The sequence below is a fragment of the Lytechinus variegatus genome, chromosome 1 (assembly GCF_018143015.1).
Source record: "Lytechinus variegatus isolate NC3 chromosome 1, Lvar_3.0, whole genome shotgun sequence".
Taxonomy (NCBI): Eukaryota; Metazoa; Echinodermata; class Echinoidea; order Temnopleuroida; family Toxopneustidae; genus Lytechinus; species Lytechinus variegatus.
In genome coordinates, this window is record NC_054740.1 from 14,047,305 (window position 1) to 14,119,393 (window position 72,089).

Consider the following 72,089-nt stretch of genomic DNA (forward strand, 5'->3'; position numbering starts at 1 on the left):
TGTGAATGCACAAAAGAGGTATACAATGGAGGAAATTAAAATGATAATAACTCCGCGCGAAGCGCGGAGGCTAAAGCGTTTTATCAATTTTTCTTGCCATAAAAAGGGTCCCGAGAAAAGGGTTTTCTCAAAGATATATTGAATACTTTCTTTGGAAAGATCAGATTTGATTACAAACAATATAGCAACAGTGCATATTTTTAACTCCCAAAACAGAGGAGAAGATTGGTAGAGGAAGATATTCCTCCCCGCGCAGAGCAATGAAACTCTGAAATTTCAAAGGGCTGACGTTTCATCAAATGTAGATATCTCTTATACCCAATCGGCTCTAATTCAATTGATTTTCTAAGATTATTGAACTTCATTACAAGGAAAATAGTGCGCAAAAAGTTGAAACTTCTGCGATGCATTGAAACTATCTATCTATATAAAAAAAGGATGTCTATTTTTTCTGACTTATCCTGAAGCGCTTCATTTTGAATATAAAGAAACTTAAGTGTCATTCAAAATTTCAAACTGAGGGCGCAAAACAGGACAGGAGATGAATGTATACAGGGAAATGACATGAAGTTTAATACAATTTGATAAAAAAAATATTGTACTTTTTTATTTAATACGACACGAATTTCATACCTTCCTCTTTTTAAATTAGGAACCTGTTTGCCCCAAAATTATGGTTGTTTAGTAATGAGCTGAAAAGCGGGAGAAGTTGACTTTATGGAGGTGACGGCAGAAACTGATATAAAGATTTTACCCGCCCGGAGCCGACCAGACCAGAAGTTGCGCGATCAATTGAAAAAAAAGATAACTTCATATATTTACTTCGGCCTAACCTTACTCAAATTCATGCCCTAATATTTTAACTTTAACTGGCAAGAAGCACATAGCTGAGGTGGAAAAACAGGGTTAGAGAAAGGTGGGGGAAACAATGGAGAACTTCAATATTGTCATTTAACCGCGCGCAGCGCGGAAGCAAAATTCATATATAAATTTAGAGCAAGAAGAGTGAAAGAGTTTCTCTTTTGAGAAAAAAATAAAGAATAAAAAAACACAAAGTTACCTTCCTTTCTTCCCTTTCCTCCCTTCCCTTTTCCTTTTCTCCTCTCTTTTTTCCCTTCTTTTTTTTCTTCTTGGGGACGTTTTTTTGGGGGCGACCGCCCCCACCGCCCCCCTGGCTACGCGCCTGCATGGAAGTCTGGAACTTTATTCCCGACATGGCCCTTATACAAGGCATTTTATATACAATGCTCTTCTACCTTGCATCAAATAAGGAAACCAAAACCCAAGACAAGAAGCAATCTTATTGGAAAGAGTAAAATGAGAGGAACAATTTTACAGTTTCATCAAAATCGGTTATGAAATAAGCAAGTTATGGGAGTTTGAAAACTCTTGTACTTTCTTTGGGGATGCTCAAATTGGTAAATGTGCTTCAAAATGGCTGATTTTGTGGACAACTCTCCGGTTGTTTTGTACACAAATTTTTAGATTTTCCTTATTAGTTGTCTTTCAAATTGCATCTTGCCTCCTTCTGAGCACAACATAATGTCATGGGGACATATAAAATTCACACCACATATGTCAAGGTCAGGAGGAGATAATGTGAAATATGTAAAATAATTGGGAAAATCTCAAAAACTCAAAAACAAATGGAGAGTTGTCCACAAAATCAGCCATTTTGAAGCACGTTTGCCAATTTGCGGATCCCCATAGAAAGTACAACAAGACTTTTTAAACGTCCATAACTTGCTTTTTTCATAACCGATTTTGATGAAACTTTTTTAAATTGTTCCTCTCATTTTACTCTTTCCAATAAGATTGCTTCTCTTCTTGGGTTTTGGTTTCCTTTAATACCAACTTGTACTCGTATAGCCATGCATATCATCATAAGACCTGTGTGTGTCACATCAATGCGCTGCGTGCCACAGAAGGGCCGATCGCTCGACACATGTGAGTCAGTAAACTTAAGTTGTTATCACGTAAGCAAGTTTTACCAACATGAGCTAGCTATAATTATTCAAGAACAAGCTGTATAAAAAGGTTCTTTTTAATAAGTTGACTAAGGGGGTGTTGCAAGAAGTATTTGCAATGAATCGCAAATATTCTGTTGCAATTTTAAAATTGATTAATCGCTTTAACTTTCAAATCAGATTAAACTTTTTGTTTCATGCAGCAGATTAGCAATCAATCGCAAATTTGCAATTAATTGTATGACATAACTATGCTTGATTTCGGGAACGAAAATAGACTTGCAATTGATCGCAAGTTTCTTGCAACACCCCATAAATGTGTGGATCACAAGGGCACAGACATAGTCAAAATGACTTCTGGTCTACAGGTAGGGCTTTGAGGCTGAAAAAAATGTCACATTTGGTGGACACCGAGTAGCATGATGACATTTTTTTTAGATAAAAAATAAAACTTTGAATGGACTTTACAAGCAAATGTGCATGATTGTATCAAGTTTATGCAACCTAATTTCCATAATTTGACTTTTAGGACCAAATGGAAGTAATGCTACTTGGACACCGTGCCCATATACAGGACAGGAATACACCATTTTGCGCAATAAATTCATAAAATATTAGTCTTCATGGCACAGAATTTCTCATAAAATGTAAGGTCTTACTCCAAATCTAAAGCCTATTGATAGTTTCACTGGTATTGAATTTATGCTGAAATGTCTCAATTTGTGCCCCAACGTCATGGGAAAATTGAAGACCAACTTTCAAAACGAGGCGGTCAACCCTTCTCTTTTAGTGGTCAGATATGAAATCTTCAATGTATTTCCTGTATACTTGTAGTAAACATTAGTCTCCAAGATTCAATTCTTGTATTATTATCATCTCAACATGCGTGTGTATAAGGGGAAGCATTTTACAGATGTGACGCCGGCCTGCCGCCTTACTGGATTGGCCGGAATGTATCAATGAGTCAGCGCAAAGAAAGTATATAGCGCCCTCTCAGATTGAACGTAATTATCGTTCAGAACAACAAGGCAATAACCGTCAAAATTGACATATTTAAAAAAAAAGAAAATAGAAAACAGAAATCACTACCATTCAACCAACGTTAGTGTTATCCGGCTCGCATCAGTTTTTTAGTCTTATAACTAGACCGTTTATTTCAAAAAGTGCTTAAAATGTCAAATTTTTTTAGGTCGAATTGTCAAAAACGTTATTAACTGGGAGACAGAGGGAATTTCAATTTAAGCTTCTGCATGGGGCAATTTACACTAAAGTTAATTTGTTTAGATTTGGATTTGTTGAAGATAATCTCCGTTCGTACTGTAAACGGGAAACGGAAACATATTCACATATATTTTGTCTTGCTTAAAGGTCAAACTGAATGGGAAACTTTGATACAGCAATTTGAATTACTATAGATGAAATAAAGGACTTGAATTGGCTGGATATATTTGTTGGTTTGTCAGGCAATACAAATAGAATAAAAAGTTTTAATACTATTATCTTTAGGGTAAAATATATATTATTTATATTTAGAAAGGAGGCGGTATTACCAACCATTGACGATATACATAAACTTATTTTAGAACATAAGGATCAAGAAAAGAAAATAGCTATCAAAATGGGGAAATTAGGGCGGCACTTGCAAAAATGGGAAACAGTAAAATTATGACAAGGTTAAGTTGTAAGTCTTTATTTACTTTCAATATATGTAATGCTTCTCCCGTGAGCTTGTTATATTCAAAATTGTACATCGAATTGTTTTGTACTTATAAACATGATTTTATTTATGATGAGTGCAGATCTTCTGGACAGTGGTGTGTTTGTGTGTGTGTTGGGCGGGGGGGGGGGGGGGAGGGGAGGGAGGAAGTTTGGTCTTTAAGCATTTTTATAATAACTGATTTCATTGATTTCTTTAAGATATATATGATTCATGATTATATTAAGTTAGTAAAAAAAATGAAATGTGAAGTATTGTTTGTGATTTGAAATGTGATTTTTTTTTTCATGAAATCAGAATAAAAACATTATTAAAAAAGTATACTGTGTGAAATGAACAAATGTGGGGTTTGCAAACAAAATAACTACATTACAAATCTAGACTAGATCGACAGTGGGGCGATGACTCTTTGAATGTTGGATTTTTAATTTGTATTTCTTTCGTAGCTGGAATGCAACTGGGTACATAATTTCACTATTAATTACAGTTATTTCCTTGTATTTATTTTCTTATTTCCTCGTTGATTTGTGACGTTTCTACTTAATTCGAATTTTTTTGGGGGGTTGTTCTACTTCAGAATATCACTGAAGCATGCTTCTTCCTTCCTTCTTTGAGTTCCTTCCTCCCCCTTCTTTCTTTCTTTCTTTCTTTCTTTTTTCTTTCTTTCTTTCTTTCTTTCTTTCCTTCCTTCCTTCTTTCTTTCCTTCTTTCTTTCTTTCTTTCTTTCTTTCTCTCTCTTTCCTTCTTTCTTTCTTTCTCTCTCTCTTTCCTTCTTTCTTTCTTTCTTCCTTCCTTCCTTTCTTTCTTTCTTTCTTTCTTTCTTTCTTTCCTTCCTTCCTTCCTTCCTTCTTTCTTTTTTTCTTTCCTTCCTTCCTTCCTTCCTTCCTTCCTTCCTTCTTTCTTTCTTTCTTTCTTTCTTCCTACCTACCTTCCTTCCTTCCTTCCTTCCTTTCTTTCTTTCTCTTCCTAGACGGAGAACGCTTTCAAGAACATAGAAAATGTATTGTCAACTGCCCTACATGCATGACAAAGAGCAATCAAGAAGTCTTTGTCGAAACTCGGTTAATCAAAACAGCAGTTTTGTTTTCGACTCAACATACTCGCACTTTTTTGTCAACTCCGAAACTAAGGACGACAATGCTGTTCCCGTTCACCAATTTTTCGACAAAGGCATCCAAGCTGTTCACTGTCGTTTGACGGGTATTTTCAATACATGTATACCCTTTTTACACAGGATTTTCTTAGCCCCGGACTATCGCTTACCCCGTACTATCCTTAACACCGTACTATTTTTTTCCCTTTTCACACATGCCAAATTGTTATTGCTAACCCCGGATAAGGAATGCTTGCTTTTCACACACGAAACTCGCTAACCCCGGACTAGTGCATTGCAGAGCGAAAAAAATCCCTCGTAATTTTAAATGAAACATGCGAAATAAAATGAGAACCATGCAGACAAAACCGAAATGCTAGTTTCTACAATGTCTTATTTCAAATATGAAATGAACTGTTTCGAATAAGATAATAATTTCAATGAAGCAAGGTCAAAATTAAAGGTATTGTTGCAAAAAATGATAATGAAGTATCATGAGAGACAATGACAATTAAATTTCTTTGTATATCAATATTAAGGGCCCGCATATTGAGCCAATTGCCAAAAACGGAGCCTGGAAATCGTCCGAAGGTACTGCCAAATCGCAACATTAAGTTATTTTGATAAAACCTTATATTAAGTAAACTTAAAGGACAAGTACAACCCAACAAAGAGTTGATTTGAATAAGAAGAGAAAAATCCAATAGGCATGACACTGAAAATTTCATCGAAATCAGATGTACAATAAGAAAGTTATGACATTTTAAACTTTCGCTTAATTTCACAAAACAGTTATATTCATATCCTGGTTGATTTGCAAATGAGAAGACTGACGACGTCATCCAATATAGTTTCGGGACAAGCCTGTTTTACACCCTAGGGGTGTAAAATTGAATCAGAATTTCTTAGTGTGTGTGGTTCATTCAAGTTGGTCCTTATTGTCAAATCTGTAAAAAATTAAATATTTTATAATTCAAACAATAAAAAAAATGAAATAGTGAGTGGGGGACATCATCGTCTGTCTCATTTGCATGTCAGTGCGTTATGCATATCCCTGTTTTTTGAAAAATAAGCGAAACTTTAAAATGTCATAACTGTCTCATTTTACATCAAATTTTGATGGAATTTTCAGCAGTATGCTAGTTTGATTTTTCTCTATTTATTCAAATCAACATTTCTCTGGGGTGGACTTGACCTTTAAACACATGAATGGGGCTTGAAGGATCGTTCATCATAGGCCTGGAATTTGATTTCCAACTACCGTTAAGTGTGTTCTTTAAATGATTTCCCGAATATCACGCCTTACAAATAAAATCAAATGTGACATAAAAATAGCTCGAGGTCGATATTAGCCATGTTCGCCAAAGAGCTTTTAAATAGGTCCATAAGATTATGCCAAGTTAAGAAATTTCCTGCAACACTTCAGAAAAATTGCAACCACCCCCCCCCCCCACGGATGAAAATTATACTCTATTCCGACATCGATCATTTAATTGCAATCATTGATGTTGAATACTCATGGGAGTGGCATGCGGCAGAAAAAGGCCCGGATGTGTTGGCACTGCATGTCATTCCACCTCATTCGCTCGGCATCATTGCCACCGTCGTTACGGACTTCAACGCAGTCCTCACCGCCGGCGTTGTCGGGCTGACCAGGCCCCCAATTGAAATAAGTGTAAGGGGTATTGTCTGTCCATTGAAAGTCGGATTCCTGATGGGTATCACGCAGACCAATCCAGTATGCCTGTAAGAAGAATAGGTAACTAGTAAAAAAATGTATTACTAAGATCAACCTGTTCAAAAATGCCCCCCCCCCCACGCCTTACCAGTACACTCTTGACATCCCATGGTTCAAGAAGGGGCGGAGATCAGACCTCATTTCCTGGTAAAAATTCCCGTTTCCCGCTTGTCAGATTGTCATTTTTTTTTTTGGGGGGGGGGTTGCCTTGATGGTATAAACATTTATGTAGCGATAAACTTTAGGGGCAGCGCCAATTGTGGACTTTTATTTTACGTACGGACTCCTTTTCAGTAGGGTGTTTTACGAGTCCTTTCCAAAGGTGGTAGATGAGTTCGTTTTCCTCCTGGTCTCGAATGCTCACTAGGTGAGCCCCTGTTCTCTGGCAGATGGTGTTCGCATCGTCGAACGTCTGTCTACCGCCGAAGTACTGGTAGCAGTATCCTTCCATTTCCGTCCAATATTCTGGGCATTTCCTGCAGTCTTCGCCTTCAGAAACCCACATGAAGAAGGTCGTCAGGGTTAGGATAAGAAATACCTTCTTTAAAAAATCCATTTTAGGGTAGCTTTTGCAGACAGGTTAACTTGTCTTCTCAACTTTATCTGTTGGTTATAATAGATACGCGAATCTGGTGAAACAGGCTCACAACAATACATAACTTATCTTCGCATGGGGTATCTTTCAAATACCTTACGAAAGTACAGTCTCTTCATTTTTTTTTAGTTCGAAAAGATTTTTTTAAACAAATTAATTTGTTTAACTTTTAATCAAGGATTAAAAAAATCGATTGATAATGATTTGATATTGACGGATTGTCGACGGGAGAAGGAAATTATTTGCAATATATACAGTCTTAAAATATTTGGGCAACTGAAAAAAATGCCCAACTTTTAACCAACCCTGGGCAACATACTGTCCACAAAACTATTGGTTAAAATCTGCCCAATATTTGGGAATACAAACAAATGATAATCAGGTAATCAATTTTCTCAATTAGATGATAATTGCCAAGGTTATATATATATACTTTTTAAAAATATACATTACCCCAAAACAGTGGACAGTATAATATGTTGCCCAACATTTTAAAAGTGTAGCATATATTGTTAGATCTCACTTTTCGCTTTGCAACTTTACGACGGTAGATTGATTTTGGAAGAGACTTTTGGGCCCGTCGCAAAACACTGTCCTGCAATGCAAGTTGTGTGACATAAGAATTTGTTTACGTTTCGCATCCGCGACGGAAACATTCAATCTGCGTTTCGTGCGCAAAATTCTGGTTGCTACTATATGGTAACAGCGATAATTATATCCGATTTAGGACGAGCTTCCACAGCCACATTTTGTTCCTACCATAGCTCGAGGGGCCACCCGCTGCATGGCAGAACAGTTTTCAGAACTGAAGTGGCTTCCGTTGGTAAATAATACCAATATTATTATTATTGTTATCATTATTATTTTATCATGTTTTATTAGACCTACGTGAAATTTCCAAAAGCTGGAGCTCGTGATTCGTTCACATCTCACAAGGATGGCCTTTTATAGTAATTAGGTCCATAATTGATCAAAAAGTGAGTTTTACAATTTCAGATTTGATTTTTTCCAAACCGCTTGCTCGCTACACTTGCTATCGAAAAATAAAACCTAAATATATATCTTATCAATTAGAAATCAATTAAAAACAAAATTTGCTCAGCTTAATTGCTACAAAACACACAACTTCTTTACACAGATTATAATCCCATTGTGAATATATCCGTTTGCACCAAAATGCCCGTTTTGGCATATAAGTGCACCCTCTTTTGGCATTATTTATTGGCTTGCTCGCAGTTGCTATCCTGTTACATAGGCTTCTTGTTTTCAAGATTACAAACATATTGCCCATCATATTAAACAAATTATAGCTAGCGCTTCCCGCTTGCATCATTAAAAAAAGGCTTATGATATTATTAAATAATACTTACTTTATTTTATAAGAATAAAACTCATTATTGACTGTTAGGACTACCCTTTCAAAGAAAAAAACAACTTTCAGCCGAACGGGGAAATCATTGGTGAATAAAATTCGCCCCTCCCCCTTATTGGCGAAAGTAGGATGCGCTGGGGGGGGGGGGGGCGGCAGGGGAAACTTGCACCCCGCAAAAAAAGAAAAGAAATAACAGGGAAATGCTATTTTTTCCAACATGAGAAATTCCATTAAAAAATATTTACTCTTTTTCTAGTAGGCCTTATACATTTTATATTAATTTCTAGGCTGGAATATTACAATTTTAAGCTCGCGCTCCGCACTCGCATTATTTGATTGGTGAAATATGTGTCCTAAAGATGTCACTAAATGAAGTACTTTTCTGGTCAGTATATTAATGCTCACGCTTTGCTCTCGTGTAAATTCTTTAGTTAAATCATGGACCCTAGGGTCCATGGTGAGATCCACATCTTTTTAATGATAACAGAAACCTGCTCGTAATTTTTGTTTTTTTCATTTCTTATTGAAATGCCCTAAAGTTTGAGCTTGTAATTCACACTCTCAACACCTCGCAATAATGCCATTTTAAGAGTAATTGACCCCCAAAACGAGTTTTGCTTCAGCTTTGATTTTTTTTCCGAATCGCTCGCTCATTATACTCTCTCGCGAAAAATAAAGCCTAAATGTACATCTTTTCATAATCAGAAGTCACCTCTAAAAGGCCTTTCTCTACTTAATTACTATAAAACACGTAATGACTTCATGCAGATGATAGTCTCATGGTAAAAATATCACCAAAGTGCCCATTTTAACGTACGAGTGTCATTTTTTACTTTGCCCCATAAACGAAACTTCGTTCGGCCGCCCTAGCCTTCCCATCCTCAAAACAATTGAACAGTAACGGTGCCCCCACTGGCGTAAATCCAGGGGGGATGGGGGGATATATCCCCCCACTTTTCGAGGAGGGGGGGGGGGGGGGTGGCCTGTACAAACATCCCCCCACTTTTGACGGAAGAAATGAAAAAAAAATCACAAGAGATAATTGTTTTGTTGGTGAAAATTCTTCCTAAAATACCGCTCAACAAATATAACAATATCTTTGGATCATAAAATGCAAATAAAGAGCCAGTTCACCATTTGCAAACAAAATACTTTTGTCCTTATTACAACATTGAAGAGAAACCCCGTTTCTTCCAATTCATCAATGTTGGGGTTTTAGGGGAGGGATTAAGATGGAATGTCAAAACATTTTGAATGTAATCTCTAATAAAACCATTAAACCATCATGGGGTAAAAAAGATAACAATATCGGAGGGGTATTTGCCATATGGACATACAGTGGCGTAACTACCGGGGGGGGGGCATGGGGGGCACATGCCCCCCCCAAAAAAAAAAAACGGGGAAAAGGAGAAATGAGGGAGAAAGGAAGAGAAACATAGTGGGAAAGAAGAATATATAATTCATTATAATGTTATATTAAAATTATTTATGTTACATTACATAAGAAACATTTTTATCATAACTTTATGAAACATAATTTGACCAGGGCCTACGTCTTCATTGTTCCTGGTGCTCGCATTGCCTGTTTAACAAGATATATAATCCTGTTGTACTAAAACATCACGTTTTCAAGTCAGTATAAACCAAATATATTTTCTAGCACTTGAGTTATCATATATTGACATATGCTTCTTTTACATGACTCAAAAAGTGATTGCCCCATGTTAAGGTCTCCGTATATAAACATTTCCTGTCCGTGATTACGTTCGCATTCGTGGATTGGTGAGATATGTCTGCTCTTCGTGAATTCCTAAAATCAGTCCTTAAAATGTCCCTTCTTCTGATCTGAATATGAAAAATTTTCAGCTCGCACTTCGCGCTCGCATCATTTGGTTAATGAAATACCTATATGGTCCTAGTTAATTCCTACAAAGAAACCTTAGAATGCCCCACTTCAGGTCTGAATTATCTAAATTTTCATCTCGCTTCGCGCTCGCAATATTTGATTGGTGAGATGCGTATGATAATCATGATTGCAATGACTACAAAGAGTGTTTCATGTGTTCAGATGTAATTCTAATAAAATCAGCAAGCGCTTGGCACTCGCATTAGATGACTATGGTGAGATATGCATACTCTTAATGGATTCCTAAAATATATTCCTTAAAATCTCGCTGTTTGTGGTCAAAATATACGAAATTTTCGCATTGTTTAGCAAGACAGGTACCTATCATGATTACATAAATTTGATTATAATGTCCCTTTTTAGGTGTGAATATAAAAAGAAATCAGGTCGCGCTTCGCGTGCCCACTCAGTGATTAAAAAAAAATTACTGGTGCCCCCACAATGCCGTGACACACGGAACGCCAGTGTGGACAAATCAATGACAATTCCTTGCATCTAAAAACATGATTGCAATAAAAGCCAAAATATTTCAGTCACCCCCCCACCCGTCAACACGGATTTACGCCAGTGGTGCCCCCCCCCAACCACCACACTTGCCTTCCCTCTGTTTTCTCGGTTTTTATTTTTCGGATTAACGAACCTTATTTTGTTTTCGGATTAACGAACCTTCGGAACAACGAACCTTATTTTTTTCTGATAAACGAACCTTCGGAACAACGAACCTTATTTCGTTTACAGATTAACGAACCTTCGGAACAACGAACCTTATTTCGTTTTCGGATTATCGAACCTTCAGGACAACGAACCTTATTTTGCTTTCGGATTAACGAATCTTCGGAATATTCGAACTTTCGGAATAACGAAGCTTCGGAATTACGAATGTATACAGGCGGATATCACAGGGAAAATAAAAAAAAGAGAAAAGGGGGGAGAAAGAAAGGGAAAGGGGAAGGAAAGGGGAAAAGGAAAGGAGAAAAGTAAAGGGAAAAGAGAAAAGAAAAAAAAAAGAAAAAAATAATGAGAAAGGAATGTTTAATACGCCAGTTTTAATACGCCAGTGGCGGAATGTACCAGACTGGAAGAACAAAAAAATCATTCCGAAACAGGCCTATGTAATGCAATAGCATGATCATGATGATGTGAAATAAATCAAAAGATGACAAAATGGCAAACAATAGCGGGAAACGAATGTTGAATGGAATTAGTCAAAAGCAAAATTAGAAAACAAAGATAACTTAATAACACGACCGGGCTGCCGAGAATTGAAAGTAAAGATCGGGAAGAAAGATTGACAGTATATAACATTGTGCTATAAGCTTTGCTAAATTTTATGCAAATAAGCTACTTGCTACTGTCTCGGCTGCACAGCGAGACTACCTTTTCGCTGAATTCTTGCACATTTGAGTTCGAAATCAGAATTAATGACTGCTCAAGTTTGGCGCTCAAAAAATAGTTGCTTTAACCGGCACTTGGAATTTTTGAATCCTGAATGAAACACCTGTATTAATATTTTTGGGTGTAATCTTGCACTCTAAGTGGAAAACATGTGCACCTTTTCATTATGCACGCAATAATGCTCGTTTGCGCCTTAAAAGTCTCAAATTTTTACAATTTCAAGGCGCATAATATTTAATATTAAAATGTTTCAATTTGTTCCTCAGGAACATGGTTCAACCGGTCAACTCTGCATCCTATAGGGTGCTTAATGTAGTGATACTACACCCTTATGGCGCTGTCACACCTTGGCGTTTTAGACAGCGTATGCCCGACGTATGAGGAATTTGGCGAATACGCTGGCGTACGTCGAATACGTTACGGAAAACTTTTGCATACGTTAAGAGTACGCTAAAACACGCTGGTATACGTCGTCATACGGCGAGGTCGTCGAAAAATTTTGTGCAAGCACAAAATTTTTCGACGTATGCCAGCGTATGGCTCATACGTCCCGCATACGCGGGCCAAAAGTTGTAGGCAAGTTACGCGATCGTTGATACACGTTGACACACGTTACTTGTAAGTTACTCATAAGTCGATGTACGTCGAGATAATGTCCAGCGTACCCTAAAACTTACTTCTAACCTATGAGTAACGTGCTTTGAACGTATGTGTAACTTAACTCCAACGTATATTGACGTATGAAGACGTGCTCCGGACGACCACAAAACTTACTGAACGTGTTTATAACTTACAGCTACCGTATAATGGCGTATTGACAACGTTTATAGGAATTGGTATATAAAGGTGGGGTTCACAGGAGGAACCCATCAGAACTAATGAAGACTTCATGGTGAACAGATGCCCATGCCATTCGAGAGACACGTGTTCGTTAGCGATACGCTGCCGCGCGCTATGCGTAAGTTAGGCTATCGTAGGGCATAAGTTGTTTACGCCAGCAATACGCTAAGCATTCGTTGGAATACGTTACTTATAAGTTAACGAAGCGTTCGATATAAGTTACTAATACGTTATGTATACGTCCAACTCGTTATGAATACGCTAAGTATACGCCCAGAGTTGAAAAAAAATCAAAGTTCAGCGTATGCCGACGTTTTAGAGAAATTTTGATACGTCGGGCATACGCTATCTAAAACGCCAAGGTGTGACAGCGCCATTACATGTGCATAATTTAGCATAATTGCACTCATTTGCACCCTTTGGGGAGTTGCTATAGTACCAACCCCTATGTCTCAAATTTGAACCCCAATTTCTTGGTGTGTATAATAATGAATAAGAAATCTTGACATCAACAAATGAAACTCTTTTATATATAGAAATATGAACCGTTGCTTTGACATTATTCAGTACCCAATATGAATAGTTAAATTTCTTGAACCCCTATTTTCTTGACGTCAAGAAATAAAATTAAATGGTAAAACAACTTGCCAGTTGCCATACGGTTGCTATTCATAACAAAACCTGGTGTTAAACTGCAAGACAACAAGATCTCTATAGATATAAAAAGAGTGTTTTAGAAAAGACAACTCAAACTTACACCAATTCTCCAGGAGAAGTGAATAGGTAAAATTTCAGAAGTATTATGACGAAAGGATAGATTTTGATGAAGACAATATTCCTCTCCTGTGAGAAAACGTTTTCTTTATTCAGATGTCTTTCATTAATATTAATATGAAGATAAGATATGAGATAATTATCCATTGTAATCAAGTGACAAAATACATAGTGCATTGGGTTATCGACCGAGGGCTCTGTTTCTATAAATCTTTCCGGAAACTTACGTGTAATTGTATGATCACTTGTAATTAATTAGTATGGCAGAAATGTGCGACGCATTCCGTTATAACCAACATGACCAAAGCCAAATGATGATAAACATTAAAATGATTTATCCGATGGGGCGTTGAAACCGAGCTCGAGACACTTGCACGATTTCGTGTCACGCATTGGCACGACTCAAGTCGTGCCAGTGCGCAAACTAGTCGTGAACTGGCGTGAAGTGTGCGTAAACACGTCGTGACATGTCGTGACTGCGTGCCATGTCGGGACGAGAATTTTGAAATGTTCAAAATTTTGGTCACGACAAAATTAAGCGACCGGGTCGTGAACTATGCGCAAACTGTTCGTGAACTCGTCGTGAATTTTTCGGGACGATGCGGGAGGATGCGTGCCGGTGCGTGGCAGTGCGCGCCACGACTGTCACGAATGGTTCACGAACAGCTCACGTCGTGTTCACGAATAGTTCAGCACGACACCGTCCGAATTGCGCAAACTCGTCGTGCCAATGCGGGAAGTGCGTAAACTATGCGCAAACTATGCGTGAACTCGTCGTGCCAGTTCGTGTCAATGTGAACACTGACGTGCACGCAATCGTGAACTATTCGTGAACTCGTCGTAAACTTGTCGTGAACTATGCGTGAACAAGTCGTAAAACAGTGCGGGAGCCTCCCAGTTCGTGCCCCAAAATGGCACGACTTGCCACGACAAAATCGTGGCCAAAAGTCGTGCAAGTGTCAGCCTGGCTTTAAATGCACAGTTTATCACGGAAAATCACAATTCATCACTGAGTCCGATTTTATCCTCCATGTCATGGTGGTGAAGTGAATAAGGTGGCAGTTCGTGAAATATTCGTAAATACTGCGTGAACATGTCGTGACTATTCGTAAATCTAGTCGGGATCATGGTACGGACAAATGACGCATGCACTAAGTTCGTGCCGCCATTGTCCTAGTCTGCTGGGTAAACCCGGGGCAAACCCTTCACTCGAGATAAGGGTCTGAATGTGCAGCCCATTCATGCCTTGTGTACAGAAAATCCCAAACTGAAAATCGTCCCGTGATTGTACGAAACCAAAATCGTGCAATATTGTCAGCAGCATTATTATTTCAAGGGCCTGCAATATTGTTTGCACGCTGAATTAATTTTGGGGGGATAATAATGAAAATTGTTTCCATGTCTAGTTCTTTAATTCAAGATATCCATATTGCACCTTTGATACTCATTATATAGATGTCATCCAAGAACTATTGCCTTTCATTAGTTTATCTAATTTGAAGGTAGGGGAGAAATCTAATTATTATGATTATTGAAGGTAATTGTACGAATCAGCGCGCAAAGGGTTTTAAAGGAGGAGGTAGAACTGGCAATCAGGCACGGGGAAATTCGTCATGGTCATTGGACATGTCCTTTAAAAGTAGCCTTCTTTCATACAAGTTGTCTGCATGAGTAGAATCTTTAAAGGTTCTGCATATTTAATGAGCTTGGTATGCAAAAAACACCTCTCTTAGATTTGGTCTGAGCTGCTCAGAATATTGATCTCATTTCATGCTGCTGGTATCTTTGTAAAGATAACGAATCGTTCCTACAGGTCCTGTGTTTAAATTTATTAAAACTTTTGTAATGTATATAGATGAATCTAAACCATGCTAAAATGAATAGTTACATCTGACAAAAAAGATGTTGTTTTTAGACTTCATTCTTTTGTTTGCACAAAATAATGATTCTTTGATCTTAATGAATTTGCAGATCAATGCTTCAAAATGGTACTGGATTTGAATTAAATTGTGGTGGAATATGGGGTCAAAGGTCAAGGGCACTTTGCACCGGGCCTTTGCACAACGTGTGTTGCAGCGCGTCATGTTGTAGGCGTAAAAGAATCCGGGAATTGACGCAAGACGAAGCCTTCAAGTTATCTCATTTAGTTTTCGGCCAGCTAGCATTAAATAAGATTCCTTGAAAGCTACGTCTCGCGTCAATGCCTGGATTCTTTTACGTCTATATATATATATATATATATATATATATTCATATATATATTTAAAAAATATTGTAAAAATGGTAAGAATCACCGGTCAAGCACCCCCTAACAATTTGAAATCAGTGTACTGCACTCTGGTCAAAGAGACCACAATCCATCCAAATTTCAACGGTTTACACGATGGTCAGTTCCAATGTCTTGCTATTTTAAAACATTAATCAGCCAATCAGAACTCTGGATTTAAAAATATAAAAAAAATCTCGTCTTGTGCTTTGGTGAGAATAGTGCGATCTTAAGCAGATTAAAAGGTGCCACATTTTAGCACTGACATTTAGGAAATACATACTTTTGGCGTTATGATGATATAAATATTACTAAGGCTAGAAAAGAAGTTTTCCCACAGTAACCAGAGAAAAATGAGGAATAACATTATGTTATGAAACCCGTTTTCAGGCCTGAAATTCACTTTTTTTGTCCATATTGTTTACATAAACCAAATTACCAATATGAAAGAGTTACATTTACGTTTTGAATAACTCTTCTCATTACTCTAAATATTTTGTGGTGAAACTGATATTTTGGAGAAAAAAATGCCACTTTCGCGACCACCAAAATTCTGTATCGTTCGACTCGCCTTATCCACTCCATTTTGCCCCCTTTTTTCCCTCCCTCTCTCTCCCCCTCTCTCTCTCTCACTGTCTCGATCTGTATTAATCTAGGTCTGTCTTTATCTCCCATCTGTCTCTTTTCTCAGACTTTCTTTTTCCCCATTAACTGCTTTATTAAAAATCTAAGTAGTCTAAATTTATAATATAGAACAAGGGCCCATAATCTGAACTCGGATAGTCCTCTTCATCATTAAAACACGAGCAAAGAGCCAAGTAAAGTTAGGAATATGATGTCAATTCATTTTTTTTTTGAAATTTGGGGGTTTCCCATAATTTTTAACACAGAGTAAGACCCTGACCTTCGTAAAACCAGATTTCAGAATACAGACCATTGTCTCCTCTGGCATTAGCGTCCTTCATTCTGCTTCAAATGCAAACACATATCGTTATATACATTAATGTATAACTTACTACAAACTATCAGAAGTGCCATAATATGAGCTGAAAGAATGATTTTCACAAAATGGTTTAATGAAAAATAACTTTCATTTAATATTTTGTTAATTCATTATTTTTGTGATAAATCAAATTTCGTCCCGTCCCAACACAACAAACACATTTCCTAAACATGATAATTTTAGGAAGCTTTGTCATTTTTATATAGATGTATAAGCTTATTTTTTATAAAGATGCCCAGTAGGCCTAGCATATTCAACTGGTCCATAAATCCACGCAAGTGGCCATTGTTCTATGTTATGTCACTGCATGTGATTTTGATATTAATTATTTCCAAGATTTTTCCTTCGATCCAGATGAGCAGCAGTGAAAACTAAAGATAACTCTTTTAACCAGTCTCTACGGTTTCCGGAAGACGCAGGTTGGGTCTCCTGATAACTTCCGGTATAGAATATCCGAACACTCTTAGATCACGGTACAAGCTATGAACAAGGTTAACAAAGACATCATCTGGGAGAGAACTGTAGTACTTAACCATGTTTTCATCATTAGAACTACGCGTTCGTGGTTTTGAAGGATCAGATTCTGGGAACTTTAGCAAAGAATCGCTCGTCTTCGATATTAAGAAATCCTCTACATCCTCGTGCATGGTTTCGTACTTCCCGATGAAATCGAAATCGACCTGACACGGGTGACACAACTGAAACTGATTCATCCAATGCTCGTTTGGTTTTTTAGTGGCAATGGTGTACCGGACGAACTCTTCGAAGGTATATGGTTCAGAACTGTTCTTACGGTCCAATAATAGCGGATCATCATCTCTAAGGAACCAAATTATCAGGTGGCATAGAGGGCAATCAGTTCGGTTTTCTGGGTTCCTATTCTCAATTTTTTCGCGAAACGCTGACAGTAAACGTGTAAAGGGATTGCGGACAAACACAAAATAATTGTATTCCTTGATTTTCCGATTGGCTAATGCTGGTTTCGTTTGACTCAAGTTCTTGAAAGTAGCTTCGAATGTCTTGTGGATGCTTACGTTGCGTCTCAGTGTGATCCCGTGGGATGAGAGGAAAACCTGCTTAAAGCTAGTGCATCCTGCCTTTGGCACATAACAGTACATCAATCGGTGCTTATCAAATAACATTGTATGTTCGAAGGAGGCAAGAGCCTTTGGGCTCAGGTTACCCTTTCTTGATGGTTTCAGTTTGAAATCGGAGCATGCTTTTCGTAGGACATCCTTGCGTACTTTCTGACGATGTGTAGCTTTAACAAGCGACTGTGAAAAGAGAAAAGTGAACACAAATTAATTCAGCTTTTAAAATTTCCATTGCCGATCGGCCAAACCAGATATCAAGCCGATTTTACCTGATACTTCTTGCTTGGTTTTGCTCCGCGACGTATGGTCAGTTTAAGAACAGAGAAATTATATTGTCAAGTGCCCTTCATTAGAAAGAATTACCAACAAGTCTTTGTCGAAAACTTGGGGAAGAGAACTGCGGCTTCGTCCTTGACTCTGGACAAACGACATATTTGCAATTTTTCGTCAGCTCCGGAACTACGAAACTGCTGTTCCTGTTCACCAATTTTCGCAAAAGACCTGCCAGTTGTTCTTTGTCATTTGACGACAGTTTCGATACATTTAATGTGTTCTTGAAACCTCCGTATGTGGTGAAGCGAAAACCCCCTGATGTTGTTTCTTTCTTCCTTCATTGTGAGATGCGTTTATAGGAAGCCAGAGCAATGTCGTTTAAGACTGACCCCGATCAGGCTGTATTTTTCCGGTAGTCCTATTTTCCAAAAATATAAAACGGTCACACCAGATCGAGCCCCACTACCGATCTGCCAATTCCACACTGTAAAAACTGCGGTGTTAAAACTGACACCAATTGGTGTTAATAGAGGACCACACCCTGAGGTGTTAAAATTACACCCTAGAGATTAAACATAACACCAAAGACTGTAAATGTAACAACTAAAGGTGTTGTGATAACACCTATAGGTGTAAAACTAACACCACCAATTTAACACCGGTGTAAAATAACTGGTGTGGTCCTCTATGTACACCGGTTAACACCACAGTTTTTGCTGTGCATCATACATACCCTTTTAAGATAATTTTGACCTGCCAGTGACGTCTTTGAATTTTTCATTTGAAAATATTTCATTCTTTGTCGTAAAGTAACGGAATGACTTTACGAACAGCTGTCACTGGAGACCCTTTTATGTGTTTAGGGGTCAAGTGCACCAGCCAAAAAACTTTCTTATTTTACATCCGATTTTAAAAAAGAAATTTTCAGTGATGGGCTTGTTGGCCTTTTCTATTTTCATTCAAATCAACTTTAAGTTGGGTTGGAATTTTTCCTGTTATGATATCCATATGTAACTGATTTTGCACTAAAAGCAGGTTCCAGTTGTGCGAATTATTTTGAACAGCTTTATGAAACAAAATCCGGGTCGGTCTTGCAGGTCTGGGCATATACACTCTTAGAAAAAAAAGTGCAAATTGGAACCCTGTTGTCCTGTAGTTGGAATCCTTGAGAAAAAGGTTACTAAAATATTCTTTACGTGCTGAAGAACCTTGAATGTCTTTGTAAAGTATTTGAAAACCTCAAAACGTTGAGTTGTGTTCATGTGTTCGGTGTCAGTATACATTGAACGACATTCACTGGCGGATCCAGGGGAGGGGCGAAGCCGACCCATGCCCCCCCCCCCTTTGAGAGGCACAAGCAAATTTTGTAATGTAAAATGCCGTAGAAACAGAAGTGTGCCCCCCCCCCTTGAAAGTGAGGACTTTTTTTTGCTTGTCAAATTTTTGCTCGGGAAAAAATGTACCCTTCACTTTTGAAAAATCCTGGATCCACCCCTGAAGACATCGATCTTGTAATTGCTTGGAGTATTTGAATGTCCAAAATAGTATGGGGTCGTAGGGAATCATGCGATTCGTTAGATTGGAAAAAAAAATTAAGATCGCGATCAGGGACCAAACTAAAGTTGGGTTCAATCTCATTCGATCGAAAGTTTTGATCCAATTTTTTATCGGTCCCTGACCATATATTGGATTGACTTTCAAATCTGGAATTTAGAGAATGGGCGTCTACCATCCTGTTCGAGGAATATTGGCCAGGTTACACTGCCGAGTTATACCGACAGACCGATAATATCTTGATCGGGCTTGATCGAACAGACCAATTCGAAAGTGATAATCTTTATCATTGAAAAACTTTCGATACAGATAGGGCTACTTAAAAAAAAACACTGATCATAAGTTCTAACTGTTTCTGAATTTTGTTCTAACTTTGAATCCTTGAAAGAGACAATAAAGAAGACAGAAGGGATGATGGGAAAGAGAAAGATTGATCTCTATATCAATTCTATACAAAACAATAGCTGAGCAAGAGCGTGTCAAAATTAAAAATTAGACTTGGATGTCTGACCAATTATTGACGTAGCATTGGTTTTATGATTTCGAATTCATTCACAATTAGCTGTAAAAAGAGAATGCAAATAATCATCACGAGAGTGTTTGAATTATATATTTGCTTTACCTCTAGTTTGGTGCTTTCCGTTAGTTCAATGACGGTGGTAGAGTGGTTTAATTCCACAGCTGAGCGATCGTTGGCGACGGGTAGGCTGTCTTTTACGACGACCTGCCCTTCTCGATGGTTTTTAAGAACGGCTGGACGATTTTCTACGGCTGATGAAAGGTTAATACCAAAGTCTGATTTTTCTCCTGCGATGGCTGGACGAATTACATCAACACCCGGGGGATCTTTATCGACTGCTGGACGATCTTCAATATCTTCTAGGCGATCTTTGACGATGACTGGACGATCTTCATTCAATCCTGGGCGATCATTTACAAGGGTTGGACGGTTTTCCTCAATGCCTGTGCGATTTTTGACGGCGACTGGACGATCTTCATCAACGCCTGGATGATCTTTGACGGTGGCTTGACGATCTTCATCAACGCCTGGACGATCATTTCCGACGAATGGGCGATCTCCCTCACTGCCTGGGCGGTCATTTATGATGGTTGGGCGATTTTCCTCAACACCTTGGCGATCTTCTTCGACGGTTGAACGATCTTCATGAACGCCTGGGCGATCTTCTACGACGGTTGGACGATCTTCATGAACACCTTGGCGATCTTCTACGATGGTTGGACGATCTTCATTAACGTCTGGGAGATCTTTTACGATGACTGGGCGAAAAGATGAATCATTTTTAATTAAGAAGTTCGTATCCCTTTTATAATCCCGATGCAGTATACTGTAAGATGCTGTCAGAAAAAAGAAAGTCAATAAGTTAGATATTACATTTATCAATATATTTAGAACTGCACAACCAATTAATTATTGAGTACATCAATATACCGTGTAAAAAAGTTAACGCTTTACAAAAAAATTCTGTAAAAATATCTGTGATATCCTGAAGCTTGAATTTATGAATTAGTAGAATTCTCTTCAAGTGAATGACGATATGAGTGTGGTCAAAAATTTCCATTTGGGAGAGTACCAATTACTTTTAGTCCGAATATTGAATTGCGCAAAAGCTGAAAAAAGGGTTGAATGCTACCAAAAAAACATTGTTTTGAAGATACATGTATTTTTCCTTTTTGTAATTTTTTTTCTTAGCCCAACACATTCTCAGAAGCCTCACTGCCCCCCCCCCCCCTCCCCCACTCTAGACCATCGCGATGTATATATACGTATATTGAATATAACCGTGAACCACATGAAACAGGCTTGAATTTTCTTCCTTTTTTTTCTTTGAAACTATGCTTAGGTAGGCGTAGTGAAACAAATTGTAATGAAGTATAAAATGATTTTTTTTGTATCAAAAGTATCATATTTCTTGCTTGTTTGCTTGACTCGCTCGTAGCTTTTTTTAGAAACTTGGACCCATTTATCTTGGCCCTCTTACCATTTTCTGAAAAAGAACGTCATAAAATACCGTACAGAGTAAAACAAAAAAATAATACATTGTTTATTATTGTTTAAACCTTTTAAAAACTTGTTTGAAAAGTTTAAGCAGTTGTTTAAAAAGTTTAAACAATAAATGAGTTGTTAGAGTCATTGGCTTAAACAAGGTGCTTACAAAATTTAAAAAGCGTTTTTACAGTTTATGTTGCCCAAGTTTTCAGAAGTTGAAATTATGGTAATACACTGCTAAAACGCTGGTGTTAATTTAACACCAGTCTGGTATCTATATTGGTCCTCACTAGAGAGGCGTTGAAACAACACCAGTTAAGAATCAAACCGATATTGGTTTAACACTAATTGGTGTTGCTTAAATGCCAAATTGGTCACGTTAGCCTAACGCCAAACCGGTGTTTCAACATAATTCGGGCCCGATCAAAGCTTAAAGCAGATACGAACCAATAGCGCCATCTCGAGACCTCAACTACTCATATCTGGTCAGTTTCCTGACCCATAATGCTAGCGTAGTCTAGTAACATAGACCCACTTGAATGAAAACGTGCTAATTAACTAATCAATACATTAGTACCGCAATAATTATGTTACCAAGTAGCAAAACAACAACTTTTCCTCTCAAAACATTTTAGTTTCTCTTTACGAATACAATTACAGGTCAGTTAATTCTACATTTTAAGACTATATATAGACTAGAGCCATTCTGGAAAAAAGAGGCCTGTATAAACTTTAAGAAGCATTTTGGGGTAAAAGTTGGGAACCGGACTATTTCACACAATTCAAATATGCTGAATCTGATAGGATCGGTTCCCAAGCTAATTTCTTATGTTTTTGACCACCTAATTTGCATAAACAAAATGGCTGCCAAATTGATAATTCAGCCAGAATATTATTTTGACAATGTTCTTTACTCATATTTGCTTTCACAGACATGAATACTGCAAAATCCTGCATACATACGTATATCTTTCGGGAAAAATTGTTATTTTTGTTTCCGGCTAAATAATTATGCAGATCTATGCATATTTTGGATCATTATGCTTTAATTTGATAATTTCAGCTCAAATATTTATATTTTGGGTACAAATAGTATTTGCATTATTATGAATGATTGTACGCCCCTTAGAATATAATACAACAGTGAATATTAATGTATTTTATTGTTTTTGAATTTCTTATGTATTTCTTTGTATTTTGTGCCATTTGTTTCGTGCATGTTTTGTCATGGGATCTGTCAAAGTATTGATTGTCAATGGCAGAAAATAATAAGTTTCAATGATTTTTACAAATTGTTTGTATTCGTATATATCCATGGGCATTAACAGATGCACTGACTCTGACACTGACATCTGCATACAAAGGTAAATTCCTGCAGGGAGGGCCTTCGCATTTTAAAAGCACACTGGTGGTGATCCAACGAATTTCATGAACCTATCTGTATTCAAGCAAATGTCACTATTAATTGCTTAAATTTTTAATATAAAATGTTTTTGAATTATGATATCAATCAATTCATTCGTATTTACAGTTTTAGATGATGGATTATTAAATTTGAATCATGACAGTACTGTAAATCTCAACTCTTGATAGTCAATCAGTCGCATTTAATATCTTTTGGAGTAGTTATGTTCCCCGACCAACAGAATCTCATTACACATACATGTATACATGTATATATTTATATGTATATGTATATGTATATATATATATATATATATATATATATATATATATATATATATATATATATATATATATATATATATATATATATATATGTATATATATTGTAAAGAAATGGATGAAGAGAACAATGGTAGACGTAGCTTAAATCAAGGTTCCCCAGAGCTATCTACCCTTTGGAAAAATTTGTTATGCCGAAAAAATGTCTCTGCCGGGAATCGAACCCGGGCCCCCAGCTTTGAACGACGGTGCCTTAACCACTGGACCACAGAGACGGGCTAGTGGCTAGGCCGACCGAGATCCGATTGACCGTCAGAAAGACAAATTTTCGACACTATTCCAATTACCTTTGTCGGGTGAAGGTGGGTTTTGAACAATGACAAGCCGTCATGCCTCAGCTGGATCAAAGCTATTGCTTCGATACAGTACACGTATGTGAGAAAGTATACAAATGTGTGAAGCTATACATGTACAACAGCTTTGGCAACTCTTTTATTTAAATATTGTAAAGAAATGGATGAAGAGAACAATGGTAGACGTAGCTTAAATCAAGGTTCCCCAGAGCTATCTCCAAAGGGTAGATAGCTCTGGGGAACCTTGATTTAAGCTACGTCTACCATTGTTCTCTTCATCCATTTCTTTACAATATTTAAATAAAAGAGTTGCCAAAGCTGTTGTACATGCATAGCTTCACACACACACACCCACACACACACACACACACACACACACACATATATATATATATATTGTAAGAAATGGATGAAGAGAACAATGGTAGGCGTAGCTTAAATCAAGGTTCCCCAGAGCTATCTACCCTTTGGAAAAATTGGTGATGCCGAAAAAATGTCTCTGCCGGGAATCGAACCCGGGCCCCCAGCTTTGAACGCCGGTGCCTTAACCACTAGACCACAGAGACGGTTAGTAGCTAGGGCGAGCCCGATCCGATTGACCGTCAGATAGACAGATTTTCGACACTATACCAATTATATATTCCTTTGTCGGGTGAAGGTGAGTTTTGAACAATGACAAGCCGCCATGCCTCAGCTGGATCAAAGCTATTGCTTCGATACAGTACACATATGGGAGAAGAAATAAAAATGTGTAAAGTTATACATGTACAACAGCTTTTGGCAACTCTTTTTTATTTAAATATTGTAAGAAATGGATGAAGAGAACAATGGTAGGCGTAGCTTAAATCAAGTTTCCCCAGAGCTATCTACCCTTTGGAAAAATTGGTGATGCCGAAAAAATGTCTCTGCCGGGAATCGAACCCGGGCCCCCAGCTTTGAACGCCGGTGCCTTAACCACTAGACCACAGAGACGGTTAGTAGCTAGGGCGAGCCCGATCCGATTGACCGTCAGATAGACAGATTTTCGACACTATACCAATTATATATTCCTGAATATATATATATATATATATATATATATATTCAGTGTGCTTTTCTTTAGCAAAAAGAAGTGAAAACAGTCTGCTGAAAATGAAATGTCTTGTGTGTTCTCCATTATGCTTGTCAAATTGTTCCAATTTTGAAAAAAAAATTCTCAGAACTGAACCCACATATTTATAAACCATCTAATGTCTCATTTTGCCTATCAATTAGACCGTTTTAAATGATTTAAAAGCCAGACTATGGTGTTCTAAAGTTCCACAACGAATAAGTCACTGCATGTCCTTTTAATAACAAATTTTGATAATTGGACTTCATTAACTGATTACATGTGCATCTCCATAATAAATCTTTTCCAATGCAGTACTGCACCTGTCCTATCAAGGATTGCCGCTTCATCCAACTTAGAGGCATCCGGCTTCCCCCAGCTTGATACACCTTCGGGGTGTTGAATGATCAATATCAGTTATCATCGAGCTGGTGTTCCATTGGATGGCTTGATTGATAGGGCAGCCTCATATTATAAAATTGTTGAAATCAAATCAATTTAGCACAAGTGTTCTGCGGAGGCAGTTGGTATCGAAGTCATCGTGTTTGTGTTCTTGAGATATGTCCGATTCTTATGTCACAGATCCATAGAGAAAACCTAAACTTTTGTCTTGAGAGAGAATCTGCTGTCTGACCAGATCTTGTTTCAGGTGTTAAAATGCTCGGAGTGCACCTTTCAATACCGCAGTGAATTTTGTAATGTCCCCTTGGCCATTTATCGAACTTCTAATATTCACACATATTCATATCTTCATAACATAGATTATTTCTAATTGATAACGAAGATATCTTTCAGAGGATGGTGGGTTCCTGACATGTTTGGTGTTCATGTAGGTTATTATTAATCCACTTCTTTTGATCGGTATTAAACCCAACAGCATCCAATAGCTGACCCAGCTCTGATAGGCTGCATGCGAGTCTGAGATATCACCATCAAAGTCTAGGTCAAGAATTTTTTTGTAGAGCCAGGAGATCTCTTTCTATGAAGAAAGGTGTTGCCTAGGTTATGTTTGACTTGTCAACCGGTTTTGGTACCACTGAACATGTCATTCTTCTTGGGAGACTGACAGTGATTGATGATTCTGCACTCCAATGGCTTTCCCTTTACCTTGCCAACAGGAGGACAAGCTGTATTCATCACTGACATGCAGTCTCCTGTTAATATCCTTTGCTATTGAGTTCCTTGGGGTCTGTCCTTGGTCCCTTGTTCTTCAAACTGTACATCACCCCTCTTGCCTCTATAATGTGGCAACTTGGACTTTTATGCTGATGACATCCAGCTGCCATACCTCACTTTTGATCCAAAAGTTAAAGATACAGAGGTTCGTGCAGATGCTGTTGTTGGTGCTGCCACTGAGGATTCGATGTTGGATGAAGGTCAACTTCTAAAAGCTTAACGATTAAAAGCGGAGTAACTTGTTCTGTCATCTCCATATGCGTAATTATCATGACTACAACTCCAGTCTTAATAGGTGCATGAGGAAGCTATATATCTCCAGTAAACATGGTAAAGATATCTTGGCGTAGTCTTTGATAGAACAATGAGCATGAAGAAACTCACATCACATGTCTGCCAATCTGCATATTACCAGCTTCACAGAATTGCTGAGATCAGACACTGTCTTACATGAGGTGGTGCGGAAAATATCATTCATGACCAGATAACCTCTAGACTGGACTTCTGCAAACTGTCTCCATGCTGGTTTACCTTCATCAGGCATCCCTAGTAGTCCAGGATAGAAGAGGCGTCACCTTGTTTTTTTTATATATACAATATTTTTTGATGGTTTCTTGTCAATTCGAGGGTGCTGATTACGAATCTGAATGATGCCACTCGTGTAACCTTGAGCATTTTCCGAAAATTGGCAAAATCCAATATGGCCGCCAAAATATGCAAATTACGCATAAAAATCCTAAAATTGTCCGCACATTTGCTACGAAATGCATGACATTGTGTGGCAGGAGTGAGATACTCTCTAAAAAATTAATTTTTGACAAAATATTCATTTTCCTCATATTCAAAATGGCCGCCAAAGTCCATTGTATACTCTATTATGTACAATATAAAGAGCGAAACTAGCTTTCGCAAAAGTGAGCACTAAACTGCAAAAAATCGCGATGTATGAACGAAGTGATATACGCAAATCATTATTACTAACGAGATATATCATTCATTATATCATAAATGGGAAGATTTCTGTATTTTGATATCTAAAATGGCCGCCACTGGCCCAAACAGTATTGCGTACAATGGCAATGGGGGCCAAAAAATTCACAAGAGTGATCACTAAAATGCATATTATTAAGATTACACGAGTAACTGTTAACGAAATATATCATTAATATGCCATGTATTGTGATGAATGTTGTATTTTGATTTTCAAAATGGCTGCCAAAGGCCCTAAAAGTATTATGCACACAATGAGAAAGAAGGGCAAAGAAATCACAAGAGTGATCACTAAAATGCATATATATGTGATAAATTAATGGGATACTGTTTAAAAACATATTTTCTAACGAAATATATCATTCAGGTTTAAAGTTTGTGTTAAATACTGTAGTTTTACTTTCAAAATGGCCGCCATAGACATTAACAGTATTATGCACAATGCAAAGTGGAAACCAATATGAGCACCATAAATGCAAGTATTAGTGATCTATGAGTAGAATATAGTCCGAAAGCATAATTTATATTAAGAGATATCATTTATTCTGCCAGTTAGGTGATGAATACTGTTATTGGAAAGTCAAAATGGCCGATACAGGCCCTTATGATATTATGCGCAATGTGAATGGGAACAAATTATTTCAACAGAATTTGGCTTTGCTTGGCCAAATGGTGATGTATGAGTGAAATATCGTCTGAAAACACGATTTATAACAAAATATATCATCTCTAATGTAATTTAGGTGATAAATACTGTATTTCATCATTCAAAATGGCTGCCATATGCCCTTTTTGTGAACATTATTTGTCTACACTCAAATTGTATATTATACGATAAGGGCCTATGGTGGCCATTTTCAATTTAAAAATGCAGTGTTTATCACCTTAAATACACGACATTATGATATATCTTGTTAGAAACCATGGTTGTTTTTACAACATTTCACCCTTGCATCAGAATTCACAATTATAGGCAATATTTAGAGTCAAACAAAGCCAAATTATGTCAAAATTATGTCCAATGTTACAATGTACATAATACTTTTAGGACCTATGGCAGCCATTTTGGATTTCAAAGTACAGCATTTATTACCTCCACAACCAATATGTGATGTATTTAGTTAGAAATCATGTTTAAGACAATATTTCTACTCGTATATCACAGTCATATGCATTTTATGATACTCACTCTTGTGAAAATTAGTTTCTCCATTCGCATTGTACATAATAAATATAGGGATTATGGCGGCCATTTTGAATGTCAAATTACAGCATTTATAACATAAATGGCATATTAACAATGATGTTTTTAGTCAGTATTCCACTAGTTTATCTTAATTATATGCATTTTAGTGCTCACTCTTGTCATTTTTTTCCCCCGGCCATTGCCCTTGTACATAATACTCTTTATGCCACTGGTCGCCATTTTGAATGTTGAAATACAGTATTTATCACCTAAATTACATAAGATATGATATATTTTGTTATAAATCATGTTTTCAGACGATATTTTACTCATACATCACCATCTGGCCGGCTCTGTGTAAAAATGGCAGAGGTAATAATGGCAGAGGTAATAATGGCAGAGGTAATAATGGCAGAGGTAAAAATGGCAGAGGTAATAATGGCAGAGGTAAAAATGGCAGAGATAAAAATGGCAGAGGTAATAATGGCAGAGGTAATAATGGCAGAGGTAAAAATGGCAGAGATAAAAATGACAGAGGTAATAATGGCAGAGGTAAAATTGGCAGAGGTAATAATGGCAGAGGTAAAAATGGCAGAGGTAATAATGGCAGAGGTAAAAGTGGCAGAGGTAAAAATGGCAGAGGTAATAATGGCAGAGGTAAAATGGTAGAGGTCATAATGGGAGAGGTAAAAATGACAGCTCTAGGTAAAATATGGCCAGCCTCAAACCCGGATGCAATGAATTGTCAAAAAGCCCCCGCATGTACATAGATTAAATTAGAAGTGCATGTCACGGTTAGGCATTTCATCATATCATTATGTCTTTATCGGCCTAACAATGCTATTTACGAATTCGTTGGAGGTGTACCGTGAAGGCTTTTTAAAAAGAAATCAAACGACAAATATTTTTTCATTCAATTCATCCGGAGCAAAATGAAACTGCACTATTCTCATTCATCATTTTATAACATTACTTTTTGTCTAGCTGTTTTTTTATGTCTAAAGTTTTGCCAGGTTTACCGTTGCAAAAAAGGAGGAAGAGAAATTGTCACGAATGATTGTGGTTGAATATTATGTCCTTATTTGTAATGTCGTCTGTACTATTCTTTTTAAATATTTGAATGACAATAAGCATGCGTTCCCAGGCTTGGCACTGAATATGTAACTAATTATGAAAATCAATAATAATCTTGACTGGTAAACCAATTTGGGGTCGATCGAGGGGGACCGTCTGGTTCAGATTCTTTGCATAAAAGAAGACCCTGAACCTTCTTTACCATTGCATCCAATATGATATAGACGGCTTGATGGTCATAACCCTTGGAAGCGGAAGTGCTGTTGGGTATTTTTTACGCCATAAGCAGCACCCTCTTGGTAATTAGCTTGGTATGCTAAAAAAACATTGTTTATTATCTGATTGTTATTATTTTTGTTGTAATTCTTTTTCTGAGTCAAAAGAACTTCACTTAGTTGAAATAATTTTTTAAGTCATTTTCCCCCTTAACCAATTCCCCTTTGATTTTAGAGTGAAAACTTTTTTCTTCTCGGCTTTTTAACAAACCAGCACCCCATATCTCTTTCATTTTTGCTTATGCCATCTTTACCTTTGCCATTTTCAACTCCGCCATTTTTTACACTGTTAGAAAATTTATGCTTAGAAATAAAAAAAAATCCTGCAACAGAGTCTGGAGAACCCCTGTAATCTTACTGCACTGTGTAATCCTACATGCATGCATTTGTATAAACTTACAGAAAATTGGTATTTTGTGCATGTACCCTTACAAATTTATTGTAATAAAACTGTTTTCCCCTATTTTTTAAACATATCTGTTCTGTAAAATTTAAGAAAAATTGTGGAAAACCATCCTGTTATTATAATCTTCAAAATTATTTGTTGTTTTTTCTGTAAAAACCTGTTTTTTTTTATTTTTCTTCTGTAGAATCTACTGTTTTTTTTCTAATAGTGTACCTCGGCCACTTTTACCTCTGCTATTGTCACGTCTTCCATTTTTACCTCTTGTCATTTATGCCTCTGCTCTTTTTATATCTGCTGTTCTTACATCTGCTATTTTTACCTCTGCCATTATTACCTCTGCCATTTTTACCTCTGCCATTTTTACCTCTGCCATTTTCTACCTCTGCCATTTTTACTTCTGCCATTTTACCTCAGTATCTGCCATTTTTACCTCTGCCATTATTACCTCTGCCATTTTTACCTGGCACCATCTGGCCAAGCAAAGCCAAATTCTGCTGAAATAATTTGTTCCCATTCACATTGTGCATAATATCGTAAGGGCCCGTAGCGGCCATTTTGACTTTCCAATAACAGTATTTATCACCTAACTGGCAGAATAAATGATATCTCTTAACTGCTTAATAGAAATTATGCTTTCAGACAATATTTTACTCATAGATCACTAATACCTGCATTTATGGTGCTCACTCCTGTGAATATTGGTTTCCCACTTTGCATTGTGCATAATACTGTTAATGTCTCTGGCGGCCATTTTGAAAGTAATAATATAGTATTTAACACACACTTTAAACCTGAATGATATATTTCGTTAGAAAATATGTTTTTAAACAGTATCTCAGTAATTTATCACATATATATATATATGCATTTTTAGTGATTACTCTTGTGATTTCTTTGCCTCACTTTCTCATTGTGGATAATACTTTTAGGGCCTTTGGCAGCCATTTTGAATATCAAAATACAACATTCATCACATACATGACATATTGATAATATATTTCGTTAACAATTATGTTTTTATTCAATATCCCACTCGTTTAATCTTAATAATATGCATTTCTGTGGTCACTCTTGTGAATTTTTTTCGGCCCCCATTGCCATTGTACGCAATACTGTTTGGGCCAGTGGCTGCCATTTTAGATATCAAAATACAGAAATGTTCCCATTTATGACATAATAAATGATATTAGATAGCCAAGACAGATAGCCAAGCGCGATTGGTCAATTGCGCGTCACGTGATATGATCGAAATCCGTGTATTTTCCCAGCCGGTCCACCTTCGATGAATATATTGACCAACCGGTCCGTGAATATATTTTTCTACGTGTATGGCGCCCTCTTGTGGATTAGATGTTACCAACTAAACGGAAATAAAATATGTGAGACTAAAGTATCTGAACTGGAATCTAACTTAGATCTAGGGCTAGGCCTAAAACAAACTTGATTTGATTAGAAAAGGGCCATTCACTGCATTAGAGTAGTATTAGACTTAAGTTACATCTAGATCTATACCAGTTCCATCAATCACTGTGACTATCGTAAACAACAGGCTGCACGCATCGTTAGGCCATTTTTATCTACATCATTAAAGGCTATCTAATATAACAGATATTGACTGATGGGATATGTAAAAAAAATTCTTTGGAACGCCTTAAAGATTAATATTTTCCCTCGTGATCATATTTTCCCTCAGCGCTGCGCGCTTCAGGAAAATATAACCCCTCGGGAAAATATAAATCCGGCGGTCCAAAGAATGTTTATATTACACACCCCATTAGTCAATATCTGTATAATATAGCTCGTTAGTAATGATGATTTGCATATATTAACTCGTTAACACATCGCAATTTTTTTGCGGTTTAGTGCTCATTTTTGTGAAAATTGGTTTTCCCTATTTATATATATTGTACATAATAGAGTATACAATGGACTATGGCGGCCATTTTGAATATCAGGAAAATAAATATTTTGTCAACAATTATTTTTTCAGAGTGTATTTTACTCCTGCCACACGCTTTCATGCATTCCATACCAATGTGCGGACAATTTTAGGATTTTAATGGGTATAATTTGCATAATTTTGGCGGCCATATTGGATTTTGCCAATTTGCGGAAAATGTTCATGGTTACACGAGTGGCATCATCCAGATTCGAAATCAGCACCCTCGAATTGACAAGAAACCATCAAAAAATATTGTATATATAAAGAAACAAGGTTTGGTCAAGTTTCTATGGGGCCTATCCTGGACTATAGCACTTTTCAACCATAGAACGCAGTGTGAAAATTTGTTCTGCATTAGGCAGTGACTGGGCAGCTGGAAACCTTCTTGTTTTGTCCATGTTTTTACCATGGAGCTAATCTGTGTTTAGCCCCTATTTTTTTATCATTTCCTCTTCTCATGGACCCTAGGGTCCATGCTCTTCTGTATTCAGTATCGTTTGGCAAAGAATCTTCAATGGCAAGAATTGGATAGAAGCTGTGGTGTTCAGTTATTACTTTGATGGGTGACTCAGAGGAAATAAAAATATCGGTAATGATTAAAAAACGAGTAAGTGATCCGGTAATACAGACCATTTGCCTTTATTAAAAATTCTTCTTTTGTTAACTGTAATGATTGCCGTTCTGATGGAGACGAATCAAATAAATAATTTTGCTACAAGGATGTTAACAATGTACTGATACTTAAATCCGATTGATAAACTACACTGAAAAAAATCATTGATTAGCATTATTATTATTATTATTATTACTTAGGGTCAGCCAGGAGTATCCCTTTAATAATAATACACAAGTTACAAATAATATCTAAGGCCCCGCGCACGCTATGCGCCATAGTGAAGCGATTAAAAATAAATAAATCGCATTTCGCATTAAATGTGATAGTTCGTTTCATTTGAAGTTTGGCATATTGTTAGGAATAATAAATCATAATTTTGCTTTGCGGCAATCCCGTTGGTCGGAGTAAAGTTCAAATCGGTTTCACGTCGCAGCCGATGGTGTCGTCATTACGATTTTGATTTGAATTTACTTTCCGAACTAGAATGAATTTCGATTTATTCTAAACATGCTAACCATTGAATGCTAAGATTTTACTGGTTGGAATGTTCATACCAAATTTTATTATGATTTCTTTGAAAACCGGATAGCAACGAATAGCATAGTGTGCGTTTGGGCTTTAAAAACGTTTGTTTGATGGTAAACAGAGGCGGTTCTTAACTGGGGGTAGGGGCGACCATCTGCCCATATGAATATTTAAAAAAAAATATGTACAAAACATAGGTCGAGTCGTGTAATTCTGCTGTATACCTTTTCAGTGGCATAATTATAGTCAAAATGTTGAGGGACAAGATATCACATATCGCTTAAAATTTGTACAAAAGTTGCAAGCGAAGCGAGCTAAAAACTTTGACAGATTTATTACAAAAATCCCATTTGTGACAGATTTTGACATAATATTTCGAAAATCATATTTCACTCTTCTCTTTTTCCCTTTCTCTTTATATTTCTTTTCTTAATCGATCTCACAAGCAGTATTTGGTAAAATTTTACCTGACAAACATATTCCATTCCCCTAATATTGGATGAAAAACAATATGAGAAAATGATCTTACCCGATTCCAGTCTAATGCGGTTGAAGAAAATGGTGTTTATAACAAGAGAAATGGAAAGCGTGGTAAAAATAAACCACGGTGGACATACTCTTGTCACTTTCATCTTCTGACGAAAAAACTATTCAAACTATTTCAAGTATTTATCCCAGAAGAGCGAGCAGCGCTCATGACATTCACCCCGGCTGATGAGTTCAAAGTATAGGCCTATAGCACGATGCATGTGTCGAGCTTTTGATTAAGTGCATCTTTTTTTACACCTCTGATTCCTTTAATTGTATTCGGGGTGTGATCGATGATAGCCGGAACTTCCTCCCTAAAGAGAATTGGCAGCTAGATATTGCACTATGGCCCTCGGATTGACCAGGAAGGTGTCAGAAGGAACTGTAACTATTTTAATTGATGCAAAGTGTATTCATGAATTCTACAGCGCAACAATGGGATTTACGACAGTCTGCTTTGCTTTGAAGTTCTACGCGGCAAGCCGGTATGACCGGTTCAGTGATTTTTACAAACCCGGTACCAGTATTAATGAATCATGATTGAATGATATATGTGATGGGAATAGGGCACCGAATCACTTCGCATATCTCACCATGTAGGCCTGTACCCTGCCAGCATGACCAGAGTCAATCATAGGAAAATTTGATCTTTACAAAAAAATAATAAATCAAGATTTGAGTATGTTCCGACCATTTGTGCACATTTTGATATCCCGTCATGATAAATAATTGTGTTTTTTTAATGTTCGATCCAATATATATATATATATATATATATATATATATATATATATATATGTATATATATTGTCACGAAATGGGTTTTATTTCGTGTTATAAAATTATATTTGGTTGATTTATAATGATTTTGTCGTAGCTGGCGATATTACATGTATGTTTCTACAGTAATAACGACGTAGATAGAACATTGAAAGTTATGCATGTTTTGAACCTTATTTGTGGAATAACAATTTTCTGGAGATGCTTAACTGATTATTATGGTTATCACTAGCTTGATCTACATGAAAGCTTTAATTTGATATGTCATTCATGCATATCCGGTCTTGGAGACCAAAGTTATAGCTGTTTTAAGATTGTAACAGAGGTTAACTATAACAGATATTGTATAATTAATGCATAATTACAGTAAGCTGGTGTACTGGGCGTTGTGGTGCGCGACTGTAATCCAAGCTGTAGGGAAGTTACAACTTCATGCAGAGGGTCGAGGTTCGAGCCTTGGTCACGTCTTTCGGATGGTGACGTTAAATGTCGGTCCCAGACGTAAATAATCATATCTGATTGATACACGTCTGACAAAACTCAAATACACGCACTCGTGAGGCTTTGCCGATGATCTGTTGAAATACGGCGCCCACGGGGTGCATTGCACGTAAAGTATGCAGATCGATTTGGATTCGCTATCCAATAAATAAAGTTGGTGGATGCGATCGAAATGATTTATATGATCGTTCGCATGTCTTTCCACGGGGAAACCTAGAATTACTATACCAGGACTTGCTCTTTTGGTAGTCTGGTTGGTCTGGAGGCGGACGGCTGGTGGTCCGGAGCAGACGGGTTGGTCTGAAGCGGATGGTTGCTGGTCTGGAAGCAGACGGTCGGAGGTCCGGAGCAGACAACGGGGAAAACTACAAGTAGAGCAGAGCCAATGGGTATGGTCGTGAGAGCCTGACTGCAGAAGGACCCATACATATGGTCGAAGAACCAGACGTCGTTTCCGGTACTGAACAGAGGTCACTGGTTGCAGTACGGTAACAGACGAGGTTGCGGTACTGAACAGACGTGGTTGCAGTACGGAATCAGACGTGCTTGGTTGCAGTACGGACTCAGACGTGGTCGTGGTACTGAACAGACGTGGTTGCAGTACTGAACAGATGTCAGTGGTTGCAGTACGGACTCAGACGTGGTCGTGGTACTGAACAGACGTGGTTGCAGTACTGAACAGATGTCGGTGGTTGCAGTACGGACTCAGACGTGGTCGTGGTACTGAACAGACGTGGTTGCAGTGCTGAACAGACGTTGTTGCAGTACGGTATCAGACGTGGTCGCGTACTGAACAGACGTGGCTGCAGTACGGAATTCAGACGTGGTTGCAGTACGGAACAGACGTGGTTGCTGTACTGAACAGACGTAGTAGCTGGTCGTAAGCAGACGACGGAGGAAATTAACAGAGTCCATGGGTATGGTCGTAGGAGAGAAACCCATACCTATGGTCGAGAGAGCTTAACTACAGGAATCAGATGCATATGGTCGTAGGAGCTTAACTACAGGAATCAGATGCATATGGTCGGGTGAGCTTTTGGAGCTGATAACAAAGAGTGTAGCCGTCTGGAGGTTGCCTGGTGGTGGTACTGACAGGATCGAGGCGTGTGCAAGTGTCAACTGCGGCAGTATATCTCTGCCAAACGGATCCACGACTAAGAGTTTGGAAATCGACGTGGCGACACACCCGCCGGCGGCAGGCATCCTGACAAGAGCGAGCTGCCGGCGGACCGCACCACCCGCCCCGCCCAGCGGTTCCGTCACAAGTGGTGTCAGAAGTGGGATCCAGTGACAATGGCACAACAAGGAAATAAGCAGTATCGACCGACGCCAGGAGAGATGATGGCGCACTTAGAGAGGAGCATGACAGAGATTGACCAAATGATGGAGCAGTTAAGATTGTCCATAAGACAAGCACCCGGTGCAGAATCAAGTGGACAGAATATTCCCCCAACTGTGAGTGGACAAGCGGACAGAGGACCAAGGTATGACTCACAGATGGAAGGGGCACAGCAGGCTGGATTCAGCTCAACGCCCAGAGAGCAGATGAGACGATCATCTACTGCAAGACCCGGTGTTCAATTTACACCCCCACAGTTTTCCCCACATATTCAGGATGCGGGGATGGCAAATTTTGATGCTATGATTGGCAGACGACCACATCTGGTACCGGACAGATTTGATGGACGCACACCTGTCGAAGATTATTTGCATCACTTTGAGGCCTGTGCTGGAGTAAACGGATGGACAAAAAGGGAAGCAGTTCACTTTCTTGCTGCAAGTCTGAGGGGCCCTGCTGTGAAGTTGTTGACCCAACAACCTGGAGTGGTGTTGACATACGACGAGTTGGTATACAGGCTCAGAAACAGGTTTGGCCTAGGAGGCAAAGCTGAGGTACACCTGGCGGAGTTGAGGCAACGTCGTCGCCAACCAAAGGAAAGCCTCCAGGAGTTAGGACAAAGAACACGGGAACTGTGTGGATTGGCGTATCCCGAATTCGACAAAAAGGGGCAAGATCGGCTTGCCCGAGGGCATTTTCTAGATGCCATAGTAACACCAGAAATAAGAGAGGGATTGTTCCGTGCTCAACCTCGCACATTGGATGATGCTGTGGAAGCTGCTTTAAACACAGAGGCCTTTCTGAGAATGGAGGGTCAGAGGAATGAAGTGAAGCGGGCCATAAGGTACAGCCGAGCTCTGGAAGAGCAGGAGTGTGAGGTTGCAGCAGTGGAGGAAAAGCAACCAAGAAATCCAACTATCGACAAGATAGTAAAAGCTGTCATAGATGCCTTGGATGAAAGAGACAAGAAAAAGGAAACAAAAATCAGGACCAAATATCAGGAATCAAGAAAAGATGGCTTTGAGCCACATAGAAAAAGAGAGGAACCAAATAAATAAAGGATTGATGAACAAGAGGAACAAAGATGTTTCAACTGCAATGGATTGGGGCATTGGAGGAACAACTGCCCATATCCAAAGAAAATAAAAGGAAGAACAGCAGCTTTACAAGTACCCGAAAGGGAAATGATGAACGAAATAAAAGGAAAAGAGGAACAAATCAGAGTCGGAACGACTCTAGATGGACAAGACAAGAAAGGAATGAGAACAAGAAACAGATGAAGAAATCAGAGTCGAAGCGACTCTAGATGGACAAGAGAAAAAGAGGAACAAAGGAACAAGAAAAAGAGGAGCAAACAAGAGTCGGAGTGACTCTAGATGAACAAAATAAAAGAGGACAAAAGAAAGAGGAACAAACCAGAGTCGGAGCGACTCTAGATACCAAGAGAAAAGGGCTTTACCTTCAAGGCAAAGTAAATGGACAAGAATTAAAATTACTGGTCGACACTGGAGCTACCAACACTCACATCGGAGAAAAAGTGTTTGACCAGATAGAGGAAATCAGAAGATCAGAATTACTACCAGTGACAAGTGTTGTACTACAAGCAGATGGATCTCAATGGAGAATCAGAGGAAAGTCAATGTTGGAAGTGCAGATTGGAGATATAGTCGTCACTACAATGGCTACAGTGGCTAGTCTAAAGAATGAGGGCATTCTAGGGCTAGATTTCCTAGTCAAAATCAATGCTGTGTTAGACTGCCAAAAGATGGAATTGAGGACCAACTATGGCATAATTCCATGCCTAGATAGTAATGGAGAATCATTCTGCAGGAGGATAGTGGCGGGAGAAGATTATTCAATTCCTCCAGGACACGAGATGGTATTAGCAGGTAGAGTTACAGGCAGAGAAGTGTCACTAGGTGATGGATTAGTAGAACCACCTGTAAATCCAACAGAACTAATCAAGAAAGGACTCATCGTCGCCAGATCTGTTGTGAAGGCAGACGAAGATGTACTACCTGTTCGGGTTTTCAACCCAACCAAGGAACAAAGGATCATAAAGGCAGGCACTGCCATTGCTTCATTGTCAGGGCTGGAAGAAGTAAGCATGGAAATGTGTAACCTTGCCGAGCCAACTGAGACAAATGCCAACAAAGACATACCAGAACATTTGAAGGACCTCTTTGTTCGCAGTACTGACGAAGTGCCAGCCCAATGCCATGATTTGATAAAAGAACTGCTGGTTGAGAATGCAGATGTTTTCTCTACAGGACCTTCGGATCTTGGACAGACCAGTTTTGTCCAACATGGCATAGATACTGGTACTGCGAAACCAATACGTCAAGCCCAGAGGAGACATCCCCTGACGCAGAGGAAAGAAATAGACGAGCAAGTAAAGAATCTACTAGCTCAAGGCCTGATTGAGCCAGTGAACAGCCCATGGGCATCCAACATCATACTTGTCAAAAAGAAAGATGGCAGCCAAAGATTGTGCTTTGACTACCGTCAACTCAATGCAGAGACGATTAAAGATGCCTATCCGCTGCCTAGAATTGACAACATTCAGGAACAGGTACAACTGGTTGAAACCATCACTGACCGGAGCTCACAGGAGAAAGCTGACTGGCAAGAAGAAGACAAGGACATACGTCCTATCTACACGGCCAAGAAACTTGGCAACAGGCCTAATCAAGATGAAGCATGCACGTGTTCCATGGCTTCTAGACGTCTACTAGAATACTGGGATGCTTTAGAACTGAAGGAAGATTCTACGTGCCGTCTTGTTCGAATAGACCCTGTGCCGCCGGACCGGGAAGATAAGGAACTGCGACTGAGTCGATCTCTTAATTGGTCACTATGTCGCACTGACTCTCGCTCACCACATCGGTCAGAACGTGGTAGTTTGGCTCGACACTCCCGTTCCCGATCACCAAGACGGAGGTCCAGGATACCACAAAGGGACATGCCCAAATCATCCGTTCCAGATTGTCCAAAGTCTTCTGATCCTGACCGACCAGAAGTATCTCCATGGCATGGTCGGAATTCTACCCCTGAACCAGGGGGGCGTTTCATCAAACAATTAGTCGGTGGTTTTCTCCGACTAATTGTGATTTTCACCGACTAATTTCATTTTCACCGACAATTTTGCTATCACCGACTAAATTCCATTTCATGAAAATTAGTCGGTGATTTTCTCCGACAAATTACTGGAAACCACCGACTAATTTTGTCGGTGGCCTTCACCTACCGACAAAACTCATTTTTCACCGACTAATCCAATTTTCACCGACTAATCAGCCTTTTGAGGGCCTTCGCAGCTAAAATCGATCAATTATAGTTGATTTTTAATATAACATTTGAATAAATTCCCTTTTTTTCATTTCATTAAGAAAATTCAAAGAAAATGTATTTATCTTTAGTCAATGACAAATAAAAAGTAGACATTTCAAGAATCATATTTTCATCTTTAAAACTATATTTTCATAAATATTAATCAATACACAGGAAACATCTTCAAATGTACACAATTTTTTCACACATAATTTTCTTCAACCTGAATAAATCATTGTGCATTTTTTAATCAATAATGTCCAATAAATTCTTAAAAAAACTGTGGTGTCATTGACTTTTGTACAAGTTTTTCAACATCCATTAGTGTTGTTGGTGTTGCCGCTGCTGTTGTCATCATGGTTGCTGGAATTTATGTTCTTTTTGCTGCTGCTCTTGGTGTTGTGGGTGTGATTGTTTCATTGCTGGTGCATTGCTACTGATGTTGCTCAAGGTGTTGCCTGTGTGGTTGCTCTTGTCATCGCTGCTACTGCTGCTGTTTACAAGTGTGGCTGTTGCATCCCCTGATGCATTTATTGATGTTGCCGCTTGTGTTGTTTCCTGTATGATTGCTTAATCCTTGACATTGGCTTTGTTTCTACTGTCGTTGTCGCTACTGCTGTTGATGTTTACCACTGTGGTTGTTGCATCTCTTGATGAAGTTATTTATGTTGCGCCCGATGTTCCCTGCATGGTTGTTGGAGCTCCTGCTGCTGTTGATGTTGCCAATGTGATTGTTGCATTTCTGCTGTAATACATGTAGGTATTTTTGCTGTTGCTCTTGATGTTGTCGGTGCGGTTGCTGCATCTCTTATTGCAGTTGAGGTTTCGGCTGCTGATGGTGTTGTTGCTCCTGCTGCTGTTCATGTTTATTGAAGTAACTGAAATGGAATTAATTTATAGAGCTTGTGATATTTTGTTTATAATACAGATATTAATTTCCATGATTATTGATACCAAAGTCATTTATTCCTAATTTAATTATCGTTGTTAAAACTTACATTTTTTAAAACTTTTTTAAAAATAATTTTTATGTCTGAAATAGTAACTTCAAGTTCTAAATGGTTAAAATATTGTCACCAAAGCCTTATTAACCCTAAATATTTAGAAGCCTAAGAAGACTGGGAAAGGGGGGGGGCTGATTCAGCCCCCCCCCCTTATGATCTCGGCCATCGATCGTGCAATTGCAATGAAAATTGGCACGCGCCTTACCCATGGCATAATTTACAAAACTATAATATCAAATTCTGCGAAAAATCTCACTGCTCATTAATTATGAAAATTTATGCGTAAAATCATAAGTTTGCTCTAATTAATAAAATAAAGCCCCTAAAATGCTCATTTTTGTTTCACATACTCTAGATAGGCATCTGATCAAATTTATTTTTCAAAAATGTACACATCACATTTATTTTCTTATGTATTCTATTGTTTTCTAAATTTCTTATGTATTTCTTTGTTTTATGACTTTTTGCTTTTCATTGTGTTTTCAATGGAAATTTTCGGGGACTTTATTTTTACCATAGACAAGATAAAATTAAATGATTTTAAGCAGTAAAAGGAAAAATAATGATACATTTTATGAATTTTGGCTAAAAACACTATTTGCATTGGATTTGTACACAAATTCATGTTTTTGAGCAATTTTGGGTTTGCATGCACTTACGAAATGTTGCGCAATTTTGGAACCGCGTACCTGGGGGTCACAATTTTGGTCTCAAAAGTTGCGCGAGAGTCTTGAAAGTAAAAAGTCAGCGAGCGACACATTAAAAAACTTTGAGCAGCGGATTTATCGCGAAAAATGTCGAGCCCCCCCCCCGTCTTCTTAGGGTTAAACAACGAAAACAAAAAAATGCATAAGAAAAAAATTAAAATGTACATGTATACACAACTGATTTTAATGGCTTGAGTTTTTCTCATTGGTTTACCAAATAAAGGGAGTCAAAATCCAAAATTATCACATTTGTTTTTTATTTCTTGATTCAGAGCCAACCTGCTGATTTCTGAAGTGAGTGCACAATCAACAGGCAAGATCCTGAGCCACCCCCCCCCCCTACCAAGATCATTTGAATTAGTGAGGTTTAATGACTGCTTTTGTAGTCATTAAATTTATCTGATTTATACAGGCCTACAAGACATATAAAAAAATTGTGTTCTTTTGGGGGTAATTTTCCAGTGTTCCTAGCTGACAAAGCAGAGGGTGATGGTGTGTGGGGGTCTAATAGGAATGCAGAACAATGGAACATTCATTTACTACTTTGGCAATAGAAAGCAAGTCACAGCATCTAGCATTGATTGATATTGGCTGTTTTACAACTGTCCAAGAAATATCACCATTAATCATTTAAGCATCTAAGCACTTATAGACTTATAGATGTCACTGTTTTCAAATATTGACTGGTAGAAGACCAAATAAAGAAGAGAACAGTACTGGTAATTTAATTTTTTTTTTAATGTGACTACTTTCTTCGCCAAAGTGAGGCAGTCATAATTAAGAGTGTTTTAACTTACAAGTGACATCACATTTCCTGCCTTCTTGTCTGGCTCTCCAAAACCTTCAACCATTTATACTTGGGTAACTTTGTATCTCGCATCCATCTGAAAAGTTTGGGTGAAGCCTCCACCTGAAGGAAAAATAGTATTGAACTAATTAAAATATTTGCCACAATCTTGTATTTCTTCTCACATGTATATGTACATGTCTAAAAACAGGAAATAAAACATCTTTTGATTACCAGAATTCATATAGAAGGGGGTAAATAAAGGGTTCAAGCTTTTATTATGTTAATCAAAAATAAAAATAGTAAATGACATACCGGTATGCTCTGGCTGAGAAACTTAGAGAAATTATTCCTCGTAATGTAGCTTGTATGTACATACACATGAGCAAGTAGTGAAAAATGGATTGAGGGGTGTGAGTAGGGGCTACGGAAACGGGAGGGGGGGCTGGGGTCGCATGTTAACTGTAGAGTTTTTAAAGTGAGCGAGCTGCTCAGCTGACCATGCAAAAAATCATGACCAAATGGTAATTTTTATGTTTTTCAGCTCCCGCACTGTTTTCCAAAACCATGTACAAAAATGACCATCTGGATGATTTTTTTGCATGGTCATGGTCTTTCATGTCTATGTAATGTCTACATTACAAACTGACTTTAAAATCTGGTACAGTGCGATTTCATTATCATTGATGTGGGTTTTAATGATTTAACATTCTGCAACCTAAACAATATCCTTCATTTTTTTGTCATCATTATAGCATTTTACTAGTCTACATGTTACCTGTGGTTGCATTTCAATCTCAGTGTTTCTTCACCCATTGCCAAATCTTCTGCCACATGTTCATCAGATTGGCCCCTGGCACATTCCTTGCTGTAGTAGACCAGTCAGAGCCTAGCTCTCTAGTTCCAGTCTGAAATTAAAACATTAATATTACATTGATATAACAAAGAAATATGTAGATTGACACAGTGATCATTGAAAAATATTGCACTTTCAATGAATATTGTTGACATTTTATAAAGGGGAATGATTCAAATATACCAATCATTTTTCTTTCTTTTTTTATTATCCTGAAATTTCTAGAATCGACCAACAATCGGTCAACAATTAATTCTTGTTAATTCATATAATTTCCACTTGATTATAATCTTGCTAAGAATCTCTGGGCTAGGACAGGCTCCTTAAAGGATGTGACCATCTGTACATATAATGTACGTTCCCTTTTAGGAGAGGATAGGCTATATGATCTGGAAAAAGAACTAGGCAACATCACATGGGACATAGTCGGATTGTGTGAGGTTAGACGCCGTGGGGAACATCTACAACAACTAAAAAGTGGTCATTTGCTGTACACAAGGGGAAAGGAGGAAAGTAGCATAGGAGGGGTGGGTTTCCTTATTCACAAGACCATAGCATCCAATGTCATTAGCTACAAGAGCACTTCAGACAGAGTATCCCAGATTATCCTAAAAAATCTCCAAGAAACAAACCATGAAAATCATCCAAGTATACCTTCCAACTTCTAGCCATGCGGACGAAGAGGTTGATATGGTCTATGAGGAAATTGCTAAACTACTTGATGAAGACAAAGCAAATTTTACTATAGTTATGGGAGATTTCAATGCTAAAGTTGGTAAAAGGGAAGATAATAGTGAGATGATGCTAGGTAAATTTGGAATAGGCACTAGGAATGATAGGGGAGATCGTCTACTGGAATTTGCTTCAAGCAGAGGTCTTAAGGTAATGAACTCTTTCTTCAAGAAAAAGGAACATCGAAAATGGACTTGGCAAAGCCCAAATGGCACTACCAGGAACGAAATCGATTTTATTCTCACAAACAGACCGGACATCATTACAGACGTTTCCGTGCTAAATCGTTTCAATACTGGAAGTGACCACAGGCTTGTGAGAGCTAAAATGCATGTCAATTTCAAGCTAGAAAGAAGTAAACTAATAAGGAAGAAGAATGCCAGCCTAAATGTGGACAAACTTAAACAACGTAAGGATGAGTTTCAACTACAGCTAAGGAACAGATTCCAAGTGCTTCAGGATGAAGTAAACCAGGAAGATATAAATGATATCTACAATAAATTTTCTCACACTGTCCAAACTTGTGCTCTTGAGATAGCAGGTAAAAGGGAAAATCAAACAACTGACAAGATCACAAAGGAGACACTCGATCTGATGGGAAAAAGGAGACAGATGAAGGTATCAACACAGAAGGATAGCATAGAGTATACAGAATTGTGTAAAACAATAAGAAAACGTATGAAAAGTGAAATTCGCAGCTTCAACATAAAGAAAGTCCAAGAGACCATAACAAATAATAGCAGCTATAAAGCAACCAAACGTAAACTCTCCAGTGGGAAATCACAACTGATAGCTATTAAAGGGGAGGATGGAAGTGTTATTCATGACAGAGACCAGATAATTAATCATGTGAAGATTTTCTTTCAACACTTGTACTCCAGCAAGGTCCATGTTGATGCACCAATCATTGCTCTAGATGCAGATGAGGACATAACTCCAGTAGGAGTAGATGAGGTTGCTAAAGCCTTACAAGAAATGAAGCGTGGTAAAGCACCAGGCAGCGATGAGGTGCTGGTGGATGTCCTTAAAGATGGAGGCGATGTCATCTTAGAACAGCTGGCCAAGCTGTTTACACTCTGTTTAGTAAAAACACAAACACCAGACAGCTGGAACAATGCAATCATAATCCTCATCCACAAGAAAGGAGACATAAAGGATATTAAAAACTATAGGCCAATTAGCTTACTTTCAAACACCTACAAATTATTTACAAAAGTTCTAACAAACAGAATCACTGGAACTCTAGATTTTAATCAACCGAGGGAACAAGCCGGATTCAGAAGTGGTTTCTCTACTACAGACCATCTCCACACACTAAACCAATTATTAGAGAAGACTTGCGAATACAGACAACCCTTGTGTGTGGCATTTGTAGACTTTGCACAAGCTTTTGATAGTGTAGAATTTCAGGCAGTAATAACAGCCTTACAGGTACAAGGTGTGCACCATAGCTACATTAAACTAATTCAGGAAATGTATAGCCAAGCAACTGCAACCATTCAACTGCACAAAGACAGTGATGAATTCCCCATTAACAGAGGAGTGCGACAGGGAGATACTATTTCACCCAAACTGTTCAACGCTGCACTGGAGGAAATAATACGTAAAATAGACTGGGAAAGTACAGGGCTAAACATTGATGGCGAGTGTCTCCATCACCTAAGGTTTGCCGATGATATCATTCTAATCACTGATGATGGCCTCAAGCTAGAAAATATGCTTAACGATCTCAACACTGAAAGTAACAAAGTAGGGCTGAAGATCAACATGAAAAAGACAAAAGTAATGTTCAACAAATTTGCTACAGAGCAAAGAATCATAATGGATAATTCTGAAATCGAGAGAGTAGATCATTATATCTACCTTGGGCAACATGTCAGAATGGATCATGAACAACTGGAAGAAGTTAAAAGGAGGACAAGAGCTGGATGGATCGCTTTTGGGAATTTCAATGACATTATGAAGAGCAATATGCCAATTTGCCTTAAAAGAAAAGTCTTTAATCAATGTGTTATACCGGCAATGACCTATGGTTCCGAAACCTGGTCTGTAACAAAGAAAATGGAACAGAAATTAAAAACCACTCAACACAGTATGGAACGTATAATGCTAGGGATATCAAAACGCGATAGGAAAACCATACAATGGATTAGGAACCAGACTAAAGTAATAGACATAATCAAAGCAATTAAATCAATGAAATGGAGATGGGCTGGCCACCTTGCAAGATCACATGATAATAGGTGGACCAAACGCATCACAGAATGGAGACCATGGCTAGGATCACGAAATCGGGGTAGACAGAAATTGAGATGGAGTGACGAGCTCACAAAATTCATTGGTATAAATTGGATTGCGTCAGCACAAGACAAGCACCTTTGGCACCAACTTGAGGAGGCCTTCGCCCTGCAGTGGGCTGAACATGGCTGATATGATGATGATGATGATAAGTAAGACAGTCATTAACATATTAATCATACAAATAATAAAACATTTTTGTCATTAATATTTTTTTGAATTAAAATAAAAGTTTTTTCTAACCCAATAGCACATGGATACCTTGCTGGTTTAATTTACTGGACTTTGTTCAATAGTACTTTATTATGAGATTCAAAGGCAAAAAAATACTTGGGCTTGATGAGATCCATTGCATATTCCCCTTTATTTTTGTTCTAATGAATGGACCTTTAAGTACCTTTACGTGCTATTTAAGGTTAGGTTTGACTAGATCTAGACTCTAACTTTATGTGGTACGATAAAAATGAAAAATAAAATTGAAAAATTGAAGAGCCCCGACGGGGAGATTTCGCATTGTAAGTCCCATAATGGTGGCTGCACGATAGCTAGACAGCTGGCAGCTGTCTGTTTCGAGGAGTTTTTTAACATTTTTTTTTTATTTCTCCTCGTACACAGACGGCTCGCTATTGTGCAGCCACCATTAGGGGACTTGCAATGCAAATTCCCCCTTCGGGGCTCTTCATTTCAATTCTTGTCTTTAATGAATAAAAATTTTGAAAATTAACGCGACCAAAATGCAAATTTATATTCCCTCTTGGCATTAATTGCCCAAAAACAGAGAAAAATGAAGTTAAAAGGAACAAAAACAGTGACTTACCTCGGCTGTCGCGCAAATTCACTTCCCCGTTTTATCCGTTCTTAACCCTAAATCTCCCGGGGTATTTTGATTCTTGTCATTCCCGGGGGGGGGGGCATAATAGCCCCCCTTAAGATCTCGGCCGCCGATCGCGCGAGCGACGCAAAAATTTGCACGCTGGTAGTGTGCGATGTAATCTACAAGGCTGTATGGTAAAATTTTCCAAAATAATGAGATTTTATTTTATATGAATTAATTATACTAATTTATGCATAAATCATACTTTTTGCTCTAATTCACTAAATAAAGCTCCTAGAATGCTAATTTTTGGTAAAAATTTTCTTTGCATCATTCTTAACAATCGTAATTCAAAAAAACTTTGGTTTGGAAATAAATTTCTTATGTATTTTATTGTTTTATGAATTTCTTATGTATTTCTTTGTTTTTTTTACTTTTTGTTTTTTATTGTTTTTTCAATGGAAATTGTTCCAGACATAATTCTGATCATAAACAAGGCAAAATTAATTAAGTTTAATCAGTAAAAGTAGAAATAATGATACATTTATGAATTTTGGCTAAATACGCAATTTGCATTGGATTTGTACATGAAATCACGTTTATGAGCAATTTTGGGTCTGACATGCACTTGCATAATGTTGCGTAATGTCGTAACCGCGTACCCGGGCGTCACAACTTTGGTCTCAAAATTTGCGCGAGACTTGAATGTAAAAAGTCAGTGAGCTGCGAGGTGAAAAAATTTCGTGCAGCAGATATATCGCGAAAATTGTTGAGGGGGGGGCCATTATGGCCCCCCCCCCCGGGAGAATTAGAGTTAAGTACATAAACATATGGCCATTGAGTCCCCTGTACAGATCGCGCTAGAACTTCGGTCTCTGTATTTGGTGAGTGAAGCCAACGGAGTTCAGCTGAACAACCAACAAAACAGAGACCATAGCTTTTGGTCCACTGCCACGGGTGCACCATTTAAAACTTATAATATCTAGATTTTGATTGGGTGTGAACGCACATCTGCCACATAACTGAAGTGAGTGCTGCTTGCCTGCTGTCGAGTGCCTCCAGTTCATTTGACTTGTGTTCGCTAAGCCTATATGCTAAATAAGTTGAGAATATCCAATTTATCACTCACACTATCAATATGTGATTTAGCTCCTGTCCCATTCCAATGACTGTAACACAGAATTGGGATGGCCACATTGGATTTGTGTACATTAATAATTAATTGCACACGCTGGTAATCGAGGATATCCCCGACCACACCGAGCAACAAAATTAATACAAAACGAAAGGAAAAGAAAAATTATGATTTTTATAGAATGTCATAAAGGTAAAACAATATAAAGAATTCTCTTAGCAAAATTACAGCCCTGTGTGGATCATAATAACGTGTATGGACAGGGTCGCGATGGGTCGTTGTCGATTGTCTGGGGCGGTATTCTGAGGTCATTTTATCTTTAAAATATTTTATTTTAACTCTTAAAATGAAATTGGTATTCTGAGATGAGATTTTTTCTCTCAGATAAAATTTTAGATTTTATCTTGCGTATAAATTTTATCTTGCGTATCTACAGATGATACGCAACAGAACAATGCCTGCTTACACATACCCATAGCGTAACTGGCCATGCAACGCAGATTATGTGCTTGCGCCCATGTTACTTTGAAGAAAAAAATAAAATAAATTTAAAAGAGGGTAGAGCCTAGAGGCTATTTTATCTCTGCGACGTTGATTTCACCAGTATTTCTAGGTGAATTAACCCCAAATGGTGACATGAAAATGACGAAAAGTTATATATTTATTGAGAACAACACCTTAACGTTGTTCCTGTACAATCAGAGAGTATTTCATAAGACTTTTCTTGACTAATATTGTCTTTGAAATGATGCTTGAAAAGATGCGATATAGACTTCGAAAAAAGATGAGAGTATTGTCCTTTTAGTTAAAAAGAAATCTCTGTAAAGACGCGCAAGCGTATAGTGCAAGCGTATTTGAAGTCGATAAATTGACGCAATCTCACCCCTTTGCCACACCTCCTGGCGGAATGGATTTTAATTGGTTGATTGATATGAGAGAGCTATGAAAGCGCGTTTCTAATTGGATATTGATTAAAAAATTAAAATAGGTGTGTCTTACAGAGATAAAATGAAGATAAAATGGTTCTCAGAATACCAATTCGGAGAGATTTTAAGGGTATTTTATCTCACTGATTTTAACGGAGATAAAATATTTTATTTTATCTGAGATAAAATGGATCTCAGAATACCACCCCAGGACCACTTGTTCACTGCTACCACCCTGCCTGTGGGGAACCTACAGGTAGGACTATGGTATGCCAATGTTGTACAGGGCACACACTTTAAAAAATCATTAAAATATCACTTTTGTGACCCAAATTACTAATTTCCATACAGTTGCAATTTATTTTTCATTAGTAACTTGGGAATAATTTTGTATTCACCAGAGCGCTCAAAAACTTGAATTTTGGGCATATTTTTGGGTACGCCCTCTGTTGGTGGAAAGTGATATGGCAAGAAAATTTACATTTTTTAATCTCTATTTTTAATTAAGAAAAAAATGATTTAAAGAATCAAATTTAAATAAGAGCCAAGTTATATGAATAAAAGGTGTAATGGAAACTGTCAGTGTAAAAAAAATCAAGCATTTGCCCCAAAGAAAAAGAGAAAATAAGCCAAACATTGCCACCCTTATTATGCCACATATGGAGATATAACTGAGAACAAGGTTATATTATAACCTTGTTCATTGAATGAGTGCCCAGGACCTCAGTAAGATACTGACTGAGGTTCTGCAGACACAGAAACACGGGTATGTACTGTCAAGTTTGTCGATCGTATCGACAGGGGTCCTGCCAGAAGATTCTCTTTTCTTGTAATTCATTTGATAATTACGCACCACAAATAATTCAATCACCTTACATATAATATGAACGACATTTTGAATGGTTTTACTTACGGTAAAATCCTCATTCACCTCTCCGGTGACCTTCACTTCTACTAATTTCTTCGTTTCATTTCGAATCGTCGCGGCGAAAACATCAAACAAACTTTTCATTTTTTTCATGACTTTGGGAGTGGGCGTGGCCTAATTAGTCAGCGAACCTCGTTCAAGACGATTTGTAAAATAAAAATCCTCTGACAATAGTCAGAGGAGCTCCGTGAGTTTCGTGAAATGCAATTTTTGTCAGCGCTGACTAAATTGTCAGCGCTGACAAAATTTGTCAGCGCTGACTAAATTTGTCAGCGCTGACAGTTGTCGCGCGACAATATTGATGAAACACCCCCCTGGACTATGATGAGAGACTGCCTTCACCACTTGATTTTAGATACGCTTCTAGGAAAGTGGTGTCGGAGATGCCGTCTACCAGTGACTGGATAGAATGCACCGGTAGGAATGCTGAGACGCAGACTGACAACCCCTGCCAGAGAATTCAGACAATGAGAACCGGCGGAACAGAAGAGAAGGTGACCCTGAACAAGTCAACCGACACATTCCAGATTCCACCAGATGTCACCTAGCTTTGTTCGTACCACGGAGCGTTACATCACTAAGGAAGGAGAACTGTTAGAATGACGGAGGAACTCAAGAAAAAAAAGAGTCTTCTTGAACAGTATCCCTATCGTGTTCTTTGGAGTTATGTTGTTAATACAATGTCACCATGTACCTTGGACATTATTCTTCATGTCGAATCGTTTAAGAGTTTACTTTGGACTTTAGCTGTTGTGTTTTGTTGAACCTCAACATTAGCTGTTTTAGGACTCCTTTATGCATTTTTGTGTGTGGAGAAAAGACACAATGGATAGTTTGATACACATGGATACGTTTTGTTAACGTGCTACAGTGTCTGATGTTGTTAAATGACGCTCGGGGGCCGAGCTTTGAAAAATAAGGGAGTTGTGTCACGAAATGGGTTTTATTTCGTGTTAGAAAATTATATTTGGTTGATTTATAATGATTTTGTCGTAGCTGGCGATATTACATGCATGTTTCTACAGTAATAACGACGTAGATAAGACATTGAAAGTTATGCATGTTTTGAACCGTTTTTGTGGAATAACAATTTCCTGGAGATGCTTAACTGATTATTATGGTTATCACTAGCTTGATCTAAATGAAAGCTTTAATTTGATATGTCATTCATGCATATCCGGTTTTGGAGACCAAAGTTATAGCTGTTTTAAGATTGTAACAGAGGCCAACTATAACAGATATTGTATAATTAATGCATAAGTACAGTAAGCTGGTAAACTCGTGAGGCTTTGGCGATGATCTGTTAACTTACGGCGCCCACGGGGTGCATTGCACGGAAATTATGCAGATCGATTTGGATTCGCTATCCAATAAATAAAGTTAGTGGATGCGATCGAAATGATTTATATGATCGTTCGCATGTCTTTCCAAGGGGAAACGCAGAATTCTAGGCGACGACTGTGGTTAGATTTCCTTGTATGTTGGGTCTTTTGCACGCCAGCAAGAGACTATACCAGGGCTTGCTCTTTTGGTAGTCTGGTTGGTCTGGAGGCGGACGGTTCGGAGTCTGGAGCAGACGGCTGGTGGTCCGGAGCAGACGGGTTGGTCTGAAGCGGATGGTTGCTGGTCTGGAAGCAGACGGTCGGAGGTCCGGAGCAGACAACGGGGAAAACTACAAGTAGAGCAGAGCCAATGGGTATGGTCGTGAGAGCCTGACTGCAGAAGGACCCATACATATGGTCGAAGAACCAGACGTCGTTTCCGGTACTGAACAGAGGTCACTGGTTGCAGTACGGTAACAGACGAGGTTGCGGTACTGAACAGACGTGGTTGCAGTACGGAATCAGACGTGCTTGGTTGCAGTACGGACTCAGACGTGGTCGTGGTACTGAACAGACGTGGTTGCAGTACTGAACAGATGTCAGTGGTTGCAGTACGGACTCAGACGTGGTCGTGGTACTGAACAGACGTGGTTGCAGTACTGAACAGATGTCGGTGGTTGCAGTACGGACTCAGACGTGGTCGTGGTACTGAACAGACGTGGTTGCAGTGCTGAACAGACGTTGTTGCAGTACGGTATCAGACGTGGTCGTGTACTGAACAGACGTGGTTGCAGTACGGAATTCAGACGTGGTTGCAGTACGGAACAGACGTGGTTGCTGTACTGAACAGTCGAAGTAGCTGGTCGTAAGCAGACGACGGAGGAAATTTACAGAGTCCATGGGTATGGTCGTAGGAGTTTAACTACATAGAAACCCATGCCTATGGTCGAGAGAGCTTAACTACAGGAATCAGATGCATATGGTCGTAGGAGCTTAACTACAGGATTCAGATGCATATGGTCGGGTGAGCTTTTGGAGCTGATAACAAAGAGTGTAGCCGTCTGGAGGTTGCCTGGTGGTGGTACTGACAGGATCGAGGCGTGTGCAAGTGTCAACTGCGGCAGTATATCTCTGCCAAACGGATCCACGACTAAGAGTTTGGAAATCGACGTGGCGACACACCCGCCGGCGGCAGGCATCCTGACAAGAGCGAGCTGCCGGTGGACCGAACCACCCACCCCGCTCAGCGGTTCCGTCACAATATATATATATATATATATATATGTATGTATATATATATATATATATATATATATATATATATATATATATATACACACTGTTGGTCATAAAGGTGGAATATTTTTTCACCAAATTTTCACAGCGTAATTATTGCAACATGATTTGAATATGGCATTTGTGGTGCATGATAACCACTTTACTTTATTATTCTGCCTTTTACACACGTTTGACAGTGACATTATACAAGTTTATGTCCTAAGCGATGGATGTCAGGAGCATAGAACAACAATGACGACAATATACAGTAGATTAAACGATCATTAGATATTTATTTTCAATATCTCTCAGTTTCCAGATGACTTCTTTTTATGTGATTTCATGGACAAATTTGTATCAAACTTGAGTCTTTGTTCTTACTCAGTCACTAGTATCGGGTATGTCCACCCTTGGCACGAACCAGAGCATGCAGACGTCGTGGCATGCTGTCCACTAACGTGTTGATGACGTCAACACGCATAGCGTCCCATTCTTCCCTCAGAGCATTTGCCAACTCCTGCAGATGTTGAGGAATAACCTTTCTGTCGTTGATGGCTCGGCCTAGGGCATCCCATGCATGCTCTATGGGGTTCATATCCGGCGAACAAGCTGACCATGGTAACTGTACGACGCCCTCTGCCTCCGGGAATTCCCTTACTGCAGTGGCCCTGTGCGGTCTAGCGTTGTCATCCTGCAGTCGGAAATTGTGCCCATACACTCGTCTTGCATATAGAAGACAGTAGAACTCCAAGTAATCCCTGTAGGCGGCGGTGTTAACGTTTCCGTCTGGAACCACCCATGGCGTTTTCCCTCCTTAATGGATGCCGGCCCATTATCATCACTGAGCCGCCTCCGCCTTGAGTCTTCTCGTGGATACATTCATCGCGAAGGTTTTCCCCGGCTAATCGACGAACTTGTTGTCTCCCATCCTTTCGGTCAAGGATGAACCGGCTCTCGTCCATGAAGGCTACATGTTGCCAATGTCCTGGGTGAAGCCTTCTGTGCTCCCTAGCCCAAGACCGTCGAGCTATATACTCTGTGGCGAACAGACAGGCGTGGACATTTGGTCAACCGTCGTGCTCGTTAATCATGTTGGAGCAATCTTAACAGTTGACCGAGAAACGTTGATCCCATGATATCTCCTCCACAAGCGACGAAGACGGCTCGTGGGCATTTTCCGGTTTCTGCGGCTGAAATTCAACAGTAATTGGCGATCATCTCTTCTTGTGGTCAATCAGGGACGTCCTGGAGATTTCCGTGGCCGCACATTCCCCGCCTCACGTTGACGTTTGTAATACCCCTTTCATAAACCCAATTATGCGGCTAATAGCAGCATAATTTGGTCGTAAAGTCGGAGGAGCGACCAGAGTTATCCGCATTATTTTGATGTTGCAATTATCCGCATAATAGCAGCATCAGAACCAGATTTTAACTTTATGAACGCATTTCGAAAGTAATGCGGATAATTGCCATGAAGCGGTCACAAGGTCACCCTTTTCCAACGTAACCGCATCGGAGGGGGTGTGTGCGGTTGCCAGGACGATTATCCTCCTTTTTCAGGACGGGCGCTCGTAAAAATAATGCGGATTATTTTCGGAGTTTATGAACGCAATTTATATTGAATTATCCGCATTACTCTTAGGCGGCTAATTGGAGGATAGGTTTATGAAAGGGGTTAGAGACTGCTCTCTGTGATATCCCTAGGACTTCTGCGAAATCAGTCTGCTTGTAGCCCTCCTGTCGCAGTGCTACCACTCTCTCGCGTGTTGCTGTTGCCGTTGGACCAGACATAGTCCAGGGAACGTCTCTACCGATTTTCATTTCAAACGGTACAAGGAATTTGAAAAATGCAACCTTCTTATACACAGTGCTAAATCAGGGAAAGGGGCAGAATATCATATGCATAGGCTTTATAGTCTTCAACAAAAGAATTTATCACGTAATCCAAATTTCTCATGTTATAATGTCACCTGTGTAATGGGAAAACATTATGTAATCACTCAATTACCACTTTGTATACGCGTAGCCTTTCAAATACCAACAAAACTGTCGATTTTTATTAAAAAATATTTTATTCCACCTTTATGACCAACAGTGTATATACAGTATATATATATATACATAATTAAAAAATATTGTAAAAATTGTAAGAATCACCGCTCAAGCACCACATAACAATATGAAAATCATTGTGTTCCACTCTGGTCAAAGAGACCACAATACATCCAAATTTCAACGGTTACACGATGGGTCCATTCCAATGTCTTGCTGTTTTAAAACATTAATCAGCCAATCAGAACTCTGGATTTAAAAATTTAAAAAAAAATCTCGTCTTGTACCTTGGTGAAAATAGTGCGATCTTAAGCAGGTTAAAAGGTGCCACATTTTAGCACTGACATTGAGGAAATACATACTTTTAGCGTAATGATGATATAAATATTACTAAGGCGAGAAAAGAAGTTTTCCAACAGTGACCAGAGAAAAAGGAGGAATAGCATCATGTTATGAAACCCGTTTTCAGGCACGAAATTCACTTTTTTTGTCCATATTGTTTACATAAACCAAATTACCAATATGAAAGAGTTACATTTACTTTTTACTCTATCCAATAGTGCATATAATTTTGACTAACTCTTCTCATTACTCTCAAAATTTTGTGGTGAAACTGATATTTTTGAGAAAAAAAATGCCACTTTCGCGACCACCAAAATTCTGTATCGATCGACTCGCCTTATCCACTCCATTTTGCCCCCTTTTTTCCCTCCCTCTCTCTCCCCCCTCTCTCTCTCCCCCCTCTCTCTCTCTCTCACTGTCTCGATCTGTATTAATCTAGGTCTGTCTTTATCTCCCATCTGTCTCTTTTCTCAGACTTTCCTTTTCCCCATTAACTGCTTTATTATACATCTAAGTAGTCTAAATTTATAATATAGAACAAGGGCCCATAATCTGAACTCGGATAGTCCTCTTCATCATTAAAACACGAGCAAATAGCCAAGTAAAGTTAGGAATATGATATCAATTATTTTTTTTTTTGAAATTTGGGGGTTTCCCATAATTTTTAACACAGAGTAAGACCCTGACCTTCGTAAAACCAGATTTCAGAATACAGACCATTGTCTCCTCTGGCATTAGCGTCCTTCATTCTGCTTCAAATGCAAACACATATCGTTATATACATTAATGTATAACTTACTACAAACTATCAGAAGTGCCATAATATGAGCTGAAAGAATACAAAATATTGATTTTCACAAAATGGTTTAATGAAAAATAACTTTCATTTAATATTTTGTTAATTCATTATTTTTGTGATAAATCAAATTTCGTCCCGTCCCAACACAACAAACACATTTCCTAAACATGATAATTTTAGGAAGCTTTGTCATTTTTATATAGATGTATAAGCTTATTTTTTATAAAGATGCCCAGTAGGCCTAGCATATTCAACTGGTCCATAAATCCACGCAAGTGGCCATTGTTCTATGTTATGTCACTGCATGTGATTTTGATATTAATTAATTATTTCCAAGATTTTTCCTTCGATCCAGATGAGCAGCAGTGAAAACTAAAGATAACTCTTTTAACCAGTCTCTACGGTTTCCGGAAGACGCAGGTTGGGTCTCCTGATAACTTCCGGTATAGAATATCCGAACACTCTTAGATCACGGTACAAGCTATGAACAAGGTTAACAAAGACATCATCTGGGAGAGAACTGTAGTACTTAACCATGTTTTCATCATTAGAACTACGCGTTCGTGGTTTTGAAGGATCAGATTCTGGGAACTTTAGCAAAGAATCGCTCGTCTTCGATATTAAGAAATCCTCTACATCCTCGTGCATGGTTTCGTACTTCCCGATGAAATCGAAATCGACCTGACACGGGTGACACAACTGATACTGATTCATCCAATGCTCGTTTGGTTTTTTAGTGGCAATGGTGTACCGGACGAACTCTTCGAAGGTATATGGTTCAGAACTGTTCTTACGGTCCAATAATAGCGGATCATCATCTCTAAGGAACCAAATTATCAGGTGGCATAGAGGGCAATCAGTTCGGTTTTCTGGGTTCCTATTCTCAATTTTTTCGCGAAACGCTGACAGTAAACGTGTAAAGGGATTGCGGACAAACACAAAATAATTGTATTCCTTGATTTTCCGATTGGCTAATGCTGGTTTCGTTTGACTCAAGTTCTTGAAAGTAGCTTCGAATGTCTTGTGGATGCTTACGTTGCGTCTCAGTGTGATCCCGTGGGATGAGAGGAAAACCTGCTTAAAGCTAGTGCATCCTGCCTTTGGCACATAACAGTACATCAATCGGTGCTTATCAAATAACATTGTATGTTCGAAGGAGGCAAGAGCCTTTGGGCTCAGGTTACCCTTTCTTGATGGTTTCAGTTTGAAATCGGAGCATGCTTTTCGTAGGACATCCTTGCGTACTTTCTGACGATGTGTAGCTTTAACAAGCGACTGTGAAAAGAGAAAAGTGAACACAAATTAATTCAGCTTTTAAAATTTCCATTGCCGATCGGCCAAACCAGATATCAAGCCGATTTTACCTGATACTTCTTGCTTGGTTTTGCTCCGCGACGTATGGTCAGTTTAAGAACAGAGAAATTATATTGTCAAGTGCCCTTCATTACAAAGAATTACCAACAAGTCGTTGTCGAAAACTTGGGGAAGAGAACTGCGGCTTCGTCCTTGACTCTGGACAAACGACATATTTGCAATTTTTCGTCAGCTCCGGAACTACGAAACTGCTGTTCCTGTTCACCAATTTTCGCAAAAGACCTGCCAGTTGTTCTTTGTCATTTGACGACAGTTTCGATACATTTTATGTGTTTTTGAAACCTCCGTATGTGGTGAAGCGAAAACCCCCTGATGTTGTTTCTTTCTTCCTTCATTGTGAGATGCGTTTATAGGAAGCCAGAGCAATGTCGTTTAAGACTGACCCCGATCAGGCTGTATTTTTCCGGTAGTCCTATTTTCCAAAAATATAAAACGGTCACACCAGATAGAGCCCCACTACCGATCTGCCAATTCCACACTGTAAAAACTGCGGTGTTAAAACTGACACCAATTGGTGTTAATAGAGGACCACACCCTGAGGTGTTAAAATTACACCCTAGAGATTAAACATAACACCAAAGACTGTAAATGTAACAACTAAAGGTGTTGTGATAACACCTATAGGTGTAAAACTAACACCACCAATTTAACACCGGTGTAAAATAACTGGTGTGGTCCTCTATGTACACCGGTTAACACCACAGTTTTTGCTGTGCATCATACATACCCTTTTAAGATAATTTTGACCTGCCAGTGACGTCTTTGAATTTTTCATTTGAAAATATTTCATTCATTGTCGTAAAGTAACGGAATGACTTTACGAACAACTGTCACTGGAGACCCTTTTAAGTGTTTAGGGGTCAAGAGCACCACCCAAAAAACTTTCTTATTTTACATCCGATTTTAAAAAAGAAATTTTCAGTGATGGGCTTGTTGGCCTTTTCTATTTTCATTCAAATCAACTTTAAGTTGGGTTGGAATTTTTCCTGTTATGATATCCATATGTAACTGATTTTGCACTAAAAGCAGGTTCCAGTTGTGCGAATTATTTTGAACAGCTTTATGAAACAAAATCCGGGTCGGTCTTGCAGGTCTGGGCATATACACTCTAAGAAAAAAAAATGCAAATTGGAACCCTGTTGTCCTGAGTTGGAATCCTTGAGAAAAAGGTTACTAAAATATTCTTTACGTGCTGAAGAACCTTGAATGTCTTTGTAAAGTATTTGAAAATCTCAAAAAGTTGCTGTTTTAAGTAATTTAGAACCTTTAAGGGAATCTTTAAAGGTTCCAAATACGGGACAAGTATAGAACCCCGGTATATAAGAACCTCTTTTCTAAGAGTGTAATTATGCACATCCTTTGGGTCCTCTGAGGTGTTCTTGGGTTTCAAATGGTGTCGACTTTAACACCCCAGTTAGTGTAACGTGTTCAGGTGTTCGGTGTCAGTATACATTGAACGACATTCACTGGCGGATCCAGGGGAGTGGCAAAGCCGACCCATGCCCCCCCCCCCTCTTTGAGAGGCACAAGCAAATTTTGTAATGTAAAAATGCCGTAAAAACAGAAGTGAAAGTGAAAGTGAGGACTTTTTTTTTGCTTGTCAAATTTTTGCTTGGGAAAAAATGTGCCCTTCACTTTTGAAAAATCCTGGATCCACCCCATGACGACATCGATCTTGTAATTGCTTGGAGTATTTGAATGTCCAAAATAGTAGGGGGTCGTAGGGAATCATGCGATTCGTTAGATTGGGGAAAAAATAAGATCGCGATCAGGGACCAAACTAAAGTTGGGTTCAATCTCATTCGATCGAAAGTTTTGATCAAATTTTTTATCGGTCCCTGACCATATATTGGATTGACTTTCAAATCTGGAATTTAGAGAGTGGGCGTCTACCATCCTGTTCAAGGAATATTGGTCAGGTTACACTGCCGAGTTGTACCGACAGACCGATAATATCTTGATCGGGCTTGATCGAACAGACCAATTCGAAAGTGATAATCTTTATCATTGAAAAACTTTCGATACAGATAGGGCTACTTAAAAAAAAACACTGATCATAAGTTCTAACTGTTTCTGAATTTTGTTCTAACTTTGAATCCTTGAAAGAGACAATAAAGAAGACAGAAAGGATGATGGGAAAGAGAAAGATTGATCTCTATATCAATTCTATACAAAACAATAGCTGAGCAAGAGCGTGTCAAAATTAAAAATTGGACTCGGATGTCTGACCAATTATTGACGTAGCATTGGTTTTATGATTTCGAATTCATTCACAATTAGCTGCAAAAAGAGAATGCAAATAATCATCACGAGAGTGTTTGAATTATATATTTGCTTTACCTCTAGTTTGGTGCTTTCCGTTAGTTCAATGACGGTGGTAGAGTGGTTTAATTCCACAGCTGAGCGATCGTTGGCGACGGGTAGGCTGTCTTTTACGACGACCTGCCCTTCTCGATGGTTTTTAAGTACGGCTGGACGATTTTCTACGGCTGATGAAAGGTTTGTACCAAAGTCTGATTTTTCTCCTGCGACGGCTGGACGAATAACATCAACATCCGGGGGATCTTTATCGACTGCTGGACGATCTTCAATATCTCCTAGGCGATCTTTGACGATGGCTGGACGATCTTCATTAAATCCTGGGCGATCATTTACAAGGGTTGGACGATTTTCCTCAATGCCTGTGCGATTTTTGACGGCGACTGGACGATCTTCATCAACGCCTGGATGATCTTTGACGGTGGCTTGACGATCTTCATCAACGCCTGGACGATCATTTCCGACGAATGGGCGATCTCCCTCACTGCCTGGGCGGTCATTTATGATGGTTGGGCGATTTTCCTCAACACCTTGGCGATCTTCTACGACGGTTGGACGATCTTCATGAACGCCTGGGCGATCTTCTACGACGGTTGGACGATCTTCATGGACACCTTGGCGATCTTCTACGATGGTTGGACGATCTTCATTAACGCCTGGGAGATCTTTTACGATGACTGGGCGAAAAGATGAATCATTTTTAATTAAGAAGTTCGTATCCCTTTTATAATCCCGATGCAGTATACTGTGAGATGCTGTCAGAAAAAAAGAAAGTCAATAAGTTAGATATTACATTTATCAATATATTTAGAACTGCACAACCAATTAATTATTGAGTACATCAATATACCGTGTAAAAAAGTTAACACTTTACAAAAAAATTCTGTAAAAATATCTGTGATATCCTGAAGCTTGAATCTATGAATTAGTAGAATTCTCTTCAAGTGAATGACGATATGAGTGTGGTCAAAAATTTCCATTTGGGAGAGTACCAATTACTTTTAGTCCGAATATTGAATTGCGCAAAAGCTGAAAAAAGGGTTGAATGCTACCAAAAAACATTGTTTTGAAGATACATGTATTTTTCCTTTTTGTAATTTTTTTTCTTAGCCCAACACATTCTCAGAAGCCTCACTGCCCCCCCCCCCCACTCTAGACCATCGCGATGTATATATACGTATATTGAATATAACCGTGAACCACATGAAACAGGCTTGAATTTTCTTCCTTTTTTTCTTTGAAACTATGCTTAGGTAGGCGTAGGGAAACAAATTGTAATGAAGTATGAAATTAAATTTTTTGTATCAAAAGTATCATATTTCTTGCATGTTTGCTTGACTCGCTCGTAGCTTTTTAGAAACTTGGACCCATTTGTCTTGCCCCTCATTAACATTTTATGAATAAGAACGTCATAAAATACCGTACAGTGTAAAACAAAAAATAATACATTGTTTAAATTATTTAAACCTTTCAAAAACTTGTTTGAAATGTTTAAGCAGTTGTTTAAAAAGTTTAAACAATAGTTGTTAGAGTGATTGGCTTAAACAAGGCGCTTAAAAATAATATTTAAAAAGCGTTTTTAGAGTTTATGTAGCCCAAGATTTCAGAAGTTCCGAATACAATCGAGCAGTGTGTTCGGAATAATGATAATACACTGCAAAAACACTGGTGTTAATTTAACACCAGTCTGGTATCTATATTGGTCCTCACTAGAGAGGCGTTGAAACAACACCGGTTATAAGAATCAAACCGATATTGGTTTAACACTAATTGGTGTTGCTTAAATGCCAAATTGGTGTTAGCCTAACGCCAAACCGGTGTTTCAACATAATTCGGGCCCGATCAAAGCTTAAAGCAGATACGAACCAATAGCGCCATCTCGAGTCCTCCACTACTCATACCTGGCCAGTTTCCTGACCCATAATGCTAGCGTAGTCTAGTAATATAGACCCACTTGAATGAAAACACGCTAATTAACTACTCAATACATTAATACCGCAATAATTATGTTACCAAGTAGCAAAACAACTACTTTTCCTCTCAAAACATTTTAGTTTCTCTTTAAGAATACAATTACAGGTCGGTCAATTCTACATTTTAAGACTGAACACTCAATGAGAGACCACACACATTCACTCACCCTTTAAGTAAAGAAAGCATCATGATTTCTCATAATAGACAGAGCCGATATGTATGTAGCCAAACTGCTGAGTCAACTCAATACAGTGTTTTTAGTTCTTATCATGCCTGAAGTTTCCTGTTCTTTATAGGACCTATTTCCATTTACTCATGAGACCTATTTGATTTAACACTGCACATTGATTAATTAAACCAGGTAACGAAAGTCTATTATTATTAGCCCTTTATTCAATCCCCGTTGAACGATGCATGGTGTGTTTTACCCAATACATTCATTGTCGAGTAGTAAGCTTATGAAAATACAAATACTTCCTTCACTCCGTATATCCAAGTTCATTAGTGGTGTAGTAATTCTGCAAAAAACTTTGAATAAAGTTTTATAAATCAATCTATTTTCATTAATATTTGCGTGTAAAAAAGGGAGAAATGGGATAGCCATAATAAGATAATTGATCAAAATGATTGCAGGCCTATATACAGTTCTATATACAGTATATATTACAACACTATATGAATTGACAATAAATCATAAATTGATAATTGATTGAAAAAATGTTGACGTAATGACTAATTAGATCAAGAAAAACCAAATTTTTAGATATTGCTTTATAACGCGATATGTATTTATATATGATGATGATAAAAATAACGATAATAACGAAAATAACAATGATTAATAGTAATAATAATTATAATAATGACATCCAAAACTTTCAATCCTTGTTAGTTACCTATTAAGGAATACTTCTACATGGACTGATGTGCTACATTTTCCACCATTCAAGGGGACGTTTCATAGAGCTGTTGGTAAGTTAAGAGCGACTTCAAAAGAACGACTTGTGATCCTTTCTTGTGGTAAACGATATTCACCATTGAATATTCATTGGAGATTGCTTAGCGCGTATGTAAGATTTACCACTCGTTCTTAAAGTCGCTCTTAACTTACAAACCTCTTTATGAAACACCCACCTGGACTCTATCTTTCTTTTTTTTTGTTCAATATGCTTCAGTCTTCAGCTGTTTGCAAAATCTTCTCTTTTTTCTGTTTTTTTTTAACAGTGTATGGTGAAAAAAATGTTTCAGCTATTATAATTCTAAGACAATTCTGAATTATTCGAGCGAGACTTGAGCGAATGAACCCGTATACTGTCAGAGATTTGTGTCACAAATGGCTGTCCGTCAATTTGGACTGAATTAAGTTAACCTGGGTCCCGTAACACAAAGGTTAGCGATTGATTTTCACGATTGATTGTACATTGTAGTCAATGCAATCAATCGCAAATGTTATGCAACTATTGATAAGGTTTATGTTACGGGTATTGGGTTCAGAATACGGACCTGAGAGTCTGATATGATATATTATTGTAGCTACATATGCATGCTCTTCGTATATACTGCAGCATGTTCCTTATTAATTTACGCAGGGGCAGTGAAATTTTGAAAACTTCCATTATTTGACTGAAAATTGTCACATATTAAGTTTTCCAAAAGTGTACACGAAATCCTTATTTTCTTCTTAAGAAAATGCAAAGCTCATGATAAGCTCAATCGCTTCGCTCCCACGCTTTTAAGTTTCTTCGAAAATTTATATGTGCCTTGCTCCCCCACCCCTCCGCCCCAGAAAAGGTTCGTATGTACGGCCATGAGCAATGCTCCATCAGGATGCACGACTGGTATGTATTACAATAGAACAATATCCAGAAAAAAAACGTATTCTACATGTATTTATTTATTTTATTTATTCATAAGAGTTTTTTTGTACAGTGGCTCGATCAGTAATTGGTATACTGTTTTCCTTGGAGGCCAACAACAAAAATACAAATATAACAAACAAGGGTAAAAAAAGAGTACAATGTAAGTTGAGACAAACAAACTTTGAAGATGATAACATTACACAGGGCCAGTATATCATTTAAGACTATTATAACGCCAAAATAAAAGACTGAATGAAGATTCGGATTGGGCATTTCTTAAAAAATTAGGTAGATTGTTCCAATTCAATGCACCAGCAAAAGAAAAACTTTGTTTGCCCATTTCTGTTCGAACTCTGGGCAAAATCAATCCTGTGCTTTGTGCACTGCGAGTACGAATACTATGTACAGTTTCAGATTTTTAAAAAGATATTTAACAAATAGGCTGGATTTGGATTAAGAAAAACATTTACAATATGTCTATATATATATATATATATATATATATATATATATATATATATATATATATATATATATATATATATATATATATATATATGTACATTGAAAGAATGAATTTCCACGAATCAGATGCTGTTAGTTGTTGCTTGAAAATTCAATATAAAGTAATTTGAACAGATAATTTGAAATCAGACTAATACACCACTAAACCAACGAAATTATGATATTTTAAATTTCGGTCAAACAGGATGTCTTCATAAATAATGATCAATGAGAAAGCTTATGATGACTATCCCCTCTTATTTTTTCAATGTATTTTGGTTATATGAGATCATATTTTTCTCAAATTTTGTCCACCCAGATTGAACAAAATCGATTGTATAGGCCTACAGTTTGTCCCTGATAGAACATGTTTTTATTGTTTGTCCTCCAACATATGTCTACATGTTCTCCATTCAAACATACTAAAAATGAAATTGATATACTGAAGGTTAAATCACAACGCGGAGAACATCTTGTCTACACCAATGAGTTCTTATTTGTATATTAAAAGCTATACGCCTATGATAGTAAAAAAACAAAAACAGAAGTGTAGTTACGGAATCTTCCTAAAATATGACATATGAACAGAGAAACTCCCTTAACGAAGGCAAAGATTTTTGAGATATGAGTTGCAGGGTCTGATTCTTATTTCATAGGTTTATTACAAAAATCCCATTTGTGACAGATTTTGACATAATATTTCGAAAATCATATTTCACTCTTCTCTTTTTCCCTTTCTCTTTATATTTCTTTTCTTAATCGATCTCACATTTAAGCAGTATTTGGTAAAATTTTGCCCGACAAACATATTCCCTTCCCCTAATATTGGATAAAAAAAACAATATGAGAAAATGAACTTACCCGATTCCAGTCTAATGTGGTTGAAGAAAATGGTGTTTATAACAAGAGAAATGGAAAGCGTGGTAAAAATAAACCACGGTGGACATACTCTTGTCACTTTCATCTTCTGACGAAAAAAACTATTCAAACTATTTCAAGTATTTATCCCAGAAGAGCGAGCAGCGCTCATGACATTCACCCCGGCTGATGAGTTCAAAGTATAGGCCTACAGCACGATCGATGCATGTGTCGAGCTTTTGATTAAGTGCATCTTTTTTTACACCTCTGTTTCCTTTAATTGTATTTCATTCGGGGTGTGATCGATGATAGCCGGAACTTCCTCCCCAAAGAGAATTGGCAGCTAGATATTGCACTATGGCCCACGTATTGACCAGGAAGGTGTCAGAAGGAACTGTAACTATTTTAATTGATGCAAAGCGTATTCATGATTCTAAAGCGCAAGGATTTACGAAGTCTGCTTTGCTTTGAAGTTCTACGCGGCAAGCCGGTATGACCCAGTACCAGTACTATTGAATCATGATTGAATGGTATATGTGATGGGAATAGGGCAGTAGTATAAGGTTGTCTCCAGCGTCATGACGTAATGTTACGTAATTCTCATGAATATTAATGAGGGTCATGAATATCAATGAGGGTCGTGAATACATAATGAGGGTGTCTTGGGCGTCATGACGTCACACGAGCCCTAGGCTCAACCCTAGCCGTAACCCTAACCGTAAGAGTACCAGCAACTGCAACCCTACCCGAAACCCTAATGTACCAGCAACCCTAGCCCTACCCCAAACCCTAATCTATCGATGTCACTGAGCGCCTTGAGCACCTAACATGTGGATATGTGCGCAATATAAATACCCTATATTATTATTATTGTACAATTTGTCATTTTAATGTCATATTTTTGTGTTAATCCCATGCCATCGTTTTTATTTTTATTCTCGTTACGTCATTTTGATAATTGTCGATCAGTCATTGTTCATTTTCTCCTTCTGTCATTCGGCCATTTCGTCGTTTTGTCATTTTCTTCCTTACGTCTTTGTTTCATTACTAAAAACAGTTTCCAAAAGATATGGTATCATTGAAAATAAAAAAGATATAAGAAAACAAACTAGATGGTCATCATGCGTATATACAATGATTGTTCATCTTCTACTCCCTCCTTATAATTATGTTCATACTTGTCAGATGATTCATAACAATTATTATAATGTTATAATATATTGGGAGAAATATATCTCCCACCCCACGATCGACATCCATGTCAACGATTCAAGGAAAATAATATTGCTGCCTCGTATTTTCACGCATTTTCATACACGCGAAGTCTTCATTAATTATGGTCATGACACCATTTCCTCATTATTACATTTTATCATTTAGTCATTTGGGCATTGTTTATTTAATTCAATTTTTATTCCGTCCTTCAATCCTCTAATCATTTTCACCATATTTTTTGTTTTCATTTTCTCATATCACCAGTCATCATTCGCAAAATCGTATTTCCTTCCACTCTATCTAGACATAGTTCAAAATTGAATTGCTACGTATATTATTTGTCTCTCTAGGATATCCAATTAAGTTTATTTATTATGGTAAAGCACCATGTGTAAAGCTGGCCAAATATAATGAAAAAAATATGAAACACATACAACGCACACACACTAAGAAACAGAAATCTTGGATAAACTTATTTTAATTTATGTTTATTACACAGAACACAGGGTAATCACATATAGAATGGTATTTTTAGAGGGTATTAGACTCGTATCAGTTAATTTAATGAATATGCATTATTTCTTTCCTCCCTATAAGAACGGACTCGATATATATAGATTCCGTACTAATTCAATCAATGCAGTATTTTAGTAATGAATTTCTTCGGTTTCTTCCATCTCATCATCATCATTATCACCATCATCCTCTTCAGCTTGATATTGGAATAATCCATCGAACTTGAACATGAACATCGAACTCGTGTCGTTTCGTCATATTTCGATGTCATTGTTTTCCCATCTTCTCCTTTCATAATTTTGTCACACTCTCATTTTTCTTTCCGTAATTTCGCAATCACATATTGTAATTTATTCCTTTTGCCAATCGGAATTCTGGTTGTTCTCGTCATTTTTATAATCCTGTCGTTCAAATCGGTGTCAACGGCGTTCAGTAATTGCCGCTCCTTGCGCCGGCAACGGCGTTATGCACTTCCGTATTACAACGTTGTAACGTTACTTGCATGCGACATCATGGGCAAATTTGCAAACACTACAAAAAGTACAGATTCAGCCATTTCTTTTCATTTTGCGAGTTAGGAGCCATCAAGTCAACAGGATGAATAACCTCGATATATCAAAACGATACGGCTGTTCACTGTGTCATAGAACGTATAGTCGTAAATATGACATGAAAAGGCATCAACAAAATGCACACCCTGAAATGGAAAATGCTCATGATTATGCTGAAAATGAATACGAGGATGAAGATTCCAACAAGTGGAATGCCCTGGCCGTCTCACCTGCATCACGCGGTTCAATATAGCAGCAGTGCTGACTTTGAATACTACTCTAACTCGCACAAGATGTTCAGTGATACATGGTTACTCTTATGTCCACTTTTTATGAACTAGACCAATAAACTTACAGAGATATGATGGTTATTCAACAAAAAACCCCAGCATCGCCAAAGTTCATTGACCTTACATGACCTTTGACCTTGATCATGTGACCTGAAACTCGCACAGGATCGATGTTCAGTGATACTTGATTACTCTTATGTACAAGTTTCATGAATCAGATCCATAAACTTTCAAAGTTATGATGGTAATTCAACAGATACACCCAATTCGGCCAAAGTTCATTGACCTTTGACCTTGGTCATGTGACCTGAAACGCGCACAGGATGTTCAGAGATACTTGATTACTCTAATGTCCAAGTTTAATGTACTAGACCAATAAACTTTCAAAGTTATGATGGCATTTCAAAAACTTAACCTCAGGTTAAGATTTCGATGTTGATCCCTCCAACATGGTCTAAGTTCATTGACCCTAAATGACCTTTGACCTTGGTCATGTGACATGAAACTCTAATAGGATGTTCAGTAATACTTGATTAACCTTATGGCCAAGTTTTATTAACTAGGTCCATATACTTTCTAAGTTATGATGTCATTTCAAAAACTTAACCTCAGGTTAAGATTTGATGTTGACGCCGCCGCCGTCGGAAAAGCGGCGCCTATAGTCTCACTCTGCTTCGCAGGTGAGACAAAAACGAGGACATATAACAGTCATAGTGATGACGAGGGAGTAGAAACGATGACGATACAGAGGACGACGAATCTTCTAACTCAGAGACACCTGACATGGACGACCCAGCAGACAACCTAGCTTATCAAGAATGGTACGCAGAGGCGATGGCAGCTACCGAGCAATTGAGGAATGAAAAGTACGACAAATACATCTCCAATGGAATGAGTGATGAAGAAGCCAAAGAAAAGGCTCATGTGAAAGTTCTTTGGGCCGTCAAACGGATCTTTTTCGACCGCTACTCTAATTTTTTGAGACAAAGTTTGTACCTCGAAGAGGACGACACGAATCAGGAAATAATTTCTGATCTCTCGGAAAGAGTAGAAAGTGGCATGAACGTTCGGAAAGCAGTACAACGAGTCTTAGCAAGACAAGGAACCAAGTTCGATGGATTATTCCAATATCAAGCTGAAGAGGATGATGGTGATAATGATGAGATGGAAGAAACCGAAGAAATTCATTACTAAAATACTGCATTGATTGAATTAGTACGGAATCTATATATATCGAGTCCGTTCTTATAGGGAGGAAAGAAATAATGCATATTCATTAAATTAACTGATACGAGTCTAATACCCTCTAAAAATACCATTCTATATGTGATTACCCTGTGTTCTGTGTAATAAACATAAATTAAAATAAGTTTATCCAAGATTTCTGTTTCTTAGTGTGTGTGCGTTGTATGTGTTTCATATTTTTTTCATTATATTTGGCCAGCTTTACACATGGTGCTTTACCATAATAAATAAACTTAATTGGATATCCTAGAGAGACAAATAATATACGTAGCAATTCAATTTTGAACTATGTCTAGATAGAGTGGAAGGAAATACGATCTTGCGAATGATGACTGGTGATATGAGAAAATGAAAACAAAAATGGTGAAAATGGTAAAATGATGAGAGGATTGAAGGACGGAATAAAAATTGAATTAAATAAACAATGCCCAAATGACTAAATGATAAAATGTAATAATGAGGAAATGGTGTCATGACCATAATTAATAAAGACTTCGCGTGTATGAAAATGCGTGAAAATACGAGGCAGCAATATTATATTCCTTGAATCGTTGACATGGATGTCGATCGTGGGGTGGGAGATATATTTCTCCCAATATATTATAACATTATAATAATTGTTATGAATCATCTGACAAGTATGAACATAATTATAAGGAGGGAGTAGAAGATGAACAATCATTGTATATACGCATGATGACCATCTAGTTTGTTTTCTTATATCTTTTTTTATTTTCAATGATACCATATCTTTTGGAAACTGTTTTTAGTAATGAAACAAAGACGTAAGGAAGAAAATGACAAAACGACGAAATGGCCGAATGACAGAAGGAGAAAATGAACAATTGACTGATCGACAATTATCAAAATGACGTAACGAGAATAAAAATAAAAACGATGGCATGGATTAACACAAAAATATGACATTAAAATGACAAATTGTACAATAATAATAATATAGGGTATTTATATTGCGCACATATCCACATGTTAGGTGCTCAAGGCGCTCCTATATTACCCGGCTAAGGCTAGGCGTTCATAGCGCACACAGCGTTTTAAGGAATTACTTCCTACCGGTACCCATTTACCTCACCTGGGTTGAGTGCAGCCCATTGTGGATCAGTTTCTTGCTGAAGGAAATTACGCCATGGCTGGGATTCGAACCCACGACCCTCTGTTTCAAAGTCCGAAGACTAATCCACTGGGTCACAACGCTCCACAATGATAAATAGACAAATTAAACAAAGTAAAACAAAATGATGCATATGTTTCTTGATTTTCAATGAAACAATTTCTTTAGGAAACTGCTAAAAACGGAACAACAGCGTATAATGGAACGAAGAATATGATAAATCGGCGAAATGACCGAATGGCTGAATGAGAAATAAATTAGTGACCAATCGACGAATGCTAGAATAATTACCAAATGGCCGAATGACAGAATTATCAACTTGACAAAACGAGAGAAAAAATAAACGATGGTATGAAAATGACGAATTGTACAATAATGAAAAGACAGATACTTATCCCCATGCTCCTCCCTGTCTGGGATAGAATGACGAAATGGCAGCACGAGAAAATGAATAACTGACCGATTGACAAATGGCAGAATAGCAAATAATGACGAAATGACAGAATTATCAAAATGATGAAAATAACCAAATGACGAAACTGTCGCCTTTTAATTATCGTTTTTCCTCATCATGTTACCCCTGTTCCAATCCAACGATGTCATTATCGATGTCGTCCATGTCATTGCCTGACGTCAGTGACATCGATAGATTAGGGTTTGGGGTAGGGCTAGGGTTGCTGGTACATTAGGGTTTCGGGTAGGGTTGCAGTTGCTGGTACTCTTACGGTTAGGGTTACGGCTAGGGTTGAGCCTAGGGCTCGTGTGACGTCATGACGCCCAAGACACCCTCATTATGTATTCACGACCCTCATTAATATTCATGACCCTCATTAATATTCATGAAGGTTACGTAACATTAAGTCATGACGCTGGAGACAACCTTATACTACTGACACGGCCCAAATGTGTTTCGCGACTAAGGAAAATAGAAGATAAATGAAAGAAAAGAAAAGGAAATAAGATAAAATGTGACATAATATGACATAATGCAAATGTTAGATCCATGTTATTATCAGAATATTTAAAGTAAGTGTTCTGTGTCAGTATTTCAATTAATCATTAAATCATTATTCCTGTGATTTAATCATCGCCAAATACTCTCCTATGACCACCACCGCCACCATCATCATCATCATCATCATCTATTACCAATATATTATATTTGTCATGTAATGAAAATTGTATTGTATATGAATGTTATGAATGCAGAAGAAAACAATAAATAAAATAAATCAAAGTATATTACAGATTTCAGTTCGGGCTTCTCGCTCGCATCAATTCTTTCTACAGATAACATCCTGATCATTGGTACAAAAATTGCTTAGAACGTTAAGTTTCCAAGTCAGAATATCAAACATTTTCATTACTTTCGAATTATTTGGTTGATGATTGTACCTTCTTCACTGCAACAGGCCTAAACAGGTCTCTTTTCCTGTTTTCAGGTCGGTATACTACGAATCTCTCTCGCTTCGCTCCCACATTAATTGTACTTAGATACCCATCTTCATCACCATTACCAAAAATGCTCTGAGATACGTTATCTTGTCAAGTCGACTTATAAAAGGATATATCACATAGGCGGATCCAGGGGGCCGAGGGGCCCGCCCCCCCCATTGGCAGAGCAAAAAAGAAAAAGGAAAGAAAGAAAAAAGGGGGAAAGGGAGGGAAAAGAGAGGAGAAAAAAAGAAGAGGAGGTAGACGAGTGAATAAAATAAGATGAGGGGAAGACTTGGAAATTAAAAAGAATCTTTCACGTCACTATATAAAATTTTCGCTCGCGCTTCGCGCTCGCATTGACTGTTAGGTGATTTTCATATCATGTTCAATATGGAATTTCACCATCAAGTTTGGAAGTCAATATACAAAAAAATATTTTACCCCATAAATCGAACTTTTATTATTAAGTGTGATTTACAAAATGTTTTTAAAAATTGCTCTGTAAAAATGTCAGTTTTATGGTCTTAATATCAACATTTTGTGCTCGTGCTGCGCGCTCGCAAATTTTGATTTATCAGGTATCTATTATTTTCGTGTATTCCATAAAGTTTTCAAAATATTTTCAGGTCTGATTGACAAAACGTATCAGCTAGCGCTGCGCGCTCGCATTTTGATTGGTGAGTTATGTATGTCTCAATATTTATTATACAACAAACTACTTAAAATCCCATTTTCATGACAGTTTATCAAAAATTTGCGCTTGCGATTAATATGATTAATGGTTAAAATATAATAACTTGAATCATATAATTACAAAAGTGCTTGAAATTGACAGGTTTGATGCCATATCATCAGATTTCGAGCCCTCATTAGGCATTAATGAATAATATATTAATACAATAATTGAATTGTCCCTTTTGTTTCACTTGACAAGAGCAATAGGAAGATAGTCATCATTTTCATATGCATGTCCTAAGGATGACCCGGTCCTATCCTAAGACTCAAAGTAATAATAATTAAAAAATATCAGCTCTCTATTAAGTGCGATCCATTATCCACCTCACAATTTTCCTACAAATTGCTTGAAATATAGAGCTGAAATTGACTCTTTTCAGATCGGAATATCAAATAGCTTAAGCTCACGCTTCGTGCTCGCTCGCTTTGATTTTCATAATAAAAGATGTATTTAGAATGCCAACATTCTAGGTCTAAATTTGAAACGCGCGCGCATGTTTATTCCGATACCCAACTTGTTCTTTATTTAAATCATTATCTATTTTCAGATCACAATATCAAAAATTTTCTTCTCGCGCTTTGTGCTTGCATTATTAATGCAGGAAGATCCCCTATTACTCATTATTTTCATGATTTGCAAAACATGAAAGAATGTCTCTTATTTAGGTCTAAATCACGATTTTTCCGCTCGCGCTTCGCGCTCGCATC

The 72,089-nt window shown here is 37.9% G+C and overlaps 3 protein-coding genes across 4 annotated transcripts; all 3 read right to left on the bottom strand.

The window, feature by feature from the left end:
- Nucleotides 1-5,905: 5,905 nt before the first annotated feature.
- Nucleotides 5,906-13,409, bottom strand: LOC121406060 (alpha-N-acetylgalactosamine-specific lectin-like). The gene is made up of 3 exons (XM_041597072.1): nt 13,381-13,409; nt 6,796-7,118; nt 5,906-6,521 (listed from the first exon to the last, which is right to left on the bottom strand). Exons 2-3 carry the CDS (start codon nt 7,069-7,071, stop codon nt 6,294-6,296), a joined length of 504 nt encoding a protein of 167 aa, XP_041453006.1. The 5' UTR covers nt 7,072-7,118; nt 13,381-13,409; the 3' UTR covers nt 5,906-6,293.
- Nucleotides 13,410-16,721: 3,312 nt separating this feature from the next.
- On the bottom strand, nt 16,722-33,596 carry LOC121406529 (carbohydrate sulfotransferase 12-like). Its single transcript, XM_041597543.1, has 3 exons — nt 33,444-33,596; nt 20,210-20,943; nt 16,722-17,940 (listed from the first exon to the last, which is right to left on the bottom strand). The coding sequence occupies exons 1-3, from the start codon at nt 33,544-33,546 to the stop codon at nt 17,053-17,055; spliced, it is 1,725 nt and encodes a 574-aa protein (XP_041453477.1). The 5' UTR covers nt 33,547-33,596; the 3' UTR covers nt 16,722-17,052.
- A 20,909-nt stretch (nt 33,597-54,505) lies between these two features.
- On the bottom strand, nt 54,506-64,850 carry LOC121406539 (carbohydrate sulfotransferase 14-like). Of its 2 annotated transcripts, XM_041597561.1 has the most exons (4): nt 64,264-64,850; nt 59,470-59,820; nt 59,087-59,385; nt 54,506-56,647 (listed from the first exon to the last, which is right to left on the bottom strand). In XM_041597561.1, exons 1-4 carry the CDS (start codon nt 64,364-64,366, stop codon nt 55,760-55,762), a joined length of 1,641 nt encoding a protein of 546 aa, XP_041453495.1. In that variant the 5' UTR covers nt 64,367-64,850; the 3' UTR covers nt 54,506-55,759. The 2 variants fall into 2 exon arrangements, with proteins under 2 accessions (XP_041453495.1, XP_041453488.1); XM_041597554.1 differs by having other exon boundaries at nt 59,087-59,820; nt 64,264-64,846.
- Nucleotides 64,851-72,089: the final 7,239 nt, after the last annotated feature.

Bases quoted from the DNA above. Each gene is read 5' to 3' on its own strand.
- LOC121406060 (XM_041597072.1), bottom strand. From the start codon at position 7,071: ATGGATTTTTTAAAGAAGGTATTTCTTATCCTAACCCTGACGACCTTC. The intron at 6,522-6,795 runs GTACGTAAAATA...TTCTTCTTACAG, and splicing joins ACCCTACTGAAAAGGAGTCC to GCATACTGGATTGGTCTGCG.
- LOC121406529 (XM_041597543.1), bottom strand. From the start codon at position 33,546: ATGAAAGTGACAAGAGTATGTCCACCGTGGTTTATTTTTACCACGCTT. The intron at 20,944-33,443 runs GTAAGATCATTT...TTTTTCTGACAG, and splicing joins CCGCATTAGACTGGAATCGG to CATCTTACAGTATACTGCAT. The intron at 17,941-20,209 runs GTAAAGCAAATA...CTCTTTTCACAG, and splicing joins CGGAAAGCACCAAACTAGAG to TCGCTTGTTAAAGCTACACA.
- LOC121406539 (XM_041597554.1), bottom strand. From the start codon at position 64,366: ATGAAAGTGACAAGAGTATGTCCACCGTGGTTTATTTTTACCACGCTT. The intron at 59,821-64,263 runs GTAAGTTCATTT...TTTTTCTGACAG, and splicing joins CCACATTAGACTGGAATCGG to CATCTCACAGTATACTGCAT. The intron at 56,648-59,086 runs GTAAAGCAAATA...CTCTTTTCACAG, and splicing joins CGGAAAGCACCAAACTAGAG to TCGCTTGTTAAAGCTACACA.